Raw genomic sequence first — 72,089 nt, 5'->3', positions numbered from 1 at the left:
ATACTGTGCCTATGACAATCTCAAGCTTCCTTGAGCATTGTTGCCCCAGCAAGAAGTATGAAGTACTGAGGCCAGTCCCCAGGGAACCTTTCAAGGGTTAAAAAGAAAGCCATCAGAGATACTCCACTTTTTGTCCTTAGATTAAATCAAGCTGACACAATGTGAACCTGGTGGGCTATTTAACCATGCATCTTTCTTCCAACCACCCCCCCCCATTCTGAGTTCAGTCCATGGCAGAATTCATTCCCCAGCATCGTAGATATTTCTTTGTATATTTCCACAAGAGCCAGGTTTCTTTCTCTTTTAAATAGAATTAGTTGTAGTCAATCAACTGCTGCCCTATGTAAGAAATGATTAGTATGTATTGTAACTTACCACACTGTATTTGTGTATCCACGTACGTTAGTGGAAATCCAGCATTACTGAGGAATTGGAAACCAGCGCTGTGGCCATGCCTTTCTGTGCCTACTCCTGGCTCACAGGCAGCAGGGGGGCAGACCTTGAGTTCCTCTTCAGGGACCAAGTGATGTTGAATGGGCACTGAGCAGGCAGAGAAACACAGCTGAGGCAGCTCCTTTCAGTTATCAAACACATCATCTCCTTCCCTGCTGAGGTCTTGCCCCCACACCTACCTTAACAGTGGCAAATTTGTTACACAGCAGCCAGCTCTTTCCTATTGTGCTGTAATACGCCTCCACATCATGGATGCTGAAAACAAGCTAACACAAAACAAAAAAATCTGACACTGAACTGTGTGGTGCTGGTCACATACCCTGTTATGTTCTGTATATTATGAGGTTTGTTAATCTTAACAAGTTCCCCAACTATAAGCTTCCCATAGGACCCATCAGATTCAAGGAAAATAGGAACAATTATGTGTAAAATGTCCTGAGTCAGGGCCCATAGACATCAACATTTACAGCCGTTGTGCGTGAGCCCATGTGGATCTTGCAATGAGCTGGGCCTAGCAATGTCCAGTACACAGTTGTGAGCTATTGCTCTGGTTGAACTGTATTGGTGTGTGCATTCAATGAACTACACCTATTTAAATGAATTCAGTGTTCCTGTGGTTTGAGTCCAGACCTCTTGACACCAAATCTTCCCTTCAGCAGCATTTAGGAGAAGAAGCTAAGGTCAGGAGAGGTGACATCTTGCCATAAGTTATGTGACAAGAGGGATGGTGAATGATCCCTTGTGATAAGAATCAAGGTTTCCTCTGTGGTACGTACTTAGGTCTATACTGGCCCTGTGTAACAGCTTCAAGAACCCATTTCTGATTTCCCTTGGGATTCCCTTGATGATGCACTCAGTCAGGATTGGACACAACCAAAATGGTAGTCAAAGTACTTGATTTAAAAAGTGTAGGGAACACTGCAAACTCACGTTTCAGGATATTTGATTACATTGTAAGCCCCAAGATTTGTTATTTACTTAAAAGAAAATATATGTCTGGCGGTGTAGGTCAGCACTAACACAGACATTTAACTCTAGAACTTGCTGATTTTTATTGATAGAGAAACTGCACAGAATTGCTATAGGGACCTGTGTCTTAGGTCTGTTTCCCTAGTATATCCTCTACATCTCTCATGATGGTGATCCTGTTTCTGGCTAAATGTATGTCTGTTTACTGAGGAATTGAGTTTAGTGACATGCAAATATTATTTAAACCTATGTATTAAATTTTGTCATTTTGTTAATTTTTGTGGTTTTTATTGGCTTCTTTTGATTGACTGTTGTAGTTTTATTAAATTATTTCCTGTTTTCTATAGTATTTTATCCTTCCCTTCAAACTAAAGTATTCCTTTTAGGATCCTCTACAGAGCTGTCTTACCGGTTATACATATTGTGTTAAATTTATTTTTAGTGTGCATTAGTCAGCACAGTAGCTGGGCAGCTGCCTGCCCTCCATGGTATCAGATTTACTTTCCAAACAATAACGCTCAACTCTTACTGACTGTGTAGCATCTTGGCTGCTCTTTGTTCCCCTTGGACAGCCCTCAGGACCAGGCGCTCCTCTCCCTTAACCATGGCTGCTGTCCTCTTCCTCTCTCCTCTCCATCACACACGTTCTTCCTTTATTCTCTGGCAGCTTCTTCTTCCTTCTTCCCTCCTCATGATCCTCTCTAGCAAAGCCCTCAAAGCTCACCTCCCCAGTCTCTCTGCTGTGCAGCTGTTGGCTGTTGGCTTCTTTAAAATCACAGTTAACTGGGAGCAGGGTCAGCTTTTGGGGATTTGCCAGTCTTGAGTTCCACAAATTAGCATTAAACACAAGAAGAATTAGGCCAATCCACTACAGGGATTTCTTTTGTTTTATTTTGATGTAATTATTCTTTTACCTTTTTGCTTTTTATTTTATTTGTGGCTATATTTTATTAATTGGTTATTTTATTTATTTATATTTCCAATGTTGTCCCAGTTTCCAGACTCCCCTCATCAAATCTTACATCCCATTTCTGCTCAGCTTTGCCTATATGACAGTATCCCCCACCCACACATATCCATTCCCACCTCACACCTCTAGGACCTCCTTTTGGTGGGGCAACAGGCCTCAGCATAGTCAATGGCCTCCCACCACATGGATGCCACTTAAGTCACTCCTCTTCTACACAGTGACCTAGAACCATAGACCCATCCTTGTATATCCTTTGGCTGGCAGTTTGGTCCCTAGGAGTTGGGGGATTGGTGACAGAAGGTCTGTTTAGATATTAAAGACCAATGATTGCTGCTTTCTCTTCTTTTTCTAGTTATTGGTGAAATTATGTTTGTGTGCTTCTCTTTTTTGAAATTATTGAGAGATGATTAGTTTCTTGGTTTTTCTTGGGTACAGTTTAGCTCACTGTCTTGAAGTTTTCCTCCTATTATCCTCTGTTGTGCTCTCTTAAAGAAAAATATTGTTTAAATTTGGTTTTGTTGTGAAATATCTTGGTTTCTCCATTTATGGTGATTGCGAATTATGCTGGTTATAGTAGCCTTGGTCTGCATTACATCGGCCCAATTTTTTCTGGCTTTTGGAGTCTCTGTCGAGAAGTCTTGTGTAATTCAGATAGGTCTGAATTCATTTGTTGCTGGATATTTATACTTTACCCATTTAATATTCTTTCTTTTATCTGTGCATTTAGTGTTTTAATTATTATGTGAATGGAGGAAATTTTTCTGGTTAAATTAATTTTGCATTCTCTAGGCTTGTTGTACCCTTATGGCCTTTTATTTCTTTACCTTATGGAAGTTTTCTGCTATGATTTGTTGAAGATGTTTACTGGACCTATGAACTGGAAATGTCAATTCTCTTCTATATCTCTTATCCTTAGGTTAGGACTTTTAATTGTGTCCTGAAATTCATGTATGTTTGGATTCAATAAACCATACATGTTTATCTGAGATGGGTGTTTTGTCTTTTGTGGGGTGACCTCCTTTACCCCAACTCTTCCATTTAGAAGCACGTTCGATAATGAGACATGGTCAGCAGTGGTGACCTCTTGCCATAAACTATATGAAAATAGGGAGGTGACTTTATGTGTGTCAAGTATCAGTAGTCTCCTGGGTGGTTTTGGTCCCCGGTTGGCCCTATACAACAGTTTCAAAAGCCCAGGATTGATGTTCCTTGGGATTCCCATGGTGATGCACACAGACATGACAGAAAAAGGCCAGAATACACAGGATAGTACTTGACTTATGTAATAGAGAGAACATTATTAAGTTATGTTACAAAATATTCGATCACACTGTGATCTCCCTGAATGTATTATTTAATGAAAAACTATTGTGTGGTATAGCATCGCCAGGGCACAGACATTTAATGCAAGAGCTCTTTGTTTACTGTGAACATGGACTTTATTACTGTTCAGCTCACCTACCTCACACCTTTACTGCAAAGCTAAAGGGCACTTAGGTCTAGAGCAGATCAAGGCACAACTTGATAGGAAATGAAGATAAGTAGGGCAATGGAAAGTCTTTCAGTTGTAGGATTTTTAAGAAAGTGTGCAGAGAGAGCTACAGTGCTCTTCTTCTGGGGGAACAGTGAATTAGGAAGGACAGTTGGGAGCTTCACTTAAATACAGCATCTGACTCCTGAGACCTTATTGGTAAATTAATGTCTGGAATTTTGTGTCGTAAAACAATGCATTGCCTTTGCAGCTTTTGGCAAGGGCCATCGACAGAGAGATCACACCAGCTGGGGACAATCTGAAAAGAAATCAGGTTTTCTTAAGTCACCTGAGAAGTCCTCAAGGAGACAGGAATGAATGGGTAGCACCATAATAGAAGGCCTTAGGATCTCGTACTGTGCTACTCTAGATGCCTTGAAAATAGAAGCAGAAAATGAAAAACTAAATGACTTCACAGGAATTAGCTCAATTCTCACTATGATTATTTCATGTTGGTATTTTATACTTGATTCATTTTTTAAAAGTTTTAAAATAAGAGTCTTCGGTTTTAATTTGAGGCTGTCTTAGAATCATGAAATGCTTACACTCTGGGCAACTAAACTCCAGGAAATCTTCTCCAGTCATACAGCTGGGTCATATGTGAGGCAACAACTGTTTAAAAGGGAGAGCTGGTTGCTTTCTCCTGGAAGAAGCACTTGGGGGTTGACTGTCACTTCTGAGCCTTCTGTTCTGAGTCACTTCGCAGAAGGGGCACTTTGCTCTAACTCCTCCATGGGACCCATCCAGCACTGGGGCTGGAGGATCCTATGGTGTTGCAGCTCTGAGCTGGGAGGAGGAGCTAGCACACTGACATGGAGAAGCCTGTTTTCACAGCTGATCTAGATCTGAGAAACAGGTGATTTTAAAGAAGCATGTGAGAGTATCTCCTGCAGGAGAGCCCAGTCTGCAGGGAAAGTCACACAGGACAGGGAAAAGTGGCTTCCCAACTTCCATGGGGCGAGCGAACTAGGGAGGGCACAGGATGGTTGAGGAGTTTATGAAAGGCCTGCATCTCCCTGAAAGTCTTCCAGCAACCCTACATCCCACCACTATCCCAGGCTCACAGGTGAGGATCAGCCAAGCCTGCCACCTACTGGGGTCCCTGCAAAGTAAACCTGGAGTGGTGAACTGGGGAAAACACTTCAGGGGAGGGGGAGACACCAGTCCCCAGGGCCAAGCCTGGCATCTGTTCATTTGGCTCTGGCTTCTAGGTGTTGCCTAGTGCAGGGCTTGGTGAGCCCAGATCTCAAAAGTCTTTGGCCAAAGAAGTGAGAGCCCACAGGGCAATGCAAACCACGGCAGGGCAGGGCAGAGCAAAGCCGCACTCCAGCAGACAGTGTATAAGCTATGGGCTCGCAGGACTGACAGGAGCAGAGCTAACCCTTGCTCTTTGGGCGGGGCGGGACGGGGCGGGGCGGGGCGGGGCGGGGCGGGGCGGGGCGGGGCGGGGCGGGGCGGGGCGGGGCGGGGCGGGGCAGGGCAGGGTGTTCTGCACTCCAGCAGACAGTGTATAAGCTATGGGCATGCGGGACTGGCTCATTATAAGGCAGGGGAGTAACACACTCCTTCTAAACAAAGAATGACTGTACTAATAATCTAACCTTAATATTTTGAATTTCTTGTCCCATATAAAGAACTGCCTCTTCTAGAGCATTCGCCCTGTCTTCAAACCCTCCATGTATCTTTCCTTGAATCAATAAAGCAATACTAACATTCTTAGATAACTTAGATGAGCAGTGTGGACCTCTCTAACCAAAGAAGTAGTAGATAAGGCAAAAGGAGACATTATACCAATCAGAGCAGTAAGACCCAGAATTAAGGCAACCACAAAACGCCTACCTCTACGAAGTACAGAGGAGGCATGATGAATGGCCTCTATGCCAGGATCAAAAAACCATGTCCCATTAACATAGACAGGCAAAAGTACATAAGGAGGTTGTCTTACTATGACAAAAACATTTTTCCTTGTAACAGTAAGACAATTAGATAATTGACAATTTATGCAAGTAACATGATAAACACCATGACCATCCTGACAAGGGAAAAATCGCCATGCTCTTCAGAGGAAAGAAAGGAGAAAGGAGCAGCCACACAGGTTAAAACGGAAGCAGAAACTCTCTTAACCTCAGAACGAGGTCTAATAAGGGTTACTTTATGAGGAGCAGCCAAAAGACGCTATAGATCAGGCTGAACAGGAAGCAAGTGGGAATTAAAAATTGGGGGAAAGGTAGGGGAAGCCCATCCAGGGGCAAACCAGGCATTAGCAGGGGAGGTCGGTAAGGAAGCATCCCCTTTGGTAAACCTATACTGTTTCAATTGCATAGATAATCATGTTCTGGACTACTAACAGACCAATCTAAAAGTTTAAAAGTTTGAGCTGTAGGGCTAAAGGGAGTAAAGTACGCAGCTTTGGAGAGAAAACCGCAAGACCACCATTTAGGGTAGCCATTAAGAGCAATATTCTCCCAAACAGAGATCAGCTCCTCGCCATTCTGACAAGCAAACAAAAGGGAAGGCAAAGGACCTGAAGAAGATGGAGGAGAATAATGAAAGCCTCCTTTAAAAGGTAAAACTAATTTTAGAAACTGAAGGTCTCGCTGACTGGTGGAATCGTCACTACAAGCATATTTTCGAGGAGTTGGAGACTCTGAAATTAACTCTCTCTCCTCTAAAGAAAACACCCTTTAATGTTATTTTTAACAGTAAAGCCATTCCAGAATAGTTGTAGCAAGTCAAAGTTCGTTCTTTGAAATAAGAACTACTTTCTCCTCACCTTGACAAGGCCAAATTCCCAAGGGGCCACATGAAACAAGGGAGGGTCATGTAAATAAGCCCAGTAGGAGTCTTGGGCAGCAGCATAGAGAAAAATAATTACCTGGGTGAAGAGCAGTGAAAGCATAGCAGGAGAAGATTGGAGGGAGTAACTGGGAGGCGGAGAGGAAGCACACTATCTCTTGCAGCAGAGACCAATTCTTGAAGCTGATCCCAAGTTGGCAACCGCGTGGTAGATGAGCGACCATGCAGCTGAAGCCTGGTGAAAGCAGAAGTGAGGCGCTGCTCAGAGCTGTCTGGCGTCATCAGGAATGAGGCACGCTCCGCTCTCATCTTTCGCTGTCGGTTGTTGAGGGGAGACTTTCTGCTTTTCTGCCCTGGGATTGTATGATCTGATGAGGCGGTCCGGAATCCAGACTGGTGACTCGGCATCCTGTGGAAAGACACATGCATGCCCCCTTGCGGAGGAGAGAAGAACATCTGGTCCCTTCCACGTAGATGAAACAGCTTTCTGCAAATCTAAGGGATGGTGATGTTCCCTAGGATCGCAATGGCGCTGTTGCAGATCTACCTTGAGAATCTTTTTTTCCCTTTTCTTCTTTTTCTTCCATCTAAATTAAATTGGGTATTTCTCATTTACATTTCAAAGGTTATTCCCATTCTCATTTCCAGGCCAACATTCCCCTAACCCCTGCCCCTCCCCTTCTATATGGGTGTTCCCCTCCCCACCCTCCCCCCATTACCGCCCTCCCCCGATGAATCCAGTTCACTGGAGCTCCAACCTTGACAGGACCAAGGGCTTCCCTTCCACTGGTGCTCTTACTAGGCTATTCATTGCTACCTATGCGGTTGGAGCCCAGGTCAGTCCATGTATAGTCTTTGGGTAGTGGCTTAGTCCCTGGAAGCTCTGGTTGGTTGACACTGTTGTTCATATGGGGTCTCAAGCTCCTCCAGCTCTTTCGGTCCTTTCACTGATTCCTTCAAACGGGGTCCCATTCTCAGGTCAGTGGTTTGCTGCTGGCATTCGCCTGTGTATTTGCTGTATTCTGGCTGTGTCTCTCAGGAGAGATGTACATCTGGTTATTCAAATAATTACTTACAAAAAGAGCATGATAATAAGTGAGTGGGGGAGACATATTTTAATTCTCCTCCCTGTACCTTAGCCATTTGTGTCTTTAATATTTGGTTAGATCTCTCAATAATTGCCCGCCCTTGAGGATCATATGGAATGCCTGTAGTGTGTCTAATAACAAATTTAATACAAAAGTTTGCAAAGGCTTTAGATTGATAAGCAGGACCATTATCAGTTTTCAGATGCAGCAGGATGGCAAGAAATGCAAAAGAAGCAAACAAATGCTGCTGTACATCCTTGAATGCTTCTCCCGTCCTGGCTGTGGCCAAAATAACTCCAGAAAGGTATCAACAGTAACTTGAACAAAGGAAAAATTTCCAAAACATGAAACATGAATTACATCCATCTGCCGTAGGATTCCAGGCTTGAGTCCTTGAGGGTTAACTCCAGGCAGAGAAGCTGGAAGTGTTGTAGGACAAGCAGAACAATGTTTTACAATCTGACGAGCTGCCTCTCTAGTCAAAGAAAATTGATATCTCAGTGCCTGAGCATTTTGGTGGTGAATACCATGGGAGGCGATTGCTCTACTAACATCATCTAAAAGCAAACCCTGAGTCAATAAATTTGCATATGAGTTTCCTGTGACTAAAGGTCCAGGAAGACTATTGTGAGCCCGAGTATGTCCCACAAAACAAGGAATCAAGCGTTGACGCACCAATTGTTATAATTTTTGTAATAAGGTATTAATTGTTGTTTTGTCTGTGTTGATCACAGCTATCTCAATAACAGGGAAGAGTCTATACACATTTTGAGAGTCAGGATAGAGGTTAAAATGAATCGAGGAATAATGAGAAAAAACTTCAATAACTGCATATAACTCTGTCTTTTGAGCTGAGGTAAAGGAGGTCCTGGTGTCAGTTTCAGAAACAATAACGAATGGCTTTTCCATTTGAAGAACCATTGGTAAAGAATATTTTTCCTTGATCTAAAGGCTCCATAGAGAAGGCAGAAGGAAATATAACTTGTTGTCAATTCAGAAAATGTAACAGAGGATTTTTTGGAAGATGATATAACACTTGCCCCTTAAAGGAGACAAAAGCTAATGCAAAGGAACCAGAAAAATTTAGCAACCACTCAACCTGAGTGTTGGTGCAGGGTATTCTAATCAATTCAAAATCTTTACCCAATATCCCCTAATCCTTCTCTACCCTCCATAATGAGCTGAGCTACTAAATCATAATAAGGAATCAAAACGTGGGGAGGGAGCAGGCAAATGGATCCATTCTAAAGGTCCTTGTTCTTGCCAGATAACCCCCGTGGGTGTTAGGGAAGTATGCAGGATAACACATTCACAGGCCTCATATAAATCAATTCTTACAGTGAGTTGTGCCTGGATGGCCTCCTCAAACACCTGCAGAGCCTTTTGTCCCTCTTGAGTTAACACTCAGAGAGATTTGGGACAATGATCTCTCTTTAAAATATCAAAAAGTGGCTTTAATTGGCCAATGGAAAATTTTACGTAAGGTCTAATCCAGTTGATTTCTCCTAGCAGTTTTTGGAAATCATTTAAGGTTTTCAACTTATCCATCCTAAATCTTAAGACTGCATGTGAAATAGGATCAGAATAAAGAATTCTCCCCAAATAATTGTATGGGGGATCCTTTTGAAATTTTTCAGGAGCCACTATTAGCCCATACTTACGCACACTTTGTATAAGGTTATCCAAAGCTTGATTCAGCAAAGTCAGGGAAGAATGAGCAATCAAAATATCATCCATAGAATGAAAAATCAACAACTCAGGAAACTGTTGACGAGTGGGAGACAAAGCCATATCCACAAATGTTTGACACAAAGTGGGACTATTTTTCATTCCCTGTGGGAGCACTTTCCATTGAAACCTCTGGTAAGGCCTTTGTAAATTTGTTGAGGGTAAACTAAAGGCAAAGGCTTCCTGTCATCTGGATGCAAAGGGATAGTAAAGAAACATCTTGCAATCTATAACACACGCAGAGCATCCTTCGGGAATCTCTGTGGGAGAGGGCAGTCCTGGTTGCAGAGCCCCTTAGCCTCCATGGCTGCATTCCCCTTCCTTACATCTTGTAACAATCTCCATTTGCCAGATTTTTTCTTAATCACAAAGATAGGTGTATTCCAAGGCCTGGTGGAGGGTTAAATATGACCGTTATCCAGTTGTTCTTGTAAAAGGTGAGTAGCTGCCTGGATCTTTTCTTGACAAAGGGACCACAGATCCACCTAGACACTTTGATCAGTGGCCCAGACTGTCTTATCCCCAGTTAAGTCAATTACCCCAGAGATACTTTTCCACCTAAAAGAAGTCTAACCTCATCCTCATAATTAGCTTTAAATAAGAGAAATTGTCCCTCTGTGAGACAGGACCTGGCCAGGATAAATCAGTCTGCAGGAGTGAGCCAAATGCCTACCAGATTTTCCACAAGGGAGAGGACATAAGGTGAAGTAGGGCCATATTTAGAAGTATTTTCTTTTCATTCCTTAACAAGTTTAAAGGAGATGAGTTCCCATTTCTGGATCTCCATGCTTACTGTTAGAAATAGCATCAAATGTTCTCCTTGTTCCCTGGCCTTCTACACTGCTTGCAGAATACGGACTGAGGGGGGCTTCTTTTCTTACTCCTTTTCTTAGGCGTAAGAGGGCCCAGTCAGGATTATGATATTTAGCTGCCTCATCCTCTCTCAGATTCATCTCCAGGATCTAAAGGCTCTCCCTCCTCATCCTCCTCAGGGTCTGAGGAAGTCTCTACTAAATCTACAATACACTGTGAAGGCGGTGGTTTTGATGACTTAGCAGTTTGTTTCTTATCGGTTTGTTTGGACAGTAGAGGCACTCCTTCCTTCACAGCACTGTTTGAACTACAAACAGACCCTGCTGATGAGCTGGGCAGGCCTGTTATCTCAGCCTGGGAAAGTGCCTGTTTCACCACAAACCAGAACATAAGCGCTTTCTCTGGATCCTGTCCTTCGTCTTCCTCATCCTTATGTTCCAGAATCCAGGTTTTTATATCCTTTCCTATGCTTTCCCATGCTGCCTCATCCAAGGTCCCTTTATCAGGTAACCAAAAGCTCACAGAACAAATGAAGAGGAGACAATCAGAGAGCTACTGTTTTTCAAAGTGAATTCTCTTTTTAAGCAATACCTTATGAAGAATCTTTTCATACATAGATCTCTCACTGGATTCAGTTTGCCCATAATAAATCTATAAAACTATCACACTATCACTTCATACCTATTCTTTCTCAGCACTCCTCTTTGGCCGAGGGGACTGTGGCTCCCACATATGGTCCTTTCCAGATCGAAAACATCAGGAAAGGGGTTTGGGGCTTACACAATTCTTCCAATTCTGAGTCCCATGAGTTGGGCGCAACTTACTGCCGGGTCTAGCCTTGACACAGGATCCGGGTTCTCAACTGAAGGCAGGGATATCTGGAAGGTGCTTAATAAATATACAGACTACTCTTTGGGTACAAACTGACAGGCAATTTCAAGGCTTGAACTCTCTCTCTCTCTCTCTCTCTCTCTCTTTCTCTCTCTCTCTCTCTCTCTCTCAGCTTGGGGCTGCACAGACTGCATTCTCTTGTGCACTCTGCTTTTTCTATTGTGGTTTTCTTTTCTCGAAATCCCACACTCATGTACACCTTTGTTTTATTACCCTTTCATTCTCACACATACTCTTCATACACACCTCACACATATCTCACACACCACATGCACTCTCCTTTCACTCATACACACAGTCTTCATACACACCTCACATTCTCTCTTCACTCACTCTTCACATTCTCTCTCCTCATGCTCTCCAGCCTTTCTCTTGCTTCAGTCTTTTATTAATAATCCAAAAGTAGGTAGAAAAAAGACATTGTATAATCATTGCCAAATCAAATTCAAAAGAATAACCACATCCCACAAAGAACTAAGAATTACAATTGTTGCCCAAAGTTTCAAGCTTCCCCTATTCCCAGGCCTGTGGCCAAAATAATAATAATTGTAAACTTATTATTATTTAAACTTTAACTTTTAACTTATTATACTTCAGAGCTCAAAGCTCCGAGGTCAGCTACTTGCATTTTCCTGGGAAGCTCTAATGACAAATGACATAAGCAAAGATGCCAGGCGGTGACCAGAAAGTATCAAGTTAAACCTTAACTCAATGGTTCCGTTAGCTTTCTGTTCCTTGCAGACAATGACTCTCGTGAGAGTCCCAGTATTTTGACTAGTATATAATTTTATATATTCTATACTTTCTTATCTAGGAACCACTCTCAAATGTTATATAAAACTTAATTCCTAATGCAATAACTTTTTCCTTTCTTAGGGTCCTAATGCTGGCTCTAATTCATTTTCTAATAATTACTTTAAAGTTTCTTTGCAAGTCAAGCATTAATCTGGAATCTATTGTGCAGTTATTACATTGTTTCCAAAACAAGAACACATAGCATGCACCTGGGCCATCGGGGCTGTGCTGTGCTGTGCTCCTATGTCTCAATTTCCAATTGTTTAAGAATCATAACATCAAGCAACATCTAGTTTCACAGAATTCACCAGAGCAGAAGGAGAAGGAAGTAGGAAAGTCAGATATAATAGAATAATTGTGCACACCGAGGCCGTCTGAAAGGCAGCCACACAGAAATGAAATCTATACAGCCGTTGTCCAGGGTTAAGGTTAGGAGAATGGGAACAACCAGTCTTTACAAAGAGCTGCTGTGGGCTGCTGAGATGTCTCCATCCTGGCCTGCTGCTGGGAGTCCCTGTCATCTATGTTGTCCCCAGCAATTATTGACCCTATGCACCACATATTGAGTAATATACAGAAAAATTGCCGCAGAAAATTGACAACATTCACAATGGAATACAGAAGTCATCCTAATGGAGAACCATGTGCTTCAGCTTTTCTTGCAATACAGCATCAATATTAACCCCAGAGATACTGACCTTCAAAGTCTTGTTGGGAAATAGGTTTTGACAGATGCTCTTGTCCTTGACCAGAAGTATGCTGTGATTTTATTGATGTAGATTAGACTTACTTTTATCATTTATGTCAATGGGTCTTTTTTTCTACAGTCTGTCTGTGGCCTGTCCTGGGTGAATTTCCCTCATAGTCCAAAGGAAGGAATCCCATTCCCCGTTGTATATTATTGTTAGGGACTACGTGATTCCTCTGAGAGAACAGCCGATGCTCTAACCTGTGAGTCGTCACCACAGCTCCTGCAGGTGGCTTTTGTTATTCCACATGAGGTGCTGTGTTAGGTGGACAGGATCACCTCCAATTAAATAGAGAGATCTCAGGAGATGTGTGTTCACAGGGAACTTACTGAGCCGTGCGTGCTCAATGTGTTAGGTTGCCAGGCATCCCTGCAGGGCTCTGGTGTCCCCACTGCTCATTGTGGGTCAGGATCATCCTCCAGCATCTTACTTATTTTTATAAGTCTTTCTGGTTTTCTTCTAAGGCTTTCATCTTATCAATACACTTTCCCAATGAGACTTCATAACTAGCCATTATGGTTAACAAGAATAAGGAGGGTCATTGAGTGGTTGCTAGCTGTGTTTGTGGGAGAGCTCCTGACAGAGAGTGCAAGCCTGCCAGGTGGTGTCGCTCATGGCAGGAGGGACTAGCAGAACTGCTGTGGCCTGGGTGCACATGGGCTAAGGGCTGGAGCCAGGCTGCCTGGTGCCCCTCTGTGGCCACTTGACCTAGGTCCCAACATGTGTCCATGGAGGTCTTAGGACAGTTGTGCTTGCTCTACTTGTCCAGTGGCCTTGTGGCAAGGCTGAGCACAGCCTTCAACCTGGATACCTGTGAGGAAAATGATATCCGGAAATCAGGAGATCCCTGGAGTCTCTTTGGCTTCTTGCTAGCCAAGCACTGGCAGTTGAGGCTGGAGGACAAGGGTCTGTGAGTTCCCCAACTTTTCCCATCCCACCTTGGTTACTTGCCCCACCAGAGAGAACAAGGGCACTCTCTACCACAGCACTTCTTCATGCCCATAGCCTATCAGCCTGCTGGCAGGGGCTTGAATTTGTTCTGCCTGACTCTGCCTGACCCTGACCCTGACCCTGACCTGTCCCCAGCCCTGGCCCTGGCCCCTGACCCTGACCCTGACCCTGACCCTGACATCTCCTACTTCTTCAGCCCAAGACATTTGAGATGTGGAGTAGCCATTCCCTGCACCTGCCCTGCTATTGGAGTCTAAAGGCAGTGAGGACAGGCCCAGCTGACACTTGTGTCTCCCCATCCCCAGATGTGTTTTGCACAGTTCTACACTCACTGCTTAGTTTGAGCGACCCCAGCAGGTGGCAGTCTTTGCTGACCCTCAGGTGTGCACCTGGGGCAGTGGGGGGACTTATGATTGAGGGAGGACATTCAGAGAGATGCAGGCCTTTCTCAAACTCTCTGATCATCCATCCAATACCCTCCCTGGTTCTTGCCCAGTAGAAGTTGGGAAGCCACTTTTCGCTGTCCTGTGTGACTTTCCCTGCATAGTGAGCCCTCCTGCAGGAGATGCTTTCACATCCTTCTTTAAAAGCACCTGTTCCTCAGATCTAGATCAGCTGTGAAAACAGGCTTCTCCATGTCAGTGTGCTAGCTCCTCCTCCCAGCTCAGAGCTGCAACTCCATAGGATCCTCCACTCCCAGTGCTGTGTGGGTCCCATGGAGAGAAGTCAGAGCAAAGTGCCCCTTCTGAGAAGTGACTTAGAACAGAAGGTTCAGAAGTGACAGTCAACCCCCAAGTGCTTCTTCCAGGAGAAAGCAACCAGCTCTCCCCTTTAAACAGTGTAGGCTCCCACATGACCCAGGTCTGTGACTGGGGAAGATTTTCTGGAGCTTAATTGTCCAGAGTGGGGCTACATCCTTGATCCATGCTCATTTCCACAACAAAAGGTCTTCCTCCACAACCCAGGCCTTGAGGTGAACCCAGGTCTTTCCAGGACCAACAGACCTGAGAGAACAGAGGGCAGTCCAGGGGAGAGAAGAGACCAGAATGATTTTAAACTGGAGAAAACTCCCATACTAGCCATTTAACAACTTTTGTCCAGACCATGGACTGCAGAATCTTAAGATAATACTTTTCTGATAACAGCTGATAAGTGAAGCTGAAGTCTAACCTGGGTGGGATCATCCCAGGCAGGGAGGGGATCTGACTCTGTAGGTCTGGTGAGCTTCTGTGTTCTCGTGAAAATAATTGTTGGTCAGATGTAAATCTGAAGTGAGAGTTGGTTTTTGTCAACTCAAACGGATGACATTTCAAGTCTCACACACTATGTGAGACACATATTTACACTCCAGGATTTGAACTTAAATACTGTAGAAGTGACTGTGCCAACAGAGGGAAAGCATTCTTGCCCTTAGCATTCTGTCTGTATCAGACACTACAGGGACTGGCTGCCTGGACAGACATGTCCAAGGAGATAGACATTGTAATGGAGGAAAACTGAGGTAAGAAATATCCTGGGGAGAGTGATTTGTGGTGGTGCCTTTAGCCAGGAATATCTGTTGTCATTAAGGCAAGCAGCCTTGAGCCTGCTAAAACTTGTCACTACCACAGGGCATCTCTGCTCTTATAACTGCTCCAGGTCCTTCTGAGACGAAGGCCTCTCTTTAAAAAAGAAAAAGAAAAAGTTTATTGAGTAATGTTGCTCAACCTGTGTGTTGTGCCCCCTTCTAGGAGAGTGTATGTCAGATACATTTGCATATCAGATACTTAGCATGCTATGACATAAAAGAGTAGCAATATTAGTTATGAAGTAGCAATGAAATAATTTTGTGATGGGGGTCACCACAGCATGAAGATCTGTATTAAAGGGTTACATCATTAGGAGGGATTTGAACCACTGCCATAGAAGCTGACAGATGGGAACAGACTCCTCAGATGAGTAGAGACCCATGCAAGTGATACTGTGTCCCACCCTAGAACCCAGAGGCAGAATCTATCCCAGGAGTCTGTGGGTCACCTTGTCTTAAATTCTCCCAGGGTCAAGAATAGCATTGATCATCTCAGCAGAATCAGCTTGCACAGCCCACATCAGGCCCATGGCTTCCCTTTACAGAGAAGGATGTGGGTCTAAGTGACAGTCAGTGAGACTGAGGGGACCCTGATACTCATTTGCTTTGAGCTGTGGTTTCTTCACCTGTAAAATGGACGTGTTTCTGCTGAATTGGGTTGTTGTGGAGATTAACAGAACATACAACCTGCTCAGTGTCTGCCTGGCATGGACCCTGCTGGTTAAATGGAAGCTGTCGATGGTGATGCATTTAAAAGTAGAATCTCTAGCCCGATAGTGTTAGATGCCGGGCGCCATACAGGTGTAAGCATTTTGTGATTCTAAGACAGCCTCACATTAAAACAGAAGACTCTTTTTTAATTTTTTTAAAAAGAATCCAGTATAAATTACAACATGAAATGATCACAGTGAGGATTGAGCTACTTCCTGTGACGTCATTTAGTTTTTCATTCTCTGCTTCTATTTTCAAGGCATCTAGAGTAGCTCAGTACGCGATCCTAAGGCCTTCTATTATGGTGCTACCCATTCATTCCTCTCTCCGTGAGGACCTCTCAGGTGACTTAAGAAAACCTGATTTCCTTTCAGATTGTCCCCAGCTGCTGTGATCTCTCTGTCCATGGCCCTTGCCAAAAGCTGCAGAGCCAATGTGTTGTTTTACAACACAAAATTCCAGACATTAATTTTTACCAATGAAGTTTCAGGAGCCAGATACAGAAGTCAACTCCCAACTGTCCTTCCTAATTCACTGACCTCCCAGAAGAGCATTCTTCTTCCCTCTGCACACTTTCTAAAAATGCTTCAACTCAAAGACTTTCCATTGGTTTACTCATCTTCATTTCCTTTCAAGTTGTGCCTTGATCTGCTCTGAACCTAAGTGCACTTTTAGCTTTGCAATAAAGGTGTGTGGTAGGTTAGCCTTACCAAAGTAAAGTCCATGTTTACATCAAACAAACAACCCTTGTGTTAAATGCCTGTGCCATGGCGATGCTATACCACACAATAGTTTATCAGTAAATAATACATTCTTGGAGATCACAGTGTGATCAAATATTTTGTAACATAATTAGTAATTTTCGGTCTATTATATAAATTAAGTTCTTTGACGAGGATTCTGTTGATATTTGTCATATCTGAGTGCATCATCATAGGAAACCCAAGGAACATCAAACCTGGGATTTTGAAACGGTTGCACATGGCCAACTGGGAACCAAAACCACCCAGGAGACTACTGATACTTAACACACATAAAATTTTAACCTACCTATTTTCATATAGTTTATGTCAAGAGGTCACCATTCCTGACCATGTCTCATTATCCAACGTTCTACTAAATGGAAGAGTTGGCATCAAGGAGGTCACCAACAAAGCAAAAACACCCATCTCAGATAAACATGTATGGTTTATTGAATCCAAAACATCCATGAATTTCAGGACACAATTAAAAGTCCAAATCTAAGGATAATAGATATAGAACAGAATTAAGATTTCCAGTTCATAGGTCCAGTAAACATCTTCAACAAATCATAGCAGAAAACTTCCATAAGGTAAGGAAGAAAATGCCATAACTGTACAAGAGACCTACAGAAGGCTAAATGAATTGTACCAGAAAAAACTCTGCCATTCACATAATAATTAAAACACTAAATACGCAGATCAAAGAAAGAACTTTAAAAGGGGTAAGGTATAAATAACCAGTAATAAATAATTCAGACCTATCTGAAATACACCAGACTTCTCAACAGAGACTCCAAAAGCCAGAAAAATTTGGGCAGATGGAATGCAGACCCAGGCTCCTATACCCAGCATAATTCTCAATCACCATAAATGGAGAAACCAAGATATTTCACAACAAAACCAAATTTAAACAATATTTTTCTTTAAGAGAACACAACAGAGGAAAATACGAGGAAAACCCCAAGAAAATGAGCTAAACTATACACAAGAAAAACCAAGAAATTAATCAAGTCAATAATTTCAAAAAAGGGAAGCAAACAAACATAATTTCACCTATAACCAGAAAAAGAGGAGAAAGCAGCAACCATTTGTCTTTAATATCTAACCAGATCCTCTGTCACCAGTCCCGCAGCTCCTAGGGACCAAACTGCCAGCCAAAGTATATGCAAGGATGGCTCTATGGTTCTAGGTAACTGTGTAGAAGAGGACTGACTTAAGTGGCATCATGTGGTGGGAGGCCATTAACTACCCTAAGGCCTGTTGCCCACCGAAAGGAGGTCCTAGAGGTGTGAGGTGGGAATGGATATGTGTGGGTGGGGGAGCACTGTCACATAGGCAAATCTGAGCAGAAATGGGATGTAAGATATGATGAGGGGAGTGTGGAAAGTGGGACAACGTTTGAAATATACATAAATGAAATAACAAATGATTAAAAAATAGCCGAAAATAAAATAAAGTAAAGGGTAAAAGAAAAATTAAAACAAAACAAAGCAAAAGAAATTGATGTGGTGGATTGGCCTAATTCTGCTTGTATTTTAATGCTAATTTGTAGAACTCAAGACCGGTTAACCCCAAATAACTGACCCTGCTCCCAGTTAACTGAGATTATACAGAAGCCAACAGCCAACAGCTGCACCCCAGAGAGATGGGGGAGGTGAGCTTTGAGGGCTTTGCTAGAGAGGATCATGAGGAGGGAAGAAGGAGGAAGAAGCTGCCAGAGAATAAAGGAAGAACATGTGTGATGGAGAGGAGAGAGGAAGAGGACAGCAGCCATGGTTAAGGGAGAGGAGAGCCTGGTCCTGAGGGCTGTACAAGTGGAACAAAGAGAAGCCAAGATGCTACACAGTCAGTAAGAGCAGCTCTCAGGCGAGCAGAGATCAGCAGAGACCCCAGACCAACAAGCTACGCAAGCATAACTCCATCCAAACTCCCTCTCAATATCCCGTGTCCTCCATGGGTCTGGCCTCAGCCTGTGTTGTGCGTCAGCACATGTGTCTGTCTCAGCTGACATCACTCTGCCCATCAGCCCGAGGCCAAGGAAACAGCGAGAAACCACAGCAGCCCACCAGAAGGGTTTTTGCTGTGGTTCTATGAAGTCCCAACAAATGCAGCTCAACTACAGAATGCAAGGCAGACCAATGCATGTGTGTCCTTAGTGCAGAACCCTTCATCACGTGTCTTTTCACATGCGTGCTTTAGCAGAACATCCTTTTACCTGCGTCTGCCTCAGTGAAACATTCCTTCACACACCTGCCTTAGCCTATCACCTGTGTCCACTTCAGGGAACCACTCCTTAAGGTGCAAATTTCTCAAGATTAGCAAACGGCATACAGAACATTCAGAACAAAACAAGGTGTGTGGTCAGCATGTCCTTGAGCCAACTCCCTTCTCCTCCTCAGTGACGGCAGGCGTGTTACAGCAACTATATGAAATGGCTGGCAGACATGGAACAAAATGGCAAAGGTATTCTGGGGGATGTCAGACCGTACCAGCCAGCAGCTCAACTGAATTTTTATGTTTTGATGTTACAAGTGAATATACTTGACCTTCAAACGCTGAGAGAGGCCATTGTAATATGAACTATATAAACTAGGCCAAGACCGCCTCTAGGGCAAAGGCCCTCAGCCTGGGGGTCGTGACCCACACAGGGTCTCCTATCTGATAGTTTACACTACAATAAAGATTCATTACAGTAGCAAATTTACAGTTGTGAAGTAGCGACAAAATAATTTTGTAGTTGGGGTCACCACAGCATGAGGAACTGTTCTAAAGGGTTGAGGCCATAGGAAGGTTGAGAAACACTGCTCTAGGAAATTATGTTTTCTTTCTCTTTCATATTTTTCAGACAGAATCTCAAACTGTAGCTGAGATTGGCTTGGCTTGGAACACGTGTGTAGTTCATGCTGGCATCAGACTTATGGCAATTCTCCTGCTTCAGCCTCCTACTCAGGAGCCTACCAGGGTGAGATCACAACCACGGGTAATGGGATTGCTGTTCTTGGTTGTCAACTTGAGTGTACCTGGAATTAACTAATGCCAAATGGCTTGACGCCCTGTGAGGGGGATCTCTCTCTCTCTCTCTCTCTCTCTCTCTCTCTCTTTCTCTCTCTCTCTCTCTCTCTCTCTCTCTCTCTCTCTCTCTCCTTCCTTCTTTCTATTTTCCTCTCTTCAACCCCCTCCTCTTGGTCCTCCTCCTCTTCTTTGTTTTTTTTGAGACAGGGTTTCCCTGTGTAGCTCTGGCTGTCCTGGAATTCATTTTGTAGACCAGGCTGGCCTTGAACTCAGAGATCCACCTGCCTCTACCTCCTGGATGCTGAGGCTAAAGGCATAAGCACCATTGGATTTTTTTTCTTAATTAAATTTTCTGAAGCAAGAAGACCTACTTGTAATCCAAATCTTGGAGATCAGAAGATAAATCTTTAATTCAGATCTTTTGAGATGGAAAGGCCCACCTCTAATCTGGACCACACCTTCTTTTTTCTTTTTATTTTTTTCATCTTTATTAACTTGAGTATTTCTTATTTACATTTCGATTGTTAATCCCCTTCCCGATTTCCAGGCCAACATCCCTCAACCCTTTCCCCTCCCCTTCTATTTGTGTGTTCCCCTCCCCATCCTTCCCCCATTAGCGCCCTCCCCCCAACAATCATGTTCACTGGGGGTTCAGTCTTGGCAGGACCAAGGGTTTCCCCTTCTGCTGGTGATCTTACTAGGCTATGCATTGCTACGTATACAGTTGGAGTCCAGGGCCAGTCCACGTATAGTCTTTGGGTAGTGGCTTATTCCCTGGAAGCTCTGGTTGGTTGGAATTGTTGTTCATATGGGGTCTTAACCCCCTTCAAGCTCTTCCAGTCCTTTCTCTGATTACTTCAACGGGGGCCCCGTTCTCAGTTCAGTGGTTTAATGATGGCATTCAGCTACGTATTTGCCGTATTCTGGCTGTGTCTCTCAGGAGAGATCTACATCCAGTTCCTGTCGGCTTGCACTTCTTTGCTTCATCCATCTTATCTAATATCTGTATAGGTATGGGCCACATGTGGGGCAGGCTCTGAATGGGGGTTCCTTCTGCCTCTGTTCTAAACTTTGCCTCCCTATTCCCTGCCAAGGGTATTCTTGTTCCCCTTTTAAAGAAGGAGTGAAGCATCTGCATTTTGGTCATCCTTCTTGAGTTTCATGTGTTCTGTGCATCTAGGGTAATTCGAGCATTTGGGCTAATATCCACTTATCAGTGAGTGCATACCATGTGTGTTTTTCTGTGATTGGGTTAGCTCACTCAGGATGATATTTTCCAGTTCCATCCATTTGCCTACGAATTTCATAACGTCATTGGTTTTGATAGCTGAGTAATATTCCATTGTGTAGATGTACCACATTTTCTGTATCCATTCCTCTGTTGAAGGGCATCTGGGTTCTTTCCAGCTTCTGGCTATTATAAATAAGGGTGCTATGAACATAGTGGAGCACGTGTCTTTGTTATATGTTGAGGCATCTTTTGGGTATATGCCCAAGAGAGGTATAGCTGGAACCTCAGGTAGTTCAATGTCCAATTTTCTGAGGAATCTCCAGACTGATTTCTACAATGGTTGTACCAGTCTGCAATCACACCAACAATGGAGGAGTTTTCCTCTTTCTCTACATCCTTGCCAGGATCTGCTGTCACCTGAGTTTTTGATCTTAGCCATTCTGACTGGTGTGAGGTGAAATCTCAGGGTTGTTTTGATTTGCATTTCCCTTGTGACTAAAGATGTTGAGCATTTCTTTCGGTGTTTCTCAGCCATTCGGCATTCCTCAGCTGTGAATTCTTTGTTTAGCTCTTAGCCCCATTTTTTAAATAGTGTTATTTGTCTCCCTGAGGTCTAACTTCTTGAGTTCTTTGTATATTTTGGATATAAGCCCTCTATCTGTTGTAGGATTGGTAAAGATCTTTACCCAATCCGTTGGTTTTTGTTTGGACCACACCTTCTGCTGGCTCATATCAAGGACATGGAAAAAGGAAGTTTGCTTTATTAATTTTCCTTCTTCTTCAGGATTCCTGCATGTACTGAAGACCAGCTGAAATATCCAGCCTTATGGACAAAACCGTTGAGGTCCTGGAGTTGCCCCATAAACCACACAAACTCTGACCTCACTTAGACAGGGATGGTTTATTGAATGCCCACCCTAAGACTGATCATCAGAGACATGGCTGAGAATTTGTCACGCTAGGACCCTGGATATTTTTCTATGTCAGTTTATAAAGACTAAAATGTGAGCTCATAGGCAGGTGCTGGAAGGGCTGTCTGGTTGTCAGCCCTGACTCAAGCCATTTTAGACAACAAAGGTTCATACTGACTTTTTATCTGTTTAAAGATTTATTTATTTATATATAAGTATACTGTAGCTGTCTGCAGACACAGAAGAAGAGGGCATCAGGTCTCATTACAGATGGTTGTGAGCCACCACGTGGTTGCTGGGATTTGAACTCAGGACCTCCGGAAGAGCAGTCAGTGCTCTTAACCATGGAGCCATCTCTGCAGCCCTCATATTGACCTTTAATTTTATTGGTCCTACATGAAGCTTATAATTATGAAATTTAAGATTAAGAAACCTCACAACATAAAGAACTTCCTTCCAGTGGTTCGGGAATGGGTGGGTGGGGGAGCACCCTCGAGGAGGCTGGGGAAGGGGGTGGAATGCAGGGTTATTGTAGGGGAAACTGGAAAGGGGTTAACATTTGAAATATAAATAAACAAAATAACCAATAAAAAAAACATACACAAGTTACGTGATCATTCCTGACCCTGCTCTGAGTTAAATTATTTTCAGACAACCATGACAGGCAGACATATTACAGCAAGAATATGAACTATCTGGCAGGCATGGAACAAAATGGCTACAGCTATGCTAGGGGGATTGGCTTCAACAGGGGCAACTACTGCGTTTTAGACCTTCCATTCCTTGTTGAATTAGCTGTACCACAGTCTATAAACCATTCTAATAAATTTTCTTTCTCTATATACAGTCATTCTAGGAGGGATGATTGGTTATGCATTGTTAAATGCAATACTGATCAGGAAACCCCATCACTTCCACAGCAATATGCAAGTGTAAGTAAGTTACTGAACAATTGAACAGAAATTAAAATTTACTGGATTTATTGGGTGTGTCAGAAGGCATAGGGAACACCTGGCTGCTTACATCTCTGGGTCTCTATAGAGTAGAGGGAGAACTGAGACCCACTGAGGAGGTCTCTTAAGCGAAGACCAAACTCCTTGCAGTGACACTGGATTCCAGGCTTGTTGTCCTGTTTAGGCCTCACTGTGGTCTATGTACACTCTATACATTCTCCCCATGCAGGTTCACATGGACTGAACTCAGAAAGCTGGGGTTGGCAGAAAGATGTCTGGTTAAATAGCCCACCAGGTTCACATTGTATCAGCTTGATTTAATCTAAGGACAAAGAAGTGGAGTTTCTCTCATGGCTTTCTTCTAACCCCTTGAAAGGATCACTGGGGTTTGACCTCAGTACTTCATACTTCTTGCTGAGTCAGCAACACTCAGGGAAGCTTGAGATTGCCATAGGCACAGGATTAGGCTAGATATACTGAGTAGATGATACTAAGATGTTCAGATGGTCATACCCATTTGCATGAGTTCTTAATGTACACCTAAGGAAAGAGAGATCAAGGTCTTCAGAATAGGAAGATCATTTCCAGTTCTTTTCTACAATTCCAGTCTGAAAGACTGGTAGGGAGAGAATGGTAGATAATCAAGAATTCATAGATGATGCTTTGAAGGAAGTGTGGGTTTCTGTGCTGGTTTAGACAGGGTCTCAAGTATCCCATGTTGCCCTCTTCCTACCTGGCCAGGTTCACTTTGAGCTCAGATAAACCTGCTTCTACTTTCCAGTAGACAGTCTTACAAGAGTGGCCTCCAGGGACTGTGAGAACAGCATTAGCCTTTGACAGTTGAGGTGTGTAACCCACAACTATAGTTTTAGCCACTTTGTTCCATGTCTACCAGCTATTTCAGATTGTTGCTGTCTATGGCTGACAATCACGGACACAGAAAAATAACCTGATAGAGAGCAAGGACATGGTGATCACATCCTTTCCTGTTCTGTATGTTCTGGATGAGGCTTGTTAAAATTCCAATATTGCAGAAAGCTGTATATAGGACCCATCACATTAAGCATCACTGTGCACTGTTCTATCTAAAATGGCCTAATCAGAACTGACCACCAGATCACACTTCCTTCAATCCTCATATGAGAAGCTTGAGCTTTTTGTTTTGACTTTTTTCTTTCTTTCTTATTTTTTGCTGTATAAGTTGAGAGGAAGATATTTGGGGCCATGGATCTGCCCCCAAAATCTGGGGTATGGATCTGATCAATCAGTGTTAGTGTGTGCACTCAATAAAGTATCCATTTTTTACTGTGACAGATGCTTTTGTGTTTGTGGGGAAGCCCATGACCCAGAGCACAAGTGCTGGGTCCTTGCTCTATCCCCGTAGTGATGTGTATAGCCTCGTCCTACACCTTTATCTGCACCCCCTATATCTCTTGACTATTTTATTTTTCTGATAGAAGCTCAGCTTCTGATAGAAGGCCTGTCAGCAGTGCTCCTTTGGCAACATTGGCGCAGAGATGAGAACCCCACAAGCAGCATGAGGTTCCCTTCATTGGTGGCTCCAATATTGCACTTTTGTCTGCCAACTGGTCTCCACACTGTTCCTAGGACCATAAAGACTTCAACTCTTTCAACTAAGGAATTTTCTGGCAATTGTCAATTGCTAAGCACATGACTTCATGAGTGTTCCCCTAACACACACCCATGTTGTAACCTACCATGCAGACTATTTCTTGATGTGATATAAAGCACCTGTACAGAATGAGACAGGAGAACTTTTGACTGCATATTCAAGCTGGTGTGAAATCTCAGGAAGTTTTAATGGCTAACATTGGTGAATGAGGACAATTTGAGTTAGGATGAGACATTTTGGGGCAAGATATGGAAGGAAACATTCATTTAGATGCATAAGAATTACTAAGGTTTTTATAATCAAGCCTTGAGGAAAATTTGGCTTTGGAAGCAGGAGATGCTCAGTGGCTCTGCCCCAGGAAAGTCTCCTGGAAAGGGCACCTCTGCTTAGGCTCAGTACAGGGAGAACATTAGCAGGAGGCAAAGTCTGCTCCCCATGACATCAGCTGTCCCTTCTATGACATTCTATTGTCTCCTAGAGAGTTCTGGCATCCTCTGTGATGTCACCAGTGTTGTAGTGACAACCAGTGCCCTAGTTTCTCTCAGTCTGAGTCTGGCAGTTACAAGCTAAGACATGTTTTCCCGTCTTCGCAAGCGTTTTGGGAGGGGGAATGTCGATTCTGGAGAGACTAAAGTGAAGGAGTCTAGCCTTTCGTCTCAAAGTAATGATGGACAAAGACAGCACTTCTGGGGAATGTTGAGTAAGTTCTGGGCAGTGTATTTTGAGCTTCCTGCCAGGGTGGCTGCAGGCTTAAGCTGACCTTTCTAGCAATGGGCCACAACAACTGGAGCATCTGAAAAGGAATTGAATTTCCATGAATATCACAATTCCTGAAAGTCAGGATTTCAGACCTTTAGTTTCCCCATCTCCACTGGGAGGCTATGGTAAGGCCAATGCTATTATACTGTGAACTTCTGGTCTTTACTTTTACAGTGCATTTGTTATGTTACATTGTATAATAACACCATCAGGAGTCATGGAGGGTCCACCTTTTCTGAGTTTAGACAGGGCAGCAATGTATTTCACTATCATTGCTTCTTTAAATACAGTGGATATCTGACAGTAGGAACAGGGGGAGAATTGTGCTCCAGGCAATAACCTTATGTTCTTAGACCTCCTCTGATTTCTTCTAACTGGAAGGGTCATCGTTAGCTTTATATATTAGAGGTTGTGTGTTACAAACATGTTTCTAAAATACCAAAACTGTTTGGAACATGTGGACCAAGATTCAGCCTGTAACCTACTGGAACTTCTCGGGCATTTGGTATTTCAAATAGGGGAACTGATAAGTCTGTTGACCATGTCCTCCATGGAAATGTGTTTTTATCCAAAGTTGTTGGCCTAGACTATCAGGGTAGGACATCTGAGTGTCTCCAATCACTCAAGTCTTGTGGGTGGTGAATTTATCATCTGAGTTCTGAAACCACAGGGGTGAGGAAACCAAGCTGTACCCTGTTCAGCTGATAATACTCCTGGAGAAGCCATCTCCGTGGTACATGTGAGCACGTGATGTCCGGCATAGGGAACACCTGGCTGCTTACATCTCTTGGTCTCTATAGAGTAGTGGGAGAACTGAGATCCACTGAGGAGGCCTCTTAAGCATAGACCAATCGCCTAGCAGTGACACTGGGTTCCAGGCTTGTTCTCCTGTTTAGGCCTCACTGTGGTCTATGTACACTCTATGCATTCTCCCCATGCAGGTTCACTTGTGTTCTTCTACCTACAGACGCTGGGAGAGAAACATCATCCCCTGGCACTGAACTAAGCGAGAATCAGGCCAAGACGGAAAAGGAGAGGCTGATTGAAGAGCTGCAGCTCATTACCAAGGAGAGAAATGACCTGAGAGATCGCCTGAGGTTTCTGACAAAGAGATCCATGAAGAACAGGTATGAATCGCTCCAAATGCTCTTGTTTCATTCCTGGGTCTGCAAGGTCACCTTCATCTTATCCTATTAAGGTTTTGGGTTCTAGAAAGCTGTGCCTCCCTAACCACCCTGTGCTAAACCTCACCTCCCATATAGAGGAGATTCAGAACCTTGACCCTTCCTGAGGAGCGAGATGGAAAATGGACTCATCTGCTTCCATTTATTGAAAAGCAGATCTTGTGGTCTGAATGAAGAATTCGGGGATAAAGTCAGGGAGAGTGAGTGTCTAGTGTGCATTTGCAAAGCCCTTGACAGATGGTGGCTTTGCAAGATTGTAATTGCAGTGAGTTTACGGTGAGTCTCTGTACTTGCTAGGCAGGGGACTGAGTGCTGGAAGATCCACGCAGCAGCCTGAGGGGCCTGGTACCAAACTGTTCATCTCAATGCTTGACTAGAAGGTCTCAGGCTCAGGCCTGTTTGTTATTGTCTGTGTGTCTTGCCCTCTGAGACAGCAATGGTGGATGCATTTCTCCTGGTTTTCACAGTACTCTCTGTTTCCATATTTCTCTTTCTCTTTCTCTGACTCTGTTTTTACATTTCTCTTTTTTTGTGGGTATTTTTCCGTCTGTGAGTCTGTATGTGCATACATCCAAATGCATATGGACAACTTTTATATGTTTATATTTCCCTCCACACTTGGAATCTAGGGGTCTATGTCTTGGCCTGAGTATTTACCTGTAACACTTTCATGGTGATGTGAATGCTTTGTTCTGGGAGCCCCACTGTCAACAGCACAGTTCTTTGCCTATGTGGCCACAATTGTCTGTTTATTTGTATTCCTTGTGCAGATTATAATTTTGTGTTGATATATGGTCTGTTATCAAAACAGGAGAAAAGAAATCACAGGTTTCTGGGTGTGTTGGGGTGGGGGAGCATGGAGAGGTGTGGCCTAGGCTCTCAATAGCTTAACTGGCTTGACTGCAGATTTCCTCTTGATTGAACAAAGGGAGCCAGGGAAGCCTCCATCTGGATGCCGAGATTCTGGTGTCCTGGCCGAACAAAAACACGTTTCTGAAGCTGAAGAAGATCCAATATGTAGAATTCAGAAGGTGTCCTTCCAGGACTGCGGTAGTACAGGACCCACCCTGAGTTCATATATTCCTAAATGCCGATGTTCATTGTATTCTATCATTTGGGGCCAGGCCACACTTCAGGCCAAATCCATATTATGAAGACCTGGAGAGAATGGAGGAGGCGGTCATGTCAATTCTGCACAACTTAGAGATGGAGAACACTAAAATCCATGAGAACAACCATAAGCTGAAGAAGGAGATTACCTTCTCTAGGTAAGTCCTGGTCAGAAAGGCTATCACCTATGGAATGGCCATTTCTGACTTTCTTTGTTCTGGATTGGACGGTCTTCAGCTCTGGTTCTATCTCTTGTGCTGTTTACACATCAGTGTGCCAGGGTCATTAGGACTCAGTTTTCAGTTCCATAAAAGACTGTTCCTCATCCCAGGATTGTCTAGGCATCTTCAGAAGGCTCTAGATAGAACAGCACTGATTGAAGTCAGCAGAAGGTTATTAGGCTGACCTGGACCTATGGTGTCATACCAGGTTTTACAAAACTCAGTGTGTAGACCACATGGTTAGCATGACCTTCTCTTGGTTCTACTGACCTCCTTTGAGGGTGTTGGCCCACTACTAATTGATGTTGCCCCCATGCATTGGGCTTTCATGGATAGTTGTAGATCCATGTTCTTTTTGAGAGATGTGGACACTAATTGGTGCTCGGGCCAAGCAAACAATTTATTCTTCCCGGAATTTATTCTTTGTGGTTTGTGCAGCAGCCTTATATGTATCGAAATGAATTCTATTAAGTCTTCATGGGTATCTGGGACCTGGTAAACTTAGTGGGACTTACGAGTAGGAATGGGAGAAAGGGGCAGCATGATCTTACTATGCAGACTGTATTTCCAGAAACCTGCTCAGCCAGCTCCTGATGGAGAACACATGTAGGAAGAAGTTGGTCCCACTGAAGCAGGAGAGCAAGGAGGTACATCTTGATTGTGCACTGAACCAGAAACATTTGGTTGACTTCAACAAGAAAGATAAAGACCAGCAACGTCCAGACCCAGCATCATCTGGTAGGGATGAGCAGCTGTGTTAGCTTAAAAATATCTGATAAAGTTTGCCAATTTGATACATCTTTGCTCTCTCCTACCACCTTTCTAATTTACACTCACAACCAGCCATCCTCCTCATGTAGTGGAATTGTTCATTGCTCTGCCTATGCACAAGTATTCTGGGAAGCCAACCACTTTTCAGAAACTGAATTATTTTGCAAGTATATTTGTCTGCTCTTTTTGAAGCTGCAGTATAGAAATGGTGACAGATTAATAACATACCTCATTATTGCATATCCACGTGATAGATTGGATGCTCTGTAGAGTTTTGAACAAGTTCTTGGTTCTTTGACAAATGACACTCTGTGGTCATGTGACTTCTTGTGTAGGAAGCACCTTTGCGGGATAAGAACAAAGTGCAAATGTCAAATTAGAACTTGTCATTGGTTTTAACCTTGGTGACATATGGACATCTCCTTTCTTCCTGCAACCCAATGAGGTTCCTTCCATTGCACTGTCCTTGGTTTGCACTGGTATAAGTCTGGGTCCCATATTGGCAGCTCACATTACTTTGAGGCTCTCTGGAGATTTTGCCCTTCCCAAAGTGTTAGCAACCATGATATCAGTTAAAAGGTCCATGTTGACTGTCCAATAGAACTGAGGTGGTAGAAGGCAGCCTTCCGACATCTGCCTTGCATTTCACCACCAAATCAGTGTCTGAAAAACTGCCTTCCTCTCCCAGGTCTCAGAAAGTGCAAGAGAGCTGGAATTGGACACACCCGAGTAAGAGAGCTTCCTGAAGAATAAGTTGCTTTCTCAGGAGTCCCTGATGACAAACATCCTGAATGGTAACAAATTTTTTGGATGAGTATTCTTCCTCAGAGTTAATTTGTCATTGCTTAGAGACCCTAAATTTATATATCACTAAGCCAGCCTGACTGATTGAGGTCTTACTTTCTTCTCAGAAAACTGCACCTGAGAGACAACTTGGGGGACAGCCTTTCATTATGTGTGCAAGAGGAGAAACAGCAATACATCTGTGCTTCTAAATGTTCCTTAAGAATGTGCTGTTTAGAAATATTTTTGTTATGATTTTAATTGAAATTTTCTTTTTGTTGTTTCATATTTATATGTTCTTGTTACTGTTTTTATCTTTTCACATACTTTTAAATATTTTAATTTATTTGTTTTAATCTTGTTTTGTTGTAAAAATGAATTCCTTATGAATAAATATTGAATTCTATCTCTTGACTCTTAAGACCATCATTCTTATTAAAGGGTTCTGTCCCCTCCTGTGGACTTAGAACTGACAGCTGGAGATGGATCTCTGCACGTTCCATGGATACTGGGCTAATAAGTGAATTCAAAGTCACCAAGGGGTACCCAGTGTGACAGTGTCTTTTGTGTGGATAATGTGGCTGTTTCTCAGACACACACTCTATGATGTAATCACTGACATGCTTTACTCAATTGTTAGGGTCCATGTGGTTCTTCTGAGAGAGCAGCAGATGCTCTATCCTGTGAGTCATCGCCACAGCTCCTGCAGGTGCCTTTTGTTATTCCACATCATGTACTGTATTAGGTGGACAGGATCACCTCCAATCAAATAGACAGATCTCAGGAGATGTGTGTTCACAGGGAACTTACTGAGCTGTGCGTGCTCAATGTGTTAGCTTGCCAGGCATCCCTACAGGGCTCTGGTGTTCCCACTGCTCATTGTGGGCAGGATCATCCTCCAGCACCACTTAGTGTCCATATTAGAGCAGATCTTTCACCTGTTATCAATGATGACCATATGTATTATGCACATCTGACAAAATACAGAATAGAAATTAGCTTCCTGTTGGCCAGATTGGCATAATGAGTGTTTTGATTGTTAGCATGAAAATTATTTTAATCCAAGCAGTTTAGGGAGGAACCTCAAGAGCATACATAGTGAATGTTGCCTATAGCTGTGAACACAGGTTTCTTTTTGAGAGCAGGCCTGTGCAGGCCCAGAACCTAGGTTGGGCAGTTCAAGCTACCCTTTTTCCATGGCCAATCTGGGATCGTATTGAGAATGTATTTTTTCCAGGTGACAGATTTCCAATTTATGGAATTGAATTAACTTACTGAGAGTGCAGGTGACTCAGAGAGTTAAAGTACAGAAGGAATAATCCAGAATGTCCACAAAAGCTTGCTGTCTCCCCAGGGCTTTTTAAAGCTCAGCAGCTAGGGAAGCAATGTAGTATTTGGTTATTCTCATGCTTAGGTCTAGTCATTCATTATAAGCTGCCCATGACACAAAAAGAGTCATCTGTGTCACAATAGAAACAAGTTGTAACTAGATTCACCCCCACACTATCACATCACTACTGTGTTTGAGGTTCTCAGTTACTAAGAACCTGGATGAGGCCTGGGTCTTTCTACACAAACTCATAATTTATGTCTTCATGACACTGTGTGCTTTGTTCTGTTGATGCTACCATTGGCATACAATACCTTGGATACTTTGTACTGACATCTGTGACCTGAGACAATAGTTCATGTCATCCTAACCTGAATAAACTGTCCTTAGAGTACAGTGTTGTAGGAGGGGCCTTCTTTTCCTGTGAGATAGCAAAACATTTCCAGTCTTCAGTCAAGTCTGTCAGCCTTTGTCAGTGCCTGTCTTGAGATGTCCACCTTTTCAGCTATGAGTCTTCATCCAGGCTGCTCTGTAATTTTGTAGAAGATTAATAGGTTCCAGCCCTAGGATTTAATTCATTGTGACTGTACTTGCCAAACATGCTCAAAGCCCTATGTTTCACCCTAGCCCTCTGTGCTTTAGAGAAAGAAAATAAAGAACCACATTGCAGTTGAAGTTTCTCCTCCAACAAAAGGAGAGCCTGCATAGGGCCTTTAAGTACCTCTAAGCCCCAGCTTCCCCACAGCTCCCTCCATCAATTCCATGATTGGTGTGTTTTCATTACTGCTCACTTTCTTCCTTGTGTGCAAAGAATGTGCACCATGTCAGTAAAGTGTGTGTGTGTGTAGTCCCTAGTGAAAACTGTCGAGGTGCATGCAGACTCATGCTACTGCTGTCTCATGGCACCTTGCACGGAGCACTGAAATCGTGGGCTACTTTAATACAACCTAAACCGGGTGTGCATGGTTTTCAGTAAGATTTTGACGTCATCACCGCTACAGAGAGCAGAAAAAGCTTCAGTAGTTACATGGATGTGATCAATCAGTGTTAGTGTGTGCATTCAATAAAATATCCATTTTTGACTAAGGTAGATGCTTCTGTGTTTTGTGGGGTGACCCACTGTCAATGTCTAGTGAATTGGGGGCCCTGGGTATGGTTGCATACCCCCAGGACACAGGGGGTGCAGAGCAAAGGCAGAAGCAACTGCACACAGTTGCAAGCTTTATTAATCCCTATGTAGCTGGGAATATGAATAACTACAATTTTCATTTTGTCAAGATACCATAAGATCATTATTCCCAGGATACCAGGAACAACTGAGGGAAGACTAAACAAAGAAATACGAATAAACAAAGGCTTCTTCTCAAAATATTCATATAACAAATCACCTATCTTATTATAATCAAAATATACTCACCATTACCGAGAGAGCGTTAGAACCACTTCCACAGAAACAGGACACAGAAGAAGATAGCTTAAGGCCAAGTGAGGAAAACATTTTCTTCTCCAGGGTGGAATTCCAGCCCCTACTTGTATCTGTCACCAGGCCTTTCTTGACCCTGCCTGGGAGCTGCATCTCTATGTCTTAACAATTCCTCCTTTTTTCTTTTGTTTTAAAAGAAACACTTTCCATAACATAGCAAAAGTCTTTGTAGGGGTTTAATCATGTAAAAATAAAGCAACATAATACATAATGTACATAAGATTATGGCAAAACTAGCTCCTCCCAAGCTATGGAAAATCCTTTGAAGCCAAGCCTTGGGATCTAATCCTGTCAATTGATCATCCAATAATTTAGCTATTTACATAGGGGTAGTATCTTCTAGCTGTTTACCAAAAGACATTCGAGCATCGTATTTCAAGGCATTAATTACTTTTGTAGCACTTTCATTACCTTCCAAATGGGCTTGAATTAACTTCCAATCATGTTCTGTATCATTATCCATATATTTATTAACACAAAAGTAGTAGGATTTCAATCTTATCTTAAATCCTCATATTTTTCAATAAATAACTTCTTTCGACCCAACCATTCTACTGTTTGTTTTGAAACATCTACTTGATGTTGAAGTCTAGTATCAGTTTTAGTTTGCTCTATCCATAACTCATGTGAATCTTTATGCCAGTCTTCAACAAAATGCTTTGTCTCAATAGATGTTTTTAATGCTATGCTGGAAATGGCTGCCAAAGTAGCAACAGAAATAAGACTTAAAATAGTAGGTACAAACTCCAATAATTCTTTTACTGTTCCTCAGCAGATTATTAAAAAAATCAATAATCATATAATTAAGAGGATCTTGAGACCAATGATGTCTCAAATTAACAGGCATCCATACATATATTTTTTGCTGAATATCATAATAGAATATTGATTTATATTAAACTAAATAGATGAATTAATACATGAATACTAATGACAATTAGTACAAGCAAATCCATTAGCAAAATTAAATCTACCTATTAAAAAGAAATATGGCATAGGAATACAAGTAGTAACCTTTTCTTTCTTAAATGTTGTAAAATTATACTGAGAGGCAGATTGAGCAGTCCCAGAAAAGCTTCCATTAGCAAGCACAGCTTCTTTTAATGCAGTGACAGTCTTCCACAAATGAGCTTGAAACACAGTAGGATCTTCCACAGAGGCCAGTCGGTTATCAGCAATGCCTCCATCTCCACACTCCATCAGCAAGCATCCATTAAGGCGTTCATTCTCCTCTCAGTTCATCCTGGTAACATTTGACAAATCACAAGTGGTAACATTCCATTCTGAACATGTATTAATAATTGGCCATAAGGACCCCAATTTATTCATTTATCTTGAATAATTTTTCGAAACATGCCAGGGCAGTATTTCCAATTGCATGGGAGATATTTTAAGCCTACATAAGTAAACCAAGCACAAATAGGATATACTGGCTCGCTAACAAATGTAATGTTATTCCAATTTTGGTTATAGACCAAGCTGCCAATCCTGGAGACTGTAACAATTTTTCCTGGTAATCGCCAATTTTAATAACCCATTTGTAGGCCTGGTCTCTTTCCTAAACACAAAGGCATCTTTAATCCAGCATAAGGAAAATTATACAAAGCTCCATCACGTCTATTCAAAAGGTCAAATTATTCCAAAGAGATGACAAAATGCTTGGGGTGGTGTATAAAACCACATCTGTTTCCCCGCCAAGTAGCAGGTTCAAATAAAGGTGGACAAGGAATATAAGCCTGATAACTCGCATTGGCCACAACAGAAGAAACCGTGAGTAAAGCACACACTGCTAACAATACGTGCTCAGCAGTAAAGGACTTTCCTGTAGGAGACAACATAGTTTTCCTTTCAGTGCTTAATCGCCTCACCTAGGTAATGGGGTTGTCACTGCATCAATCCTTCTCCGTTGTCGTTTGGCGACACTAAGAGAAGCCAGGGCCTCAGTAATGGAGGACACCTCCTTCATCTCTGGAGAACATCCATCCATCAGGAGAGAATGTAGCTGGTTTAACTGGATTCTTCTGAGGGTAGGGAGCGGTTCTTATCATTCTGTGCTTGGATCCGTCTCCTGGGTAACCAGAATTGTCCCCCATCCTGTAAGGAGACAAAATCCTCTCCCCTACATACAGTAAAGTCCCTTCCTGTCATTCAGCATCTCGGGCAATTTTTATCCATATTGTCTGTTCCATGCCTTCAGGGAGAAGTCCAGTAAAGTGTCTATCTGCTCTGCATATAACTTCACCTTGTGGTAAATTAAGAAGAGTAATAAAAAATAATGCTTATGCCAATATTACTCTGGGACTGGTATGCCAACTCCATTCAGGCTGTGTAAGGTCATCTCTTTTCCTCCTTTTTAATTTTATAATTTGTCATTTCAGGGTATGGTGAACTCTTTCAACAAAAGCTTGTCCTTGTGGATGGCATTCTATACCAGTAATATGTACAATATGATATCATTGACAAAATGTTTTTTTTTTTTTGCTCTGATTGGTATTTTATTTCTCCTTTACAAGTTCCACATAATAGACAAAGGCTTTTTGATAACATTGTTATCTTTGCTGGAAATGATCATATAATCATTTTAAAAAGCACAAATGTGCACATACAGGACTGAGGTTTCTGCAGCCTGTAAACACCTCTGTGGGTTTAACAAGGAAAAAAAGCAATATACTGACAATTCAACTGTAACTCTTAGAAAAACACCGGTTTCCTTACCAATCACGAGTGTCCTGTACAGGGACCTATCATCCCAGATGGCAATGAGTTCAAGCCTAGGGCAGCCAGGAGCAGCTCCCCATACCGGGTCAGAAGACCCTCCCCACCCAGCACTTCTTCCAAGTGCTCCTTAACCTCATCACAGGTGACAGCAGTCACCCCAAGAGAGGACAGAGCAGCAGACACAGTGGTGGTGGTTCCCAAGTGTTGTATGCGGTATTTCACATCCAGCGTCTCAGGAACGTGTCCATGCAAGCATGCGTACCATTCTTTAGACTGCTCCCCTCATTTCTTGAGTGAGGGGACCAGGCCTTCCTAATTCACTTTTGGTGCCTGGAATAACAAAATATTTCACCAGAAGGGGTGCAAGCAGTGCTATCTGATAAGAATACGAAGAAGAAAAAAGCAGATATCTTAAAGAAAACGTGTGTTCTACTCACACTAAAATGTCAGACCAATGCATAATATACTGCAAAGCTGTAACACAATACGGCAAAACACAATGTTCAAATATTGAACTGTTCAAGCATGTGAAGATCATCTTCTGAAAGACAAACTGGGTTCTTATTTTGTAGCTACCTTTGTGTAACTTCAACTGCTGTCCCTCAACAAGGTCTGACACTGTCTTGGTACTTGTTTGGAAGTTGGATGAGACAATGTAAGCTCAACAGTCAACTCCCGGGATCTCCCAGCGCTCATTTTCAGCATTCATCCGAGGACTGGGCATCATCTTCATCCCTCACTTCTCGGTATCTCCCTGAAGACTCCCCTTCTGGATTGTAGCTCTGCATTGTAATATTCAGTCTCTCAGCTAGTTTCTGTGCTGCGAGCTTTGCCCACATCTTCTCATAATTCTGCTTCTGCTCTTTCTGCAAAGCCAGTGACTCTTCTATGGAGAGCAGCTGTGCAGGCAGGGGGTGGAGCAAAAGAAGGTGAGCTGCTGTGACATCATCAAGATGCTGCCTAGCCCTGCATAGCTGCTCTTCTGAGGAAGCAGGAGACTGAACCCTCTGACAATGACTTGGTGAGTCACTCTGTTGTGTGGGTAACACATTGGTCTTAAACTTATGAGGAGGGGGCACTGGGTTTCTAGCTCGCATTTCTATCACTGTCATGTAATGAGGCTTCTTAGGAGTCTCACTCTGCACTTCTGGAAACTTCTCAGTGCTGGTGTTTTCTTCTGAGGGTTCAGTCTGGTCTGCAGTTGTGATCTTTTGCAATTTAGTGATAAACAGACTGTCGACGCTGCTGGAAACCTCTTCCACTTGACTTGAATGCTGGGGGAGTTGTTCATTAACTTAAGATGGGGGAGCCTGGGCTGTGATGCGGACAGACGGGCTGGTACTCACTGTGCAGCCAGTCTCCAAAGTCTCTTCATTGCCTTTGTGAGTGAGCTGTGTAGGTCCCTGAGTTTCTGAGGTTGTTTTAGATGATTCAATGTCTACTGACGAACATTCAGGAACTAATGATGAAGTATCAAGCATCAGGTCAGAATTCTGGGCCTTGTCTATGTCGGTATCAACTCTTGTGGTTGCTTTATGCCTTAGCTTACAGTCAACACTAACAGGATGAAGTAGTTCAGTTCTCCCTCTGACCTCTTCACTTTCTGAAATGGCAGCTTTCAGTTTGGCAGTGGTGTCTGAGATCTTTTTACCTTTGTCGGGCAATTTGCAAATGAATTTTTCTTTGCGCAAAAGTCTCTCCTGGCGCCTCAACCTCTCCCACAGCTCCGCCAAACTCTGCCGCCCCACGTCCTCAGGAACTGGGGGCTCGAAGCCTCAGGGCAGGGAGCACATTGTGCATGGGCTGAGGCTGGCCCCGCAGGCAGGGTTCCCCAGCAGGGCCCATGGTGGTCGCAGGCTTCGTGGGGGCCGCAACTCTGGAGCACGTGCAGGAGTCGCCATTTTCCTGGAAGAGCCGACAAAATTGTTTAAATTGATAAGAAATATATGTTGGTCCATAATCAGTTTTAATTTTAGAAGGCGGTCCCATAACAGCAAAAGTTTCCAATAGATGCTGTATAACATGAGCAGTGCGTACTCCTGGCAATGGTGTAGCCCATACAAATTTTGAAAAATTATCTATGCTTACATATATATATGAAAGGCGACCAAACTCAGAAATATGGGTTCCATCCATCTGCCACGATGTATTAGGTTGCATTCTTCTGGGATTAATTTCAGATGGAATACATTTTATAAGTGAAGGCTCACAAATACCACAATTAGCAATAATTTGTTTGGCTTCAGAATAGGGAACCTTATATTTAATATGCAAATATCCTGTATTGGCATGATTATGACTGTTTTCTTCTGGGGTAGCAAATGCCACTAATTGATCTACCATATGATTGCCATGTGTTAAAGATGCTGGCAATCTTGAATGTAATCTAATATTTGTAATAAATATTCTAGAGTTTCAGAATAACAATAGTCCTTTAATATGTGAGAATAACATTTAATATCGGCTTAGATGTAGAAACAACAGCAGTCGCAATATTCTGTACTACTACAACATAAGCTGACTCGGCTTTAATATTTTTACATCATGAGTAAAATCCGGCAATACATTAATTACTGCTAATACTTCATTTTGTTGTACTGACCCAAAAGAAGATTCTTGTCCCCAAAATTTATCTTTGGTCCAATAAGCCATCTGTCTTAGATGTTTGGTCTTAGAGCCATCTGTAAACACAGTAAGGGCAGATGGTAATGGATCAACAGAAATTAGTGTATTTATCACATTTTTTTTTGTTTTCTTAAGCAATCCCAGAATTTACTATGGGGAAAATGAAATTCAGTATTTCTAGTGTAAGAAATCATGGGTAATTGAAAAACTTCAGACGTCTGCATTAAATATTCCACTTTATTTTTGCTTAATGAGAAAACAAAAGCAGCACAATCATATCCCCACAGTGTAACAGGTGTTTGTATGCCTTGCTGAATAATTAAAGAAATTTGTTCCTCATATGTTGTTAATGTTTTGTTAAAGATAAATTTAATATGTATCCATTCTAAAGGCAACTCATCTTGAGCTAAAGTGCCTATAGGATATTCAAGAGTATTTCAATGTATAAGTTAATAACTCTATCTGGATCAATATGTGCCAAATATGCATCTTTCCATTTTCAGAAAAGATATCCTCTTCCATGCCTTCATATAAGCATTAATATCCCCAGTTTCCTTTCTAGGTAATAATGCTCTCCTGTACTCTTCATTAGCATTTTCAAAAGCAAGCATTTTCAGCAGTTGTCCTCTAGCTTCCTCTCCTACCACTGTTCTTTCCATTGTTAATTTTAGTATACATAAAAACTTAATATATGGTTCATAGAAAGTTACTGCCTTTTTCAACCAACTACTATCTTCCTTTATAATAAGTTGGTTGGGCCACACCTTGAACCGATGATAGACATTGTCCCAGGATAGACATTCTTTATCAGCAGGTCTCAGGGTAGGACTGGATATGTGACCCTGTGATATAGCACTGTCCAGAGTGGTAAATGCAGCTTCTGAAGAGGAATGCAGGCCTGGCCTCTAGACCTCCATCTTCCAGGCCTGTCTGCAGAGCCTGATGCCCTGGCAAAAGAGACTCCTTCTCTCCAGAGGAGCACTGCAGTCAAATGACATCTCAGTGATGAAAACTACCAGTCCCCAAAGGCATGCCACTGAGCAGAGATAGCCTCAGTCATGCACCTCTGCCCATCCCCAGTTCCTCGTTTCAGTAACTCAACCCTTTCATGAACTAGATGGCAATACTTGAGGCAGGATGATCAGTAGTTTACTGGCCAATCTGGGCTCTATGAGATGCTCTCCCTGAAATCAGAGCCAGCAGGAAATTCAGTATGAAAGCTCTTTGTAGCCAAGCTCAACAACCCGGTTCAGAGCCTGGGACCCCACACGGTAGGATAAAGTGACTCCCATGGCTTTTTCCTCTACCTTCAACACTCATGCTTTGGAATGCACACCCCTACAATGAGATCAATACACATGGAATAAAAATTAAACATAAAAATTAATGAAGACAATGCAGACAATGTTTTAAAGGATCCTGGGAGTCCTCACTCTGCACTTCCCTTTCCTTTGCCTTGGGAACATCACCTGCACCAGAGGCTGAGACTTCCTGCAAGAGAGAGAGGAGAGATGCACTGTTCATTCCGCTGGAGCTGTGCAAAGACCAGAGCCACCTGTCTTTTCCTGATAGTGGGAGCTGGGCCCAAGTGTGGGCTACTCCTACTAGAGGCACCACAAGAAGAGGACCACGTTCCTCAAACCTTCCAGCAGGGCTGGGAGCTGGAGGCTTCTGGTATTGGCTTCTCCCTGCAGCAGGGGGCAAAACGTGGGCATATGAGGTAACATGGAACCCTGTAATTCTACAAAGTGCAGAAGATCCTGATGTCCCTCATGGTGCCCCAGAGCCTGCTCACCACACATGGAGGCTTCAGTAACATGGCCCTCTCCTGACCTGTGTGCACTCTGCATCCTCACTCTCTACCCCCTGCTTTTCGGCGTTGGAAGTCTCAGGTGTAGGAAGCGCCTACCATAGGCCTCTTCTCTCAGCATTTCAGCATTTTACATTTTATGTAGTTTGTGGTGTTCCTGTGCCATGATATGCACATGGAGAGCAGAGGACACAATGTGGACTCAGTTCTCTACTTTCACCAGATGATCAAACTGAGGCCATGAGGCTGGGTGGCAGAGCCTTTACCTGCTGAGCTGTGATACCCACTTGACCTTCACCAAGCATCCTTTGCTGTACACAGTTACATCAGCCTGTGACCCTCATCCTCCAGACTCTTATGAAGCAAACCCCATAGGTGTGGAGCTCTCATGTTAGCCAGGCCTAAAGGGGAAGGCAGCAAGCCCTTCAGGAACTCTAGAAAAATGTCTATACTGGGACTAAACTGGTGCTGCCATGTAGGGCTACATTTTTCCTTTAAAACAGGAGGATTTGTGGTGGTGGTGGTGTACACCTTTGATCCTAACACTTAGGAGGCAGAGGCAGACAGATCTCTGTGAATTCTAGGCCAGCTCCCTCTATAGAGCTAGTTCCAGGTCAGCTACACAAAAGAAACCCTGTTTCCATGAGTAAAACAAAGAAAGAGAAAGAAAGAAAGAAAGAAAGAAAGAAAGAAAGAAAGAAAGAAAGAAAGAAAGGATTTATATTTTGTATACAATGAGATGCCTGCATGTCTATACCTGAACCATCATGTTAACTATAACTCTTGTCACATCTGCATTAATTCAAATACTGAGGGCTAAATGGTTAAATATTAATGACAATACAATTGGGGGTGGTGCTGAAGAGATGGATGGTTTAGTGGCTAAGAGCAGAAGACCAGGGTTCAGTTCCCAGTGCCCACATGGTGGCTCGTATTAGCCTGTAATTGCAGTTCAGTGGAATCGTTCTGGACTTCATGGGCACCAGACATACCACATGGTGCACAAGCATTTATTAGGTGAAACACTCAGGCCCATAAAAATAAGTAAATAAAATATATGGTTAACAGACACTGTGATTCAGGAAGTTCTTAGTGACTTTGGTTATCATTTCTCTCTCACGGAGAAATGTCTTCCTCATGGCTCGGCCTCCCTGGCTTCTAGGACATTCCCTAGCTCTGTGGAGCATGAAGTACTCAACACCATAAGCCAAGCATTGCAAAGCCATCTGCACCTTCACTGCTACACCTTCACCATGGCTGTGTCTAAAGGGAGAGACTTGGAATCCCACAGATGCAAGGCCAAACCTGTTGGGCTATGTGAGCCCACACACCCAATAGTCAGATCTACTCCTGTCCTTGGCTATGGCATGAGGCTCTTAAGACAAATTAATCTGAAGGATCTCAACAACTATGCTGTTAGACCTCTCATTGCTCTGCCCGACCTACAAGCTCCTTTCCTGGCTGAAATTCACACCCGAACTCCTCTCCTGCCTCAGCCACCATCAGCTCTTCTACTCCTCTCCACCTGTGCTCTGAATAATCCACACTAAGGTGGACGTTAACCTCTTGTGGACCTCCAGACGTATGCTTGTGATTACTCTTCATTGGCTGTTTTGTATGGGTAGGCGGGTTCTTCTAGTCTCATGCAGAACACTGCTCACACATTTTGGATCTTACAACACCCTCTTGATTGAGAATCCTGACTAATGACTGACTGACCTTCCATGCCTGAAGTCACCCTCTGTCTCCCAGTCCAAGATGAGAATCCCCACCCTAACCCCATGGTGTCCAGTTTCATCTCAGAAGCTAGACTCTGCACTGCCCATTACCTTTTGGTTCTCTCCCTCTAATTCTGTTAAATAGTTCCTCTCTTCTTTAAAACAAATTCATTTTGTTGTTTATTTTTTGAGACAGGGTTTCTCTGTTTGGCCCTGGCTATTCTGACAGGCTCTCTGTAGATCAGACTTGTCAGGAAGCCAGATATCTGCCTGCCTCGGCCTCTTAAGCACTGGGATTACTGGATTGTGCCAGCATGTTTAATTAAAAATTAATTAGTGGCAGTGCATGTTGGCACATGCCTTTAATTCCATCCGTTGGGAGGTAGAGGCATTGTGAGTTCCAGGACAGCCAGGGCTATAAATTAACACCTTGTCTCAAAGAAAACAAGCCAAAAATGAAACAAAAATGTTGCAATATGGTCTTAGGTATGTAACTGAGTCTGTTCTTGAACTCTGAATCCTCCCACTTTCACTCAGGTGCTAATCAGCAGGCTTCTCTCTTGACTTTCACTGGGCACTCAGGGCTGCCAGGACTGTTACCTCTCCCAGTGTAACTCCTGACTCTCTCATCAGCATCATCACAAAACTCCTGCTAAGAATTAAGGAAACCTGAATTCTAAGGAACAGTCGGAGCTCCAGTATTTCCAAAGCTCACTCTAATACAGATGGATCCTATGCTGCAGTAAAATGGTCACAGCTGGAGGTCTTAATTCCAGGACTTGGGACAGAGGGGTTGGAGGATCTTGAATTCAAGGTTATTTTTATGTTACAGTGTTGCTCAAAGCGAGTTGGGCTGCTACAAGATGCCCTGTCTCAAAACTATACCAAACACACCTAAAATGAAACACATGAGTTTGAGTGGGTACAGATGGGAAAGCTCGGCACTTTATGGCTAAGCCACCTGCTGCCAGCACCAAAGTCCATGCACAGCCCCAATTCTGAGCTGTGTCTGGGACCCCACTTAGGAGCACACACCAAAGTAGCTCAGATCCAGGGCTTTTGGTCTAAGAGGAATTTAGGCAGTCACACTTTGGATGCCAGTTCTCCAGCTCAACTGCCTGTCAGCCCAGGATCTGGTCTTAGTCATGGCTTGGCATCCCTAAATTCCTCCCAGCTGTGCTCTGAACTCACCCTGTGCCCCGTTCTGATGAATCTGCCATTCTCCATGGGAGTAGCCTCAAGAAGTCTCTCACATCTGAAGCACCACTCTGAGTGCACTAAATACTGCAGGGAACGGCCGTGGCCAGCAGAGCACCCACCCCTTTCAGCTTTAGAACATTTAGCTCTAGAGTGAGTACTGCTGTGCATTGTGGATCTTAAGCAGTATTCCAGCCTTGGCCTGGGAAGAGCCGTTGATACCCACACTTTCTGGGGTGACATTGTCTCCTGAGGATAGAGTCAGGTGAGGAGCGGCAACTGATGTTCATGAGAGACAAACTTTCTTCACCACCTGCCCATGCTGGCCCTAGGATCTGGGCTTTTTGGGTGACATGAGTGCTGAGCCCCCCAGGTAGATGGGTTTTCAGGGGTCAGGTGGTTATTGTCACCAAAGGTATCCACAAGGATAAGTCATACTGTACTAATTCCCATATTAGATCCCTTCTCATGGGTCACAGAGGTCGTGCTGGGTCCTAAATGTGGACCCAGGTTCCTGGCACTTTTGAAGAGACTGGTCAGGGCGCAGGCTTCAGGACATTTTGTTTGAATTATTTTGGGGGATTTTATTTTTACTGTTGGGGGCAAACCTAGGGCTGCCATGTGCTGGGAAAAGGCTTTGCCACAGCTGTAGATCATCCCTAATTATAAACTCCTAAATTCTCCCAATCCTGGAACTTTCTAGGTCCCTCACATGATGCAACCTTTGGGGGATTCCTCACATAGAATCATGGGGTGGATTGCATCCCAAAGAGAGACAGTGGGAAATGTTCCCCAGTGTCTGCCTGTGGCTGTGGTGATGAGAGTGGATGTAGTGACCAGTGGATGGCAGGGCCCATGTGAAACCCTTTTGGTTTCCACTTGAGTGGAATCTTCACCATGCCTTTTTTTTTTTTTCTTGAAACACAGGTTGGCCTGGAACTTACAGTCTTCCATCACTCTGACTCAGTTTCCCATGACTGGGATCACAGGCTTAAATTACTATGCCCATCTTTCTTTTTTTGTATTTATAAATCTTCTAAAAGCCAGAAGGATCTAGAATTTAAAATTTTGCGGTCCAAGGCATTTCCAACAGGGGATTCTTGACCTAGGAGTGTCCAGACCAGTGTTTATTGTGTGGCTACTTCATTCCCATAACAGCTTATTTTTGACAAAGAGTTCCAAGGTGTGATGTCACTGGGCATCAGGCGGTGTCCCAAATAGCAGCACTGACTCAGGTTGTAATTTAGGCTGGAGAAACTTACTAGGACCCTGGTAATCCTAGCACCCTGGGGCCTCACATGTCCTTAGTCTGATCTAGTGATGAATCAACTGCTCTTGAGGGTGGATTGGAATTCTAGTCACTGTGAGGCAGGAGCATTAGTATCCTACAGCCACTCTGGGCTCCATAGGAAGACCCTGTTTCAATATAAAAGGGGTCACCTGCGAGTTCTTACTGTCTTCCCTGAGGCCTTCCTGCTGGAGTTAGAATAGCTGTCTCACCAAGTTGAAGTAGAGGGCAGAATGTTGGTGCCTTCTATAATGAGGACTAGTAACAGATAGTCTATGGAAATTCTAGAAAGTTCTACAGGTATTTATGTCCTGTGCATGGGAATTGCTGGCTTCCCTGTGTCCTTTGCCTTTAATTTGCAGTCCATGGGGCACCTGGGAATGTCCCCAAACCAGGCTGCACACAGGGCTTGTCCCATGATTCTCACTTGCACCCAGTGCCTGCCTGATTGTCATAAGTCTGACAGAGCCACTGTATGCTCACCTGACACCTGCAGAGAGCACTATATGGGGCCCTACCATCCCCACACTGCCCATCAGTGTCTACAATGTCCCTATATGGCACTCAGATGATCTAAGCTGCTTCCGGCCTATATGCTGCATCAGAATCTGACCATTCCTAATTTCCTCCTCTCACACCCACACTAGAAGCCCTGTACCCACACTAGCCCCAGCTGGCCTGTTGCCTACTGACATCTCATGGACTCTGTCCCAATCCCCTGGCCTGCTCTGCCCTGACCTGCCCTGCCCTGCCCCACCCTGCCCCGCCCCAATCCCCTACCCAGCCCAGCCCTGCCCTGCCCAAAACTCCTGCCCTGCCCTCACTCAGCTGAAATTGTGGACATCTCAAGACAGTCACTGGACAATGGCTGACACACTTGTCTGAAGACTGGAAATGTTTCTCGATCTTGGAGAGGAAAGAAGGACCCTCCAACTACACTGAACTCTAAGGAAGTTTATTCAGGTGAGGGATGACAGGGACTGTTTTGTCTCATGTCACACATGTCAGTAGAAAATATCCTAGGTATTGGATGGCGCTGTTAGCATTTACAGAACAAAGCACATAGTGTTGGGAAGATTAATAAATTATGAGTCGGATTAGAAAACCCCAAGCCTCTTCCAGGTCCTAAGAGGGCAAAAACTACCACCAAACATAGCATTAATGTGATAGGATGGTTAAATCTAGTTACTAGATTCTAGTGTGATACCTATGACCCTTTTTGTGTCATGCTCAGCTTATAATGACTAGAGGACCTAAGCTTGAGAGTCACCAATGCCTCTCCCTTGTGTCTCCAGCTGCTGAGCATTGAAAAGCCCTAATGAGACAGCATCTGTTTGCAGACATACTGGATTATTCTTCTTCACTTCATCTCTCTGAGTCACCTCCACTCACAGTAAGTCAGTTTAATTCCATAAATTGGAAATGAGTCACGTGGAACATATACTTTCTCAATACAATCACAGATTTCCATGTAAAAGGTGAAACATGAACTGTCCCACCTAAGTTCTGGGCTTGCACAGATGTGCTCTGCAAAAGAAACATGTGGTCACAGCTGCAGTCTGCATTCACTATGGATGCTCTTGAGGACCTCCCTAAACTGCATAGATTAAGATAATTATCTTGCTTTCTATCAAAAGAATTCATTATGCCAAGTTGGCCTGTAGAAGGAGGCTAGTGTCTTCAGTATTTTATCAGATGTGCTTAATGTATATAATCATCAATAGTAAGTGAAAGATCTGTTTGGAATTGAAACCGAGTGATGCTGGAGGATGATTCTGAATGCACAATGAGCAGTGGAGGCACCAGAGCCCGGTGTGGATGCCTAGCAGCCTACCACATTGAGCAGGCACCGCTCAACCACCTGTACATACACATCTCCTGAGATCTCTCTCCTTAATTGAAGGTGATCGTGTCCATCTAGTACAGCACATGCCCTGGAAGGACAAAAGCTACCTACAGGAGCTGTGGTGATGACTCACAGGTTAGAGTATCTGCTGCTCTCTCAGAAGAACCACATGGTCCCTAACAATCATCTACAATGGGGAATGCTATTCCCTCTTTTGGATCATGAGGGAAATGCACTCAGGAGTGGCCCAGACATACATTTGAAAAAAAAAGATCCATTGAGTTACATGATAAAAATAAATATAATCAGCAACAATAAAAAACAGCATATGAATGATCAAGTGAAACAGAACCTATAAAAACCTATTTCCCAAAATGACGTTGATGGTCATTAACTTTGTGGTTTAATACTAATGCTGTATTGTAAGAAAAAACTGAGGCACATGGTTCTCGATTAGGATTATTCTATATTCCTTTGTGAAAGTTGTCATTTTTTCTGCAGCTCTACAGGCAAGAGTGTGCTACTCTATATCTGGTGCACACAGTCAATAAGGAATGTGTGTTGTAGACTGATATAGACTAGGATGAGCAGAATACATGACAGCATGGATACACTATGTCAGTGATTACATCATAAAGTGTGTGTCCATAAAAAAAGTCACATTATCCACACAAAAGACACCATCACCCTCTGTACCCCTTGGTGGCTTTGAATTCCCTATTTACCCATGCTGCCTGGACCATGCAAAGATCCATATCCAGCTGTAAGCTCTAAGTCTACAGGAGGGGAAAGGACCCTTGAATAAGATGGTCTTAAGAGTCAAGAGTTACAAATCAATTTTTATTCATAAGGAATACAATTTACAAAAAACAGGCATAAAATGAACAACTAAAATGGTATAAAAAATGAAAAACAGTAACAAGAATATATAACTATGAAATAACAAAAAGAAAACTTCAATGAAAATCATAACCAAAAACATTTCTTAACAGCATTTTCTTAATGAACATTTAGAAACACAGTTGTAGTCCTGTTTCTCCTCTAGGACAGGAGATGTCAAGGCAGTCCCCTCAGTTGTCTCTCAAATGGTGTTGTCGGTATGAGAAAGGAGAAAGACCTCAATGAGACAGGCTGGCATATGGATACATAAATTTAGGGTCTCTATACATTGAGGAAATTATCTGAGAAGAATAATATTCCCCCAAAAAGTCTTTGACTGTGAGGATTGTCGTCACAGGGAACTCCTGAGAGAGAAACTCATTCCTCAGGGGGCTGTCTTCCTGGGATCCGTCCTATGCCATGTCTCCTGCAGTTCCTGAGACCTGGGAGGAGAAGGCAGCTATTAAGACACTGATTTGGTGGGGACATGCATACCAGCTGTCAAGTTGCTGCCTTCTTTCCCCTCAGCTGCATTGGACAGACAGCACTGATCTTTTCACTGAAATCATTGCTGACAGCTATGCAGGATGGGGAACATCACCAGCAACCCTCACAGTACTGTGGGAGAACAAGCTGCTCCTCAGACTCTACCAGTGCAAACCAAGAATGGGGAAATGGGGAGAGACCTAATTGGGGTGCAGGAAGAAAGGAGAAGGCCACATGATAACCAGAGCAAAGCCAATGACCAGGACTCATTTGCCATTTGCACTTGGTTCTTATCCCTACAAGGTGCTTCCAACCATCACATGACCCCTGTATGGCCTTTGTCACACGACCAAGAACTCGTTCAAACTCTTCATAGCATCCAATCTGTGATAGGGAGATGCAGTCATGTGATATGTTATTCCTCTGTCACCATTTCTGGACTGCAGTTTCAAAAAGGGCAGAGAAGTATAATTGCCCATAATTCAGTTTCTGAAAAGTGGTTAACATCCCAGAATACTTGTGCATAGACAGAGCAATGAATAACTCTATCACATGAGGTGGGTGACTGATTGGGTGTGGGGAGATTAGAAAGATGATAGGGGAAGCAAAGATGTATCCAATAGGCAAATGGTATCAGACATTGTTAATCTGACTCAGCTGCTTGTTCCTACCACATTTTGCTGGGTCTGGAGGTTGCTGCTCATCTCCTGTTCTTCTTCATCATTCGGGTTCAACTCAAACAAATATCGCTTTAACTCCTTGCACTCCTGCTTCAATGTGACCAACTTCTTCTTCATACATGCCTGGTCCATCAGGAGCCGGCTGTGCAGGTTGCTGGAAACACACTCTGCATAGTAAGATCCTGAGGCCTCTTCCTCCCATTCCAACTGCCAAATCCCACAAACTCCACCAGGACCCAGATACCCATAAAGACTTCATAGAATACATCTCCATACATGTAAGGCTGCTGCACAAACAGCAAACGGCCAATCCAGGGAAGAATAAATTGTTTCTGTGACCCAAGCACCAATAAGAGTCCATGTCTCTCCAAAAGAACAAGGGATTTACAACTATCCATGAAAGCCCAATGCATCGGGGCAACATCAATTAGTAGGCAGTAAACAATCACAAGAGGACAGTAGAACCATAGAAGGTCATGCTAACCATGTGGTCCACACATTGAGCTTTGTTAAACCTGGTATGACCCCAGAGGCCCAGGTCGGCCTAATAACACTCTGATGCCTGAATCAGTATAGTTCTATCCAGAGCCTTCTAAAGATGCATAGACACTGTGGTGATGAGTCACAGTCTCTTATGGAACTGAAACTGAGTCCAAAAGACCCACGACACAGTGATATTTAAACAGCAGAAGACATGGACCCAGAGCTGCAGGCTCTCCAGTCCGGAACAAAGAGAGGCAGCAATGGATATTCCACAAGTGATGGGCCCTTCTGACCAGTAGTTACCAATAGAAGTTAATCTCCTTCTTGAGCTCCTGAAATTTCTCACGATGTTCAGTGTTCTTTGTGTCTAAGTTGTGCAGTAATGACCTCTTTCTCCTTTATCTTCAAGTTTTCATAAAATGGATTTGGCCTGAAGTAGGGGCTGGACCCAGGAAGATAGAACCCAATGAACATCGAGGTTTAGGATTATATGAACTCAGGCTGTGTCCTGTACTACCCCAGCCCTGGAAGGACACTTTCTGAATTCTACATATTTGGATCTTCTTCAGCTTCAGAAACTTGGAATTGTGTGCCCAGGACAACAGAAGCTAAGCACCCAGATAAAGGGTTCCCTGGCTCACTTTTTTCAATCAGGAGGGCTGGATCTGCATTCAAACCTGTTATGCTGTCAAGAGCCTAGGCCAAAGAGCTTACCCAACCACACACACACACACACACACACACACACACACACACACACACACACACACACACACACATACATCCAGAAACCTCTGATTTCATTTTTCCTATTTTGACAAGTGGAATGCTACAAGCCGAATAACTAATATTCTAGAGGCAGACAGTACACATAATTCTGGAGATGAGACCAGATATTGCCACAAACTTATAATCTGCTCAAGGCATACAAATGTATAGACAAATGTGACTACACAGGCAAAGAACTGTGCTGTTGAAAGTGGGGCTTCCAAAATAAAGCACTTACACCTCCATGAAACTATTATACAGGTAAATCCTGAGGTCAAAAAACAGACCCCTAAATTCCAAGGGTGGAGAAATAGAGAAACATATAAAGGTTGTGCATATGCATGCAGACCTGTGCACACAGAGACACACAAACTGGGACACACCCACAGGAAAAGAAAAGTAAGGTCTCCAGCTCCGAAAAAAAGAACCCCCCCAAAAAAATAAAGAACCAAAAAAAAAAAAAAAGAAAGAAAAGTAAACAGACTCAGAGAATGAGAGAGACAAATATGGAAGGAGCACAATGAGAATCAGTAGAAATGCATGCACCATTACTGTCTCAGAGTGCAAGGCACAGAGACAAGAAGGAGCAGGCCAGAGCCTCAGGCCTTCTAGTTAAGCATTGATATGAACAATGTGGGACCTGTCACCTAAGGGTGCTGCCAGGAGATGATAGCGTTCAGTCACCTTCCTAGCAAGTACAAAGATTCTCCACAAACTCACAGCACCTAAAACCTTGCAAAGCTACCACCTGTCAAGGGCTTTCCAATTGTACACTGGGAACTCATGCTCCAGTGACTTTATCCCTGAAATCTTCACTCAGATCACAAGTTCAGATTTTGAACAGGTGGAATCAGAGGGTCCATTTTCAATCTCACTCCTCAGTAAGGGTCAGGTTCTGAATCTCCTCTCTATGGGAGATGAGGTTTAGAACAAGGTCTTTTGTTTGGAGCAATGCATACCTCTTGCTCATGGATCCACCTGTCACATAAAGGAGGCGATCTGTCAGCTCATTTCTCTCCTTGGTAGTTAGCTCCAGTTCTCTATTCAGCCTCTCCTCTTCCTCGTTGGCCTGCACCTTGTTTAGGACATTTTCAGGGGATGATGTCTGTCTGCAGGCCTCTGTAGGTAGAAGAACACAAGTGAACCCGCATGGGGCGAATGCATAGAGCATACACAGACCACAGTGAGGTCCAAACAGGAGAACATGCTTGGAAGCCAGTGTCACTGCAAGGAGTTTGGTCTGTGTAAGAGGCATCCTAAGTGGATCACAGTTCCCCCACTACTATATAGAGACCAAGAGATGTAAGCAGCCAGGTGTTCCCTATGCCCACCCACACAGGCTTACAAGTACCAGAGAGATGCCTTCTCCAGGATTATTATCAGGTACGCACGCTACAACCCGGTTTCAGGACCCTCACCCCTCTGGTTTCAGAAGTCAGATCATCAATTCAGCATCCACAATGACTTCATTGATCAGGGATACTCAGATATCCTACACTGTTACTCTAGTCCAATAACTTTGCATTAAAAAGTCATGTAGGGGGAGGACATGGTCAACAGACTTATTAATTCCCCCTACTGAAATGACAAATGCCCCAGAAGTGCCAATAGGTTGAAGGCTCTTTCTCTACCTGCTCCATATAGTTTGGCTACTGTAGAAAAATATCTGCCACACAGAACCTCTAATATATGAAGGTAAGATTGGCCCCGTCAGCCAGAGGTAGTCAGAGGAGTTCTAAGAATATAAGGTCATGGCCAGGAGCACAGTTCTCTCCCTCTTACTACTGTCAGATAGTCACTGAATTTAAAGAAGCAATGAGAGTGAAGTACATTGATGCCTTGTTTAATTCAGAAAAGTTATACCCTCCATGACTCCTGATGGTGTTATTATATCAATTTAACCTACCAAATGCACTGTAAAAGTAAAGACTAGAAGTTCACCCAATAATAGCATAGGCATTGCCATATCCTCCATGTGGTTATGGAGAAACTAATGATGTGAAAACCTTGACTTTCAGGAATTGTAATAATCATGGAATTCAATATCTGTGGAGATGTTCCAGTGGTTGTGGCCCATTACTAAAAAGGCCAGCGAAAGACCCACACACACACCCCTGACAGGAAGCTCAACATACACTGCCCAGAACTTACTCCACATTCCCCATGTCCTGTGTCCATCATTACCTGTAGGTTTCGTTTGCTTCACTCTAGACTCTTCTCTATCAACATCAACTCTCCCAAAGCGCCTACAAAGACGGGCAAACATGTCTGTGGATATATCCTTTGGACATTAAGAGAAAAAGTAGGGAATTGGTTGTCAAAACGATACTGGTGACATCACAGGGATTCCAAGGTCTCTCTAGGAGACAATAGAATGTCCACGAAGGGACGGCTGATGTCATGGATAACAGACTTTGCCTCCTTGCTAATATTCTCCCTGTACTGAGCAAAAGCTGATGTGCCCTTTTCAGGAGACTTCCCTGTGGCATAGCCACTGAGCACCACATGCTTCCAAAGCCAAATTTGGCTCTAGGCTGGATTGGAAAAACCTAAGTCATTGCTATGTATCTAAATGAGTGCTTCCTCCCCAATCCCTGCACAGAAATGTTTCATCCTACCTCAAATTCTCCTCAGTCAGCAATATTACCCATTAAAGATTACTGAGAAATCACACCAGTTCCTATAAGTAGCCAAAGATGTCTCATGTCTCATCATGTGCAGGTGCATGAAATCACACCCAGAAATAGCCTGTAGGCTAGGTTGTAATGTGGGTGTGTGTTATAGGTACAACCTGAAGCTTTGTGCTTAACATTTAACAGTTGCCACCAGATTCCTTAGGAGAAAGAATTGCATTCATTATGGCCCTGGCAACAATGTGGTGATCTGTTAGCAGAGGAAACTGAAATATTGGATCCACCAGTGAATGCACCCTCAGGCTGAGTGTGGGGCTCTCCTCTTTGCACTTAAGTTACCAAAGCATGATTGCTTACAGGCCTCTCTAAGCTCCAACGTGTGAGTTAATCTGAAAAATAAAATAGTCAGCAGATGTGTGTGTGGGGGGGTATGCAGCCAAAGGAGTAGGACAAGCCTAGAGACATAACTCAGTGGACAGAGTAAGAAACAAGCATCTTCACTCCTGTTTCATGGATCACCCCACAAAACACAAAGGCATCTATCCTACTAAAAAAACAAACAGGTTATTTTATTGAATGCATACACTAATACTGTTTACACTATTTGTAGCAAAGCTCAGATTTTGGGGGCAGATCCATGACTTGAACTATCTTCCGGACAACATATAAAGCAATAAATAAATAAATAAATAAATAAATAAATAAATAAATAAATAAAACAGAAAAATAAAAAACACAAAAAGCACAAGCCTCTCATGTGAAGTTACAGAAGAGTGATCAAGTGGTCACTTCTGACCAGGCCATTTTAGCTATGACAGTGCATAGTGACCCTTAATTTGATGGGTCCTATATAAAGCTTTGTGCAATATTGTCATTTTAACAAACCTCATCCAGAACATACAGAACGACACAGGATATGATCACAATGTCCTTGCTGTGTATCAAGTTATTTTTCTGTGTCCTTGATTGTCAGGCATATTACAGCAACAATCTGAGATGGCTGGTAGACTTGGAAGAAAGTGGATATGAAAGATCCCCATTTATATATCAGTAAAGCCATTTCTTAAGAATGAGAATCTTTTAAGCTGGCCCTCGCTTAGCCCCTAGACGTTAGACAATAGACCAGAAAGAACAGAAAGCACATTCCCACCCACTCTCTAGGAAGCTGCCCGGCCATAAGAACAGAGGGTATAGAACATATTTACTGCAGGGCAATTACAAGACAGGAAACATCTCTGGGAAGCTGACTGACCACTATAGAAGTGAGATGTCCTTGGTACTGAATGCAGCTGTGCTATAGGCTGACATAGCTATAGCCTTGTCCTGGGAACTCCAGAAGAGAAACACCTGCCAAGACAGATATCCTTGGTCCTTGTCCTGGGAACCCCAGGATAAGAAAACAGATATCAAGTCAGACGTCCTTCGTACTGAAATAGCTGCATTGATGTGGTTATGGACTTATCCCAGGAATTCCAGGATGAGAAACATCTGCCTACTTATCCTCGGCACCGAAATAGCTGAGCTAAGGAAACTGTAATCTTCACTGACTGTTTAAGCTGTACATTTTTGTTGTTCGAGGCTCCTCACATCCCTCCTGCGTGAGGACCGTGTCGAGCCCCAGTGCATTGGATTCCCAAAGTAAACCTCTTGTTTTTACATCAAGACTGAGTCCTGTGTGTTCATGGGGTGGTGATTGTCCTCAGGACTGGAGCGAGAGTCTCCTCTCTCCGAGGGTCTTTCAGATAAAGCTATAGTTGTGGGTTACACACCTCAGCTCTCATTGGCTAATGCTGTCCTCACAGTCCTTGGAGGCCCCTTTGTAAGACTACCTGTTGGAAAGTGGAAGCAGCTTTATTTGAGCTCAAAGTGAACCTGACGAGCAACGTAGAGAACAAGATGGGGTAATTGAGACCCTGTATAAAACCAGCACAGAAACCCACCCTTCATTCAAAGCATCATCTACCAATTCTTGAATTTTTACCATTCTCTGCCAACCAGTCTTTCATTCAGGAAAGGTAGAAAAGAACTGGAAATGATCTTTGTATTCTAAGGACCTCGATCTGTCTTTCCTTAGGTCCACGTTAAGAACAAATGAAATGGGTATGACCATCTGAACAACTTAGTATCACCTACTCAGCATTTCTAGCCTAATACTGTGCCTATGGCAATCTCAAGCTTCCCTAATGTTGCTGCCCCATCAAGAAGAATGAAGTTCTATGGTCAATCCCCAGTGAACCTTTCAAGGGGTTAGAAGAAAGCCATCAGAGATACTGAACTTCTTTGTCCTTAGATTAAATCAAGATGATACAACGTGAATCTATTGGGCTATTCAACCATACATCTTCCTCACAACCCCACCTATCTGAGTTCATTGCTTGGCAGAATTCATGCCCCACCATCCTAGATATTTCTTGATTCATTGCTGCCAAGGGCCAGGTTTCCTGAGTTTTGTTTTTTATAGAATTGGGTGTAGTCAATCATAGTTGCCCTCCGTAAGAAATGACAAATATCTATAATAACTGACCACACTGTACTTGTGTATACAAGTACAGTAATGGAAAATTCAGCATAACTGAGGAGTGGGAAATCACCACTGTGTCCTGGCCTTTCTCTGCCCATATCACAGCTCACAGGCAGCTGGGGCAAACCTTGAGTTCCTCTGTAGAAACAGAGTGATGTTGAATGGACACTGAGCAGGCAGAGCAACACAGCTGAGGCAACTCAATTCCAGCAACAAATGCATTATTTGTTTCCCATCTTAACAGCTCCTTTTGAGGACTTGTCCCCACACCTAGCTTAAACACAGCAATTTTCATACATGCCCGCCTGCTATTTCATATTGTTGCTGTAATACGCCTCCACATCATAGATTTCAAAAAAGAAAGAAAATAAACCTGACACTGAGAAGGGTGATGCTTGTCAACATCTAGTGTGTTGGGGGCCCAGGTACAGGCACAAATAACCAGGACACAGGGGATGCAGAGCAAAGGCAGATGCAACTGCATCCAGCTGCAAGCTTATTAACCCTTATATAGGCATGAATATGCATTACCTCACTTTCCCTTTTGGCAAGATATAATAAGATCGTTATTCCCATGATACCAGGAACAACCGAGGCAAGACTAGGCAAAGAAGTGAGACTAAGCCAAGGCTTCTTCTTAAAATATCTATATAGCAAATCACCCCTCTTCCTAGTATCACAATATACTTGTCATAACCCAGAGAGCATGAGAGCCGCTTCCACAACATAGGACATAGTGCAACAGAGTGTGAGGTAAAGTGAGAAAAACATTTCCTTCTCAAGGGCAGCGTTCCAGCCCCTGCTTGCATCTCTCAGCATGCTTTCCTTGATCCTGTCTGGGAAGTATAACTCAGTGACTCCACAGTTTCTTTCTTCGTCCTTTTGTTTTAAAAGTAACACTTTCTATAACATAGCTAAATGTCCTCGAAGGGGTTTAATCGTGCAAAAATAAAGCAGTATAATATATAATGTATGCAACCTTTAATGACAGTATCTATTTTCTTAGGGATATTTTTCAGATACCTTCCCAGATCTGGATTTAACTTTGGTAATTGTTATCTGTCTACAAAATCAACAATATCGAATAAATATTCCAGTTTTCTGGCGTAAAGTCCTCGGGAGTAAGAACTAATGATTTTGGAATTTGCTCGGTGTCTATTGTTATGTCCCTCATTTCATTTCTGATTTTTAATTTATGTATTGCCTCTCTTCTGCATTGTTAGTTTGAGGAAGGGTTGTCTCTCTTGTGGATCTTCTCAAAAAAAAAAAAAAGCGGAAGAAAAGACAGCTCTTGCTTTCCTTGACTTTGTATTTTTCTCTTTGTTTCTAAAGGCTTGATTTCAGCCCTGAGTTTATTGCCCTTCATCAGATCCTACCAGACTCTCTATGGGATGAGGCTTTGCCTCACTTGGTAACAGCAGCATGGAATAAATGAAGCTTCTGCTGATCTCTGTTGTGGTGTTGCACATCACAATCTCACCGAAAACCATGCATAGCCTGGTTTTAGGCTCTATTAAAGCAGCCCACTATTTCAGTGTTCCCTGCAAGGTGCCATGGAACAGTAGTAACGTAATTGTGCATGCACATCGACAGGTTTCTCCACGGTCTTCTGGGTCATCTGATAATAATTTATAGTGAGTTCATGGATGAACACACACACACACACACACACACACACACACACACACACACGCACACACACTTTACTGACATGGTGCATATTCTTTGCACACCAAAAATAAAGTGAGCGTTACTGAAAATGCACCAATAATGGAATCGAAGGAGGGAGCTGTGCGGAAGCTGGGGCTTAGAGTTACTTAAAAGACCGGATGCAGATTCTCCTTCTATTGGAGGAGAAACTTGATAGACAATGTGGTTCATTATTTTCTTTCTCTAGAGTACACAGGACGAGGGTGGCAGCTAGGGCTTTGAGCATGTTTGGCAAGTATTGTAGCACTGAATTAAATCCTAGGGCTGGAACCCTATTAATCATCTACAACAATTACAGCGCAGGCTGGATGACGACACTCAGATGACAATGTGGACACCTCAGGACAGTCACTGGACAATGGCTGACACACTTGTCTGAAGACTGGAAATGTTTCTCGATCTTGGAGAGGAAAGAAGGACCCTCCAACTACACTGTCCTCTAAGGACGTTTATTCAGGTGAGGGATGACAGGGACTGTTTTGTCTCATGTCACACATGTCAGTAGAAAATATCCTAGGTATTGGATGGCGCTGTTAGCATTAACAGAACAAAGTCCATAGTGTTGGGAAGGATAATAAATTATGAGTAGGATTAGAAAACCCCAAGCCTCTTCCAGGTTCTAGGAGAGCAAAAAGAAAAAAACACGAAATACAGCATTAATGTGATAGTTGGTTAAATCTAGTTACTAGTTTCTATTGTGATACCTATTGTCAGTGCCTGCGCCGACAGTGTGTGAATATCGGGTGTAGGTTTGTGGGGTTGAAAGAAAACACGTACACGGGTCACCCCTTTTTAGCGAGTGCCACCAAGGCTTTACTGAGATCTCCTTATATACCAGAGGCAAAAGCCATGGAAAAACAACAAGGCAGGTGAAAATCTCCAACCAGGAAAATAGGACAAGTCTGTGTGGTGAAAGTTCCAGCCCAATCAGGGACATAAACAGCTTCTTAAAAACAAGAAGCAGGAAAACTCAGTGGGGAGGAAGGGTGCCATGGAAAATCCCAGCCCCAAATCAGGGGCTAAGAGCAGCTGTCAAAGTTGTAAACAATTTCTTGCTATAGCAGGCTGAAAGGCTCAGGGAGGGGGGAGGGAAACACCAAGGTAGGGCCCAACAGGAGCCTTCACTGGTGGCTCTAATGTTTCACTTTCCTCTGCCAACTGGCCTCCACACTGTTTCTAGCACCATAATGATTTCAAGTCTTCCTCCTAAGGAATTTTGTGGCAACCGTTGAATGCTAAGCACAAGGCTTCATGAGTGTTCCCCTAACACACACCCATGTTGCAACCTTCCATGCAGGCTATTTCTTGATGTGATTTCAAGCACCTGTACATAATAAGACAGGAGAACATTTTGACTGCATATTCAAACTGGTATTATTTCTCAGGAATTTTTAATGGCTAATATTGGTGAAGGAGGATAATTTGAGTTAGGATGAGACATTTTTGGGCAGGATTTGGAAGGAAACATTCATTTAGATGCATAGGAATTACTAAGGTTTTTATAATCAAGCCTTGAGGAAAATTTGGCTTTGGAGAAGGAGATGCTCAGTGGCTCTGCCCCAGGAAAGTCTCCTGGAAAGGACACCTCAGCTTATGCTCAGTACAGGGAGAACATTAGCAGGGATGTAAAGTCTGTTCCCCATGACATCAGCTGTCCCTTCTTGGGACATTGTATTGTCTCCTAGAGAGTTCTTGGCGTCCTCTACTATGTCACCAATGTTGTAGTGACAACCAGTGCCCTAGTTTCTCTCAGTCTGAGTCTGGCAGATACATCCTAAGACATGTTTTCCAGTCTTAGAAGTGTTTTGGGAGGGGGGATGTCGGTTGTGGAGAGACTAGGGTGAAGGAGTCTGACCTTTCGTCTCAAAGACATGATTGACCAAGAAAGTGGTTCTGGGGAATGTGGAGTAAGTTCTGGGCAGTGTCTTTTGAGCTTTCTGTGGAGGCGGGGTGGGGGGAGGGATGGTGGGGGTCCTGCAAGCTTAAGCTGACCTTTCTGGACAACTGACAACTGACAACTGGAGCATCTACAAAGGAATCGAATTTCCATGAATATCACAATTCCTGAAGGTCATGGATTTCAGAACATTAATTTTCCCATCCCCAAAGAAAGGATATGGTAAGGCCAATGCTACTATTCTGTGAACTTCTGGCCTTTACTTTTAAAGTTGATTTGTGGCTTGTTTTTTGTTTGTTTATTTATTTATTTAGTTGGTAATATTATTTATTGCCAAAGTCAAACATCTGGGTTACATCCTGGGACCCACATGACAGAAGGAGAGAAATGGCTCCTGAAAGTTGTTTGGTCATGTGCTGCACACACACACACACACACACACACACACACACACACACAGACACTCATACTCATACTCTCACTCATACACACACAAACTTTAAATCAATAGTAATTTTTCTTAATCGCTTCTCGGCCTTTTGGCTAAGATCAAGTGTAGTAATTTTTCTTAGAGTCTGATATAATTGGTTCTAATACAAAGACAGCCTGAGTGTAGTTACTATATAATTAAATAGTACTCATGCTCTCAGGCAAAGAGTTTAAAGTTTATAGGTACCTAATAAACTAGCATTGGGACATATGAAGAACATTTAAATGTTCAGCAGAAATACAAAGAACAACTAATTTAATTTGTTAAAAGTGAAAGCTTATACAATTCTGAAGGTTTTTATACTGGTTTTATTATACATGTAACTATGAAAAGAAAACATACATACTTGATCAATGAAATGAGGAAGAGTGATTTAATGAACAGAAAAATGGATGGTACTTCAAAATTTCCATGATTACATATTATCTATTTAATTCCCTCCACAATAGCAAGAAACGGACATTATTATTTATGCGACATTACAGATACATAAACCGAGAAAATATTGTTTGGCCTGATTTTCTGAGCTTTTTAAAGGTTTAGTTAATTGACAGAGCTGTGGTTTAAAATTAGGGTCCATATTCTTCTGTTTTAAATGTGTGACACTTTTCTCTTTTTTTCTCCATCTTTATTAAATTGGGTATTTCTTATTTACATTTCAATTGTTATTACCTTCCTGGGTTTCCAGGCAAACATCCCCCTAACCCCTACCCCTCCCCTTCTCTATTGGTGTCCCCTCCCCATCCTCCTCCCATTGCCATCCTCCCCCCCAACAATCCCTTCACTGGGGGTTCACTCTTGGCAGGACCAAGGGCTTCCCTTTTATTTCTAGTGGGTGCTGCTCTCCCTGCTCCATGGGAAGTGGATGGGGGGAAGGCCCGGGCCTGAGCTGAGTTGGAACTGGGGTAGAAAGGCATAGGGCCTCCTAGGTGAGAATGCCAAACCACCACTGCTGCTGCAGCCACCATGGAGAAGCCCTTGTTCCTGCTGCAGGGAGGAGAGTCTGGTGGCCACAAGATGGCTGAAGGGGAGCTGAGAGTGGACAGCTTCATCACCCGCCTGCTGGAGGTATGAGGATATCGTCCGGGGAAAATTGTGCAGATGACTGAAGCAGAAGTCCGAGGGCTGTGTATCACGTCTCATGAAATCTTTCTTAGCCAGCCAACAGCTGTGAACACAGGTTTCTTTTGGAGAGCAGGCCTGTGCAGGCCCAGAAACTAGGTGGGACAGTTCAAGCTACCCTTTTTCCATGGCCAATCTCAGATCATATTCAGAAAGTATTTCTTGGGCTAAAGAGATGGCTTAGTGGGTAAGAGCACTGACAGCTCTTCCAGAGGTCCTGAGTTCAAATCCCAGCAACCACATGGTGGCTCACAAACATCTGTAATGAGATCTGATGCCCTCTTCTGGTGTGTCTGAAGACAGTCACGGTGTACTTGTATATAATAAATAAATAAATAAATCTTTAAAAAAAAGAGTATTTCTTCCAGGTGATGGATTTCCAATTTATGGAATTGAACTAACTTACTGGTGGTGGAAGTGACAGAGAGTTAAAGTACAGAAGGAATGATCCAGAATGTCCACCAACAGTTGCTGTCACACCAGGGCTTTTAAAAGCTCAGCTGCTAGAGAAGCAATGTAGTCTTTGGTTATTCTCAAGCTTAGGTCTTCTAGTCATTATAAGCTGACCATGACACAAAAAGAGTCATCTATATCAAAATAGAGAATAGTAACTAGATTCATACCACACTATCACATTACTACTGTATTTGAGGTTCTCAGTTAATATCTAAGAACCTGGAAGAGGTCTGGGTCTTGCTACACATACTTATAATTTATGTCCCCATTGTCAGCTGAGATTCTTCATGCAGCCTGGGGTCCAGGAGGTCATCCCACAAAGCACAAAACACCCATCTCAGATAAACATGTATGGTTTATTGAATCCAAAACATCCATGAATTTCAGGACACAATTAAATGTTGAAACCTAAGGATAATAGATAGAGAAGAGAATTAAGATTTCTAGTTCATAGATCCAGTAAACACCTTCAACAAATCATAGCAGCAAACTTCTATAAGGTAAAGAAAGAAAAGGCCATAAAGGTACAACAAGCCTACAGAACATCAAACTAATTGTACCAGAAAAATTCCTCCATTCACATAATAATGAAAACGCTAAATGCACAGACCAAGAAAGAACATTAAAAGGGGTAAGGTATAAATATCTAGTAACAAATAAATTCAGACGTATCTGAATTACACCAGACTTCTCAACAGAGATTCTAAAAGTCAGAAAATCTTGGGCAGATGTAATGCAGACACAGGCTCCTATATCCAGCATAATCCTCAATCACCATAAAAGGAGGAACCAGGATATTTCATGACAAAACCAAATTTAAACAATTCTTTTCTGTAAGAAAGCACAACAGAGGCTAATAGGAGGAAAACTCCAAAACAATGAACTAATCTATACCCAAGAAAAACCAAGAAATTAATCTTCTCTCAATAATTTAAAAAAAGATAAGCACACAAACATAATTTCACCTATAACCAGAAAAAGAAGAGAAAGCAGCAATCATTGGCTTTAATATCTGAACAGATCTTCTTTCCCTAATCCCCAAGCTCCCAGGGGCCAAACTGCCAGCCAAAGTGTATGCAAGGATGCTCTATGGTTCAAGGTGAGGCCTGTAGCCCCACCAAATGCAGATCCTAGAGGTGTGAGGTGGGAATGGATATGTGTGGGTGGGGGAGCACTGTCACATAGGCAAAGCTGAGCAGAAATGGGATGTAAATTTGATGAGGGGAGTCTGGAAAGCAGGACAACAGTTGAAATGTAAATAAGTAAAATAACCGATTAATAAAAAATAGCCAAAAATAAAATAACAAGTAAAAAGGTAAATGAAAATTATACCAAACCAACCAACCAAACAAAAAAAATCCCTGTAGTGGATTGGCCTAATTCTGCTTGTATTTTAATGCTAATTAGTGGAACTCAAGACTGGTTAACCCCAAATAACTGACCCTGTTCCCAGTTAACTGTGATTATAAAGAAGCCAACAGCCAACAGCTGCACAGCAGAGAGATGGGGGAGGTGAGCTTTGAGGACTTTGCTAGAGAGGATCATGAGGAGGGAAGAAGGAAGAAGAACCTGCCAGAGAATAAAGGAAGAACGTGTGTGATGGAGAGGAGAGAGGAAGAGGACAGCAGCCATGGTTGAGGGAGAGGAGAGCCTGGTCCTGAGGACTGTCCAAGGGGAACAAAGAGGAGCCAAGATGCTACACAGCCAGTAAGAGTTGAGCGTTATTGTTTGGAAAGTAGATCTGGTCCATGGAGGGCAGGCAGCTGCACAGCTACTGTGCTGACTAATGCACACTAAAAATAAATTTAACACAATATGTATAACCAGTAAGACAGCTATGTAGAGGATCCTAAAAGGAATACTTTAGTTTGAAGGGAAGGACAAAATACCAGAGAACACAGGGAATAAATTAATAAAACTAGGAAAGTTAATCAAAGAAGACTGTGAAAACCACAAAAATTAACAAAATGACAAAATTTAATACATAGGTTTAAATAATAATTACATATCACTAAACTCAATATCTAGGGTGGTGGGGCATGGATTCTGCCATGGTCTGAACTCAGAAAGTTGGGGTTGGGAGAAACATGTCTGGTTAAATAGTCCACCCACATTGTGTCAATGTGATTTAATCTAAGGACAAAGAAGTGGAGCATCTCTCATGGCTTTCTTCTAACCCCTTGAAAGGATCACTGGGGTGTGGCCTCAGTACTTCATACATCTTGCTGGGTCAGCGAAACTCAGGGAAGCTTGAGATTGTCATAGCACAGTGTTAGGCTAGATATACTGAGTAGATGATACTAAGTTGTTCAGATGGTGATACCCATTTGCATGTGTTCTTAATGTGGACCTAAGGAAAGAGAGATCAAGGTCCTTAGAATAGAAGGGACATTCCCAGTCCTTTTCTACCATTCCAGACTGAAAGGCTGGTAGGGAGAAAGTGGTAAATAATAAAGAATTAATAGATGATGCTTTGAATGAAGGGTTGGTTTTTGTGCTGGTTTTAGACAGGGTCTCACGTATCCATGTTGCCCTCTCCCTGGCTGGCCCGGTTCACTTTGAAGTCAGTGCTTCCACTTTCCAATAGACAGTCTTACAAGAGGGGCCTCCGAGGTCTCTAGGACAGCATTAGCCATTGACAGTTGAGGTGTGCAACCCACAACTATAGTTTTAGCCACTTTGTTCCATGTCTACCAGCTATTTCAGATTGTTGCTGTTCTATGCCTGACAATCAAGGACACAGAAAAATAACCTGATAGAGAGCAAGGACATGGTGATCACATCCTTGCCTCTGCTGTATGTTCTGGATGAGGTTTGTTAAAATTCCAATATTGCAAAAAGCTTTATATAGGGCCCATCACATTAAGGGTCACTATGCACTGTTTCATCTAAAATGGCCTAATCAGAACTGACCGCCAGACAACACTTCCTGCGAAGTTCCTATGAGAAGCTTAAGTTTTTTGTGTTTTTTCTTCTTCCTTCCTTCCTTTCTTTCTTTCTTTCTTTCTTTCTTTCTTTCTTTCTTTCTTTCTTTCTTTCTTTCGCTTTATAGGTTTAGAGGAATGTATTTTGGGCCACGGATCTGCCCCTAGTATCTTAGCTATGGATGTGATCAATCAGTGTTAGTGTATGCATTCAATAAAATGTCCATTTTTGACTAAGGTAGATGCTTCTGTATTTTGTGGGGTGACCCATTGTCAATGTCTAGTGAGTTGGGGCCCTGGGTATGGTCGCATACCCCAGGACACAGGGGGTGCAGAGCAAAGGCATAAGAAACTGCACGCAGTTGCAAGCTTTATTAATCCTTATTAAGCTAAGAATATGCATTACTACAATTTTCATTGTGTCAAGATACCGTAAGATTATTATTCCCAGGATACCAGGAACAATGAGGGAAGATTAAACAAAGAAAGACGAATAAACGAAAGCTTCTTCTAAAAATATTCATATAACAAATCACCTCTCTTAGTATAATCAAAATATACTCACCATTACCAAGAGAGCGTTAGAACCACTTCCACAGAAACGGGACACAGCAGAACATAATTTAAGGCCAAGTGAGAAAAACATTTTCTTCTCCAGGGCGGCATTCCAGCCCCTACTTGAATCTGTCACCAGGCCTTTCTTGACCCTGCCTGGGAGCTGCATCTCTATGTCTTAACAATTCCTTCTTTTTTCTTTTGTTTTAAAGTAACACTTTACATAACATAGCTAAAGGTCCTTGTAGGGGTTTAGTCATGTAAAAATAAAGCAACATAATACATAATGTACATAAGATTATGGCAAAACTAGCTCCTCCCATGCTATGGAAAATCCTTTGAAGCCAAGCCTTGGGATCTAATCCTGTCAATTGATCAGCCAATAATTTCGCTATTTCCATAGGGGTAGTATCTTTTAGCTGTTTACCAAAAGACATGCGAACATCGTATTTCAAGGCATTAATTACTTTTGAAGCACTTTCATTACCCTCTAAATAGGTTTGAATTAACTTCCAATCATGTTCTGTGTCATTATCCATATATTTACTAACACAAAAGTAGTAGGATTTCATCAGGATAAGCAATATAAGCCCGATAACTGGCATTGGCCGCAGCAGAAGAAACCATGAGTAAAACACACATTGCTAAGAATAAGTGCTCAGCAGTAAAGGACTTTCCTACAGGAGACAACATAGTTTTCCTTTCAGTGCTTAATCGCTTCACCTGACCCCACATAGGTAATAGGGTTGTCACTGCACGGATCCTTATCCATTGTGGTTTGTGGACACTAAGAGAAGCCAGGGCCTCAGTAATGGAGGACACCTCCTCATCTCCTGAGAACATCCATCAGGAGAAAATGTAGCTGGTTTAACTGGATTCCTTTGAGGGTAGGGAGCAGTTCTTATTATTCTGTGCTTGGATCCATCTCCCGGGTAACCAGAACTGTCTCCCATCCTGTAATGAGACAAAACCCTCTCCCCTATATACAATGATGTCCCTTCCTGCCATTCAGCATCCCGGGCAATTTTTATCCATACTGTCTGTTCCATGCCTTCTGGGGGGAAGTTCAACAAAGTGTCTATCGGCTCTTGATATAACTTCACCTTGTGGTAAATTAAGAAAATTAATAACGTATAATGCTTGTGCCATATAGCTCTTGGACTGGTCTGCAAACTCCATTCAGGTTGCATAAGGCCATCTCTTTTCCCCCTTTTTAATTTTATATTTAATATGTAAATATCCTGTATTGGCATGATTATGACTGTTTTCTTCTGGGGTAGCAAATGCCACTAATTGATCTACCATATGATTGCCAAGTGTTAAAGATTCTGGAAATTTTGAATGTGATCTAGAATGTGTAATGAATATTCTAGAGTTTCATAATAACAATAGTCCTTTAATATGTGAGAATAACATTTAATATAGGCTTAGATGTAGAAACAACAGCAGTCGCAATATTCTGTACTACTCCTACAACATAAGCGGACTCAGCTATAATATTTTTACATCATGAGTAAAATCCTGGAATACATTAATTACCGCTAATAATTCATTTTGTTGTACTGACCCAAAAGAAGATTCTTGTCCCCAAAATTAATCTTTGGTCCAATAAGCCATCTTGGTGTTAGAGCCATCTGTAAACACAGTAAAGGCTGATGGTAATGGATCAACAGAAATTAGTGTATTTATCAAATTTTTTTTGTTGTTTTTTAAAGCAATCCCACAATTTACTATGGGGAGGATGAAATTCAATATTTCCAGTGTAAGAAATCATGGATAATTGAAAAACCTCAGACTTCTGCATTAAATATTCCACTTTATCTTTGCTTAATGGGAAAACAATAGCAGCACAATCATATCCCCACAGAGTAACAGGTCTTTGTATGCCTTGCTGAATGATTAAAGAAGTTTGTTCCTCATAATTTGTTAATGTTTGGTTAAAGTTTTATTTAATATAAACCCATTCTAAAGGCAACTCATCCTGAGCGAAAGTGCCTGTAGGATATTCAAGAGTATTTAAACATATAATTTAATAACTCTATCTGGATCAATACATGCCAAATATGCATCTTTCCATTTTCAGAAAAGATACCCTTGCATGCCTTCATATAAGCATTAATATCCCCAGCCTCCTTTATAGGTAATAATGCTCTCCTGTACTCTTCATTAGCATTTTCAAAAGCAAGCATTTGCAGCAGTTGTCCTCCAGCTTCCTCTCCTACCACTGTTCTTTCCAATGTTAATTTTAATATACATAAAAACTTAATATATGGTTCATAGAAAGCTACTACCTTTTTCAACCAACCAGTATCATACTTTATAATAAGTCGGTTGGGCCACACCTTAAATTGATGCTGGCCTAATTATAGGAAAAGAAAATGCAGGTGAATTCATCATCATCCTGTGAATCTAATGGTCAACATGGCATCCTCGGGAAAAGACTTAGAAAAACCTGCTTCAGGCAATGGTGCAGAGGGCAAAACTTTTACTTTCGTTTTGTCTTAATGAAGCTCTAGCTTCTTGTTCTGTATTTGTTATTACCCTGTCTGCATTCATGGCCTTGAACACAGTAAAAATTACAGCCCAAAGATACCAGAAATTGGAATCTTTTTGCCCTGCCTGACAGCATTTTCTCCTTAAGTTTCACTTTGACCCAGATATCAGAATCCCTGGAACCCTCGTCAGGGAACCAAGGAGTGTACTCTTGCTGTCTCTAAACACTTTTCTAAACCAGACTGATAGACATGAATTCCCTGCACTCTTAAAGATGCTTAAGCATAGCGAGATGAAGAGAAGATTTATCTTGTCCCATTTCCTTGTAATAAATTGTACTTACCTTATCTGACTGTCCAGACTTACCTTCAGGGACCCTGTTCCAGTGCCATAGGTCGACGTCTAGGGTGTTGGGAGCCCTGCGTCCGGTCGCATTCCTTTCTGTGTTTCCCGATGCTCAGTGGCCATGCCACTCCAGCATGCTTTGAAATGAACCAGTCCGCAACCACCACCACCACCACCACCACCACCACCACCACCACCACCACCACCACCACCACCAGCACCAATTTGGTTTTGTAAATAAAGTTTTATTGACATTGCCATACTCAGCATTTACATCCTGTTCAGTGCTGCTTCTGGCTGCAGCTGCAGGGCTTAGGAGCCACAGAGCCCTTTAGGCTCCCAGAGCTGAGAGCATTGACCTTTTGCCTTGTTTGTGAAAGAGGTGACTGACCCCTGTGCTCGAGGTGGCCTTTCCGTGCCCCTTAACCCATAGCATAGGTCTCTGTTCCATCCTCTCCCTTTGCTATGGTGTGCACTTCCTGGTACATTTCTGTTAGCTCTTGACATTTCCAGAGCATTGGGTCTTGCAAATTGAATTTGCATGGCACCAGTAATAGACCTGATGGCAGGGTGTGTGACACTCCCTATGGGGACCCTGCCCAGGGGCATAAGCTTACTTTTCCAGTCAACTCCCTGAACAGTGAGCCTTTGTGGGACAAGTACTTCACGACATGACTTGACCTCTCTGCTGTGCACCCAATCCCTGCTTGGCTCAGATGTCCCCCAGAGAGGTTGTGTGAGTGTCCCCAGTAGAGGCAGCACTCTGTGTGGTGGCATTGACATGGCATCCAGGAAAGTCAAAACCAGAGGGACATGTCGGGCAGTTGGAAGCAGATGTCTGTGTCCATGGGGAGAAGGATGGACTAGACACTCCTGCAGGGGGTGAGCTGAGAAGCACTTCCTTGGCTTTTTCACAGCCGTGTAGGCTGCATGCCATGCTGTGTACCCATGCTGTGCTGAAGCCCCAGGCTTTGAGTCTCCCACAGCTGCTGTGTCCTGGGGCCAGGGTAGGATTAAGCAGACTTCAGCAGGAGAAAGGTGAAAACCCTGGTTGCAGGGTGGGGATGGCACAGTCATAACACTCCTGCACATGAGGCCCCTGACTTAGAGCCGTATAGCAGCTGTGACAAGCCAGCTCTGGTGACACTCATCTGCAATGCCAGGCCATGGTGGGTAGAGGCAGTAGGATCAGTTGTTTAATTATCCTTGGCTACATGGCAAGTTCGAGGCCAGCCTGGGCAACTTTGTCTATGAAAATAAGACAAAACTAGGTCTTGTCTCTGAGCATCAGTGCCTGTACCTGGCACGGTTGCCCCACCCCAGGTAAGAAACCCCTCTGTCCAGAGGCCATAACTGCAGGAGACTCCCTGGCCAAGTGTCTATACCGCGCCTTGTTTGACTGGTCTGTGCTGAGGACCAACCACGCTCTCCTCAACAGGAAGGACATGGGAGAGGCTGTTTCTGTGAGGTCCTGGGCCCTGAGACGGCAAGAATAAACCCTGTCCTTGGGAAAGCCATGGAGACTAGGAACCCACGGGATCTCTGCAAACACCAGGGCTGGCAGAGGACTCTGATCCTCTACAGCAGCTGCTCTCAATCTGTGGGTTCTACATCAGCGCTCCTGCACACCAGACATTTACACTACAGTTCCTCACAGTAACAAAGTTACACTCATGAAGTAGCTCTCCAATAAGTTTACGTTGGGATGACAACGACATGAGGAACTGAAATAAAGAGTCACAATGTTAGGAAGGGTAAGAACCGCCATTCTATAGGAACCCAGGCATCTGCACTCGGTGTCTGGAAGTGTGGTAGGCTAGACTTCACCCTCAGCGATGCCAGCATGTGGGCACCAAGCCCAGGTTCCACCCCAATGCTTCCTGGATATGTGCAGGCCTGGTTCCATCAAGAAGTAACAAAGGAACCCTTGGCAAAAAACACTGGGTACCAAACTGGTCAGGAAAACACACCCCCTCTTCTGCAACTCCTCTCAGGACGGCTAGTCTTCCCAGGAGGCCCCGGCTATAACCAAACCTTGTCTCCCAGTGCTTGCCCATTGGTGTCTTGGCCATATTCAGATTTGAGGACTTTGAACAGAATAGCTTCCAGCAGATTTGCATCAATGAATCCAACAAGTAGTTGCAGTCCTACTTCACCCAGCGCATCTTCAAGCTGGAGCAGGTGAGAGTGGACGCCTATTCCCCAGCCCAGCCCAGCCATCACCCTGAATGTCACCTGTGTCCCTCAGTATCAGCGGGATGGGGCCTGGGCACCGTAGGTTCCCCAGGACCTAAAGCTATGTCCTTGAACTCAGTGCCATGCTCAGCCCTTCCAGCCTCTTTCAACCCTTCTGGAAGCTCAACTGCTCCTGCAGCAAGGCAGCAGTGTGCACATTCTGTCACGTCATTTGTGTGTGTCTACAGGAGGTCAGAGCCTGTCCCCTCTGGTCCTTTCTTTTGCTGTATTTGCCTTTCTGAGGAGGCAGCACCCACAGGTATGGGAGGCAGCCACATGCATATTCTGCAGCCATGTCTGATTCCTCTGAGGCTCAGTCCCACTTACACACCTACCCTCCAACCTCCCCACTCCATGTCACCCCTGGGGCTCTGTAAACCTTCCTGCTTTCTGTCTTTATATAATTGGTGACACTGCAGCCCTCAGTGGTGTCATACCGTGTTAGTTTGTCTTTGCACTGCCTGGAGGTCTGACTTAGGAGAATGGCTACCATTCTCATTCCTGTTCAAGGGTCAGAATCTGAATCCTATGTAAGGCTGAATAATATTCCAGCACATGGCTGGGCCATGTTGAATTTACACATGGATCTTATTTTTTGGCTTGTAAACACACACATATAAGACTCAAGAGACACCCAAGTGGAGAATTGCTGGAGTCCTCCATGGCTCTCTGAACCGTCTGAGAGACCATCCTGTCCACAGTGTATAGGGCACCATCTACTCATAGCTCACACAGCATGAGAAGATTAGGGAGGGTTAACCTGGCTTCTCTGTCTCCTACTTTCTCCCACACTAGCCCTAGCATCTTTCTGTATTGCAGTGAATGTTTAGAACACAGGAGGATGCCAGCTTCCTTGCTCAAATATAGGAAGTTCCTCCTTGCCTGCTTCTAGACTGAGTCTCATGCAGTCCAGGCTGGCTTTGATCTCACCATTAGTTAAGATGGCCATGAACTCCTGGTTCTCATGCCTCAGACGTCTCTGAGTGCTGGGTGACAGGTATGCACCACTCTTAAGTCCTGCCACTGGGACAAGAGTGAGCAGAGCCAGCTCTGAAGCACACACTTTGCTGGTGTCAGTGATGACTGACTTATGATCCTGTCTTCCTTGCCCATGGCCCTTCTCCTTGGTGCATGCCATCCTTCCTCCCTGTGACTCATGGGGACACCAAGCCTGAGGATGTCAGGAAGAAGTTTACTTACTTCACTGGGTTGGAGGCTGTTAGGTTCCTGCGTCAGTAGGTGAGATTCAAGCTAGAAGTTTTGTGGCATGAGAAACTGGAACAGAACTGGAATGGCAGGAACAATCGTCACCTGGCTCTGAGAAGACCAGGTGGGCAGAAACTCATTGTTGGGCAGGTAGTGAGCTCAAGACCAGGCTGGGCATTGCTCAGTGCATGTGAACAGGTATGTGTACATGGACATGTGTTTCCCCCACATGGTCACCACTTATCCAGGCACGGTGAATACTCCAAGGAGCTTTTTATGTTTTAACATTGTGTGTGTTTGTGTGTCCATACATACATATACACACATACATTCGTACATATACATGAATACATGTACATGAAAACACATGCATATACATGACTATACACATTCATGCTCACACACACATATATACACACCTACATTCATACACACATACACACACACATACACACACATACACACATACACAGATACATGCATACACACATACACATATACATACACACAACAATACATATACACACATACAAATACACCTATACACACATATACACAGACATATACACACATATACATATACACGTATACACATACATGCATACACACATTCATATCCACACGTACATACAGACATATACATATATACTCACATACATGTAAGCACATGAGTGGAAGCCAGAGGACAGCTTGTCCCTTGGTTCTCTCCTTTTTACCACGTGGGTCCTGGGGATTGAGTCAAGCTCATCAGACTTGACAGCAAGCCCCTTTAACTGTAGAGCCCTCTCATTGGCTGCCAGTTGCCTCTTTCCACAAATTCTATCCATGGTGGGATGTTTAGAGTTGTTATTCTCATGATTCCTTCAGCAATAGCGCAGACATCATTTACACTGCATTAGGAGTTATAATTCATGTAGATGTCAGGAGAGCTGGAGGCGTGGATCAAGAAGAGAGCCCACTTTCAATGTCATTATGTGGTATTGCCTTAGGCCCTTTTATACACTCCCCTGGCTTTGTCTGAGTATATGTTTGAGGTCTCTCTATGACTGTGCAAAGAATTAAGAGCTAGGGCTGGGCCACAAAATAGGAAAGTACTTGTTCATCCAAAAACAAAAACAAAAAACAAACAAACAAAAATAGCTCTAGGGTTAAATATTGGTGCTAGTACTGAACTACACAGCCAGAAGGTATTTTTCTAAGTAAATAACACAATATTGGGGATGACAATATGATCAAATATCCTACAACATAAGTTTGCAATGTTACCTACATTTTATAAATCAAGTCTGACCACCGTTTTGGTTGTTTCCAATCCTGTCTGAGTGCATCATCACGGGAATCCCAAGGAAAATCAGAAATGGGTTCTTGAAGCTGTTGCACAGGGCCAGTATAGACCTAAATACCACAGAGGAAACCTTGATTCTTATCACAAGGGATCATTCACCATCCCTCTTGTCACATAACTTATGACAAGACGTCACCTTTCCTAAAATTAGCCTTTTTCCTAAGTGCTGCAGAAGGGAAGACCTGGTGTCAAGGGGTCTGGATTCAAACCACAGGACACTGAATTCATTTAAATAGGTGTAGTTTACTAATGCACACACCAATACAGTTCAACCAGAGCAACAGCTCACAACTGTGTACTGGACATTGCTAGGCCCCGCTCATTGCAAAATCCACATGGGCTCATGCACAAGTATTGGAAATGCTTCGGTCTATGGGCCCTGACTCAGGCCATTTTACACATAATTGTTCCTATTTTCCTTGAATCTATTGGGTCCTATGTGAAGAATACACTTGGGGAACTTGTTAAGATTAACAAACCTCATAACATACAGAACATAACAGGGTATGTGACCAGCACCACACAGTTCAACGTCAGAGTTTTTTGTTCTTTGTTAGTGTTTTTCTTGGCATCCATGATGTGGAGGCGTATTACAGAACAATAGGAAAGAGCTGGCTGCTGTGTAACAAATTTGCTGCTATTAAGGTAGGTATGGGGGCAAGACCTCAGCAGTAGCCCTTAAGATGGGAAGGAGATGTTGTGTTTGATAACTGAAAGGAGCTGCCTCAGCTGTGTTTCTCTGCCTGCTCAGTGCCCATTCAACATCACTCTGTCCCTGAAGAGGAACTCAAGGTCTGCCCCCTGCTGCCTGTGAGCCAGGAAGAGGCACAGAAAGGCAAGGCCACAGCACTGGTTTCCAATTACTAAGTAATGCTGGATTTCCTTTATCTTTCTTTCTTTTTTTTTTTTTTTTTTTTGGTTCTTTTTTTCGGAGCTGGGGACCGAACCCAGGGCCTTGCGCTTCCTAGGCAAGTGCTCTACCACTGAGCTAAATCCCCAGCCCCTGGATTTCCAATAATGTACTTGTATACACAAATACAGTGTGGTAAGTTGCAATAGATACTAATCATTTCTCACATAGGGCAGCAGTTGATTGACTACAACTAATTCTATTAAAAAAAAGAAACCTTGCTCTTGTAGAAATATACAAAGAAATATCTAGGATGGTGGGGGATGAATTCTGCCATGGACTGAACTCCTGGAAGTGGGGTTGGGAGAAAGATGCATGGTTAAATAACCCACCAGGTTCACATTGTGTCAACTTGATTTAATCTAAGGACAAAGAAGTGGAGTATCTCTGATGGCTTTCTTCTAGTCCCTTTAAAGCATCACTGGGGTTTGAACTCAGAACTTCACACTTCTTGATGGGGCAACTACACGCAAGGAAGCTTAAGATTTTCATAGGCACAGTATTATGCTATATATACAGAGTAGATAATACTAAGATGTTCAGATGGTGATGTCCATTTGTATGCACTCTTAATGTGGACCTAAAAAAAGAGAGATCAAGGTCCTTAAAATAG

At 43.1% G+C, this 72,089-nt stretch overlaps 1 protein-coding gene and 1 non-coding gene across 2 annotated transcripts; both read left to right on the top strand.

Annotated features, from left to right (window-relative positions):
* Nucleotides 1–25,041: 25,041 nt before the first annotated feature.
* Nucleotides 25,042–29,718, top strand: LOC134478901 (uncharacterized). Its single transcript, XM_063278500.1, has 6 exons — nt 25,042–25,195; nt 26,222–26,381; nt 27,563–27,706; nt 28,341–28,507; nt 29,229–29,334; nt 29,452–29,718. Exons 1-5 carry the CDS (start codon nt 25,069–25,071, stop codon nt 29,291–29,293), a joined length of 663 nt encoding a protein of 220 aa, XP_063134570.1. The 5' UTR covers nt 25,042–25,068; the 3' UTR covers nt 29,294–29,334; nt 29,452–29,718.
* A 28,200-nt stretch (nt 29,719–57,918) lies between these two features.
* Nucleotides 57,919–58,106, top strand: LOC134483720 (U2 spliceosomal RNA). The gene has a single exon (XR_010060603.1). It is a non-coding gene; the product is annotated as a U2 spliceosomal RNA (small nuclear RNA).
* Nucleotides 58,107–72,089: the final 13,983 nt, after the last annotated feature.

Source organism: Rattus norvegicus, chromosome 19 (genome assembly GCF_036323735.1).
Source record: "Rattus norvegicus strain BN/NHsdMcwi chromosome 19, GRCr8, whole genome shotgun sequence".
In the NCBI taxonomy this organism is placed as follows: domain Eukaryota; kingdom Metazoa; phylum Chordata; class Mammalia; order Rodentia; family Muridae; genus Rattus; species Rattus norvegicus.
Note: the sequence above shows the minus strand (reverse complement) of the source record. Positions and strands in the feature narration are given on the sequence as shown.

Coding starts and splice junctions, on each gene's coding strand:
- LOC134478901 (XM_063278500.1), top strand. CDS start 25,069: ATGTTTTCCCGTCTTCGCAAGCGTTTTGGGAGGGGGAATGTCGATTCT. Junction 26,382..27,562: donor AAGAGATCCATGAAGAACAG/GTATGAATCGCT, acceptor ATTTGGGGCCAG/GCCACACTTCAGGCCAAATC. Junction 28,508..29,228: donor TCCAGACCCAGCATCATCTG/GTAGGGATGAGC, acceptor TTCCTCTCCCAG/GTCTCAGAAAGTGCAAGAGA.